The sequence below is a fragment of the Podarcis raffonei genome, chromosome 5 (assembly GCF_027172205.1).
Source record: "Podarcis raffonei isolate rPodRaf1 chromosome 5, rPodRaf1.pri, whole genome shotgun sequence".
In the NCBI taxonomy this organism is placed as follows: Eukaryota; Metazoa; Chordata; class Lepidosauria; order Squamata; family Lacertidae; genus Podarcis; species Podarcis raffonei.
This window is the reverse complement of record NC_070606.1, coordinates 86,630,424-86,691,371: the sequence shown is the minus strand read 5'-3', so window position 1 is coordinate 86,691,371 and position 60,948 is coordinate 86,630,424. Positions and strand designations below refer to the sequence as shown.

Here is a 60,948-nt window from a genome sequence, read left to right as displayed (position 1 = left end):
GCTGGAACTAGCCAAAACTCTTCACTGGTCTTGCAGGAGAAATATAATAAATAAACAAGCCAGCTCTTGGAAGACCACCAAATAGGGCAAGGACCAAACAAGACATGATATTAATTGTTGTTGTTGTTTAGTCATTTAGTCGTGTCTGACTCTTCGTGACCCCATGGACCAGAGTACTCCAGGCACTCCTGTCTTCCACTGCCTCCTGCAGTTTGGTCAAACTCATGCTGGTAGCTTTGAGAACACTATCCAACCATCTCGTCCTCTGTCGTCCCCTTCTCCTTGTGCCCTCCATCTTTCCCAACATCAGGGTCTTTTCCAGGGAGTCTTCTCTTCTCATGAGGTGGCCAAAGTATTGGAGCCTCAGCTTCACGATCTGTCCTACCAGTACAAATATTAATTGTACCTTTGCAATTAACATGCAGGTATTTGAAAATTATAGCATCAAAAGGGGGAGCTTACTGGGAACACAGCAGGGAATGAAACCCCTATCCCCAAGCTGCTAGAAAGATGATCTCCCCATTGTCAATAAGGTATTCTCCCGCCCCCCCCCCAGCTAATACCAGTTTCAGAAGAGAGATTTTCCTCAGGATCACAGCAAAGGCTGGAAATGAAAAGTTGCCTTTGCAGGCCTGTGATCCAATTCACAGCTGATGCTATTTATATTTTAAAATGCCTGCATACTTCAATGGGCATGGGCAATGATTGAGGGTGATGGGAGTTGTAGTCCAAGACATGGGGAGTGCACCAGGTCAAGGAAGGCTGTTCTATAACAGAGCATGATAAATAATAATGTAAACCAAAAGGGATTCAGGACAAATTATCCTTCTTCCCTCAGATGGCGTATAGCAGTCATTGTGACCTCCAAAAGACCATTGTGACTCATGAGTATGAGGGTTTTAGTGGATTGTTGAACAAATCTGCACAAAACATTCACGTCCCAGCATTCTGGACACCTTTCTAAAAATAACTGTTAGAATCCAGGCTTCCACCTGGTCTTCATCCAAAAGCACAGCACAAATGATGACTCGAAGCAACTGGCTGGTCACGGAATGATCCTGCTGGCTGCCATTTAAACAAATTAGAATAAGAACCTTTGCCCAGTGAACATCCTGACTCATCAGACCTAAAGAATGGCCTGCAAAAACTAATCATATAATTGCTCCTGGCACTTCCTCTAAACAATGATTTTGCATTTTGAAATCCTTCTTATACAAACAGACTCGGGCACATAGTGTGGAGCTGTGCAAAATGTCCTGCACAGAACAGACATGTTGGAGTGAATAATGCCCGTAAGATACACAGCGCTTGTGTAAGGCTAGTGATGCTCAGTAATGGGCAACATGGAGTCTTCTATTTTCAGTAAGGAACTTCTTCAAGTCCACGGAGCATGGGAAGCTCTGTGAGAGAACAGCTTAAGCCACTGTCTTGCGCATTCACAGAGTGTGAGTCTATGGAGAGTCACCCAGCATTATGTAGCAGGTAGCAGGTACAGCAGGGATGGGTAAGCTATGGCTTTCCACATGTTATTGGACTATAACTCCCTTCATACCTGACCACTGGCCATGCTGGCAGGGGGTGATGAGTGTTAAGTCCAACTGCATCTAGAGTGACAGATTTCTTATCCTCAATGTTCTAACAGGTTCACTGGGATGGCATCAGGTTCTACAGGACCTGAGACAGCTCTCAGGAATGGTAAGCATTCAACAGTAGCCTTTACTCAAACGATACCAGGATAAGAGGCCACATGGGAATCACCCTACGAATGCCATATTGAGTTTCATAATGAAATTCTCCTTATCCCTGACCATTGGTCCTGCTAGCTATGGGGTGATGGGAGTTGCAGTCCAAAAACAGCTGGAGACCCAAGTTTGGGATACCCTGATAAACGGAGTAAGGACTGGCCCTAGTTCCTTGTTAAGTGTACGCACATAGTGGCAAATTCAAGTTTGCCACTCAGTGATATGTGAATGTTTGTTTGTTTGTGCCAAGGCTTCCAAGTGAGCCAACTAAAATCAATAAAACATCAAAAAAAAATTTTTAACAACAGTACCAAAACAATTCCATATCTAACACAGGAATAACTGTGATTAAATGGCAGTTTAAAACAGCAATAAATGCAGCAATAAAACAGGGATCAAGCAGCATCAAATGTAAATTATACATTTAAAAACCCTGGGAGAGAGAAAAAGATCTTAACTCGGCATGGAAAAGAACCAGTCAGGTTTCTCAAGAAAGAGCATTCTGAACGCTGCTAAAAAGACCCTACACACACACACACCAGTCACCATCAAGCCTGGCATGCAGACAAATGTCTCCAGAGTGCTTATATGTTACAGATGAGCTAGAGTGTCTCTTATTCCCTGCCCCTGTGAACATTAAATGGGCTTTGTCATCCATCGATTGTGCATGACTAAATTAAGAAGGGATACATAAGCAGCACAGAATGGCATTCAGAGGTGGCATCAAAGGATCTAAGACATGGCAGCCGCATGTAAAACCAGAGATCAAACACTAAGTCTTGTTTATCATAGAATCATAGAATCTTAGCGTTGGAAGGGACCCTAAGGGGTATCTAGTCTAACCCCCTGCAATGCAGGAATCTCAGCTAAAGCATCCGTGACAGATGGCCACCCAACCTCTGCATAAAAACCTCCAAGGAAGGAGAGTCCACAACCTCTCGTGGGAGTCTGTCCACTGCTGAACAGCAATTACTGTCAGAAAGTTTATCCGAATGTTTAGTCGGAATCTCCTATCTTGCAACTTGAAGCCATTGGTTCAAGTCCTATCCTCCCAGGCAGGAGAAAACAAGCATGCTCCCTCCTCCATGTGACAGCCCTTGAGATATTTGAAGATGTCTTGAAGCCCTGGGGAGCTACTGCAAGTCAGTGTAGACAATACTGCACTAGATGCGCCGATGATCTGACTCTGCATAATGGAGTTTCCTATATTCCTAATTCCCACACCTTTCCAGCAAAGACTGCATCACAAGTTAACTTCCAGCTGCTCTGTGGGTGGCTGCCAGAAGAAGACACTATGTGTATGGATGGAAGGGAGATATATTTTTTACTTTATGTTTCCTTGCTACTTTCCTATGATTCTATACCTAGAGGTTTGGTGGGGTTCCCACACTGCCTCTGGTCAAGATCTTCAAGCAGAGACTGGACAGCCATTTATTGAGAACAGCGGTAACATCCAGGTAGGACTTTGGGGCTGATCATTATTTATTTACTTATTTATAACCCAACCTTCACCATTTGGTCCCAGGGCAGTGACACGTAACATGGAATGCAGTCAAAGCACCATCAGAGGAATGGAGTAGTGTCAGCACTTACGACCAATTGAAGAAAGTGAAGTAACACACATTTCCATTTAAAGACAAGTGCCCACCTTATTCTCCAAAGGATTGAATCCAGAGTCTAACCTTCCCTAACTGCACCACTTGGTTGGTGATGCTCTCAACGCTGGCTTCGGAAAGCATGAAGGCGGGCGTTGGACTAGGTGTTCTTCAAGGCCCCTCTCCAACTCTTCTGATGCTATCAAGCCATCATTGGGCAGGAGGAATGTGGGGCGAGGAGGGGGTAAGCAGCAGGTGTAGAGAAAAAACTTCATAGGAATGGATCGGTGGCTCCTTGTCAAAGTATTAGCACATGCACAGAGAGAGAAACTGCCTGGCTTCCTTTTTTGTCACACATAGACAAGATTACCCTATGAATTCCAGCCCAAAGCGAGAGGTTGGCCAGGGTAAGAGAGGGCCCGCTGGCTCCAGGGTGTGGTGGGGTTATCTCCGTGGGGGCCACGTTAACGCTGTCTGAGCCTGACTAACACGTGGTGGGGAAGGATGGTTGTCTTCGCGGCTCCTGCTGCTGGTGCTGCTGAGCGGATCACGTGGGCACGGGAGGGAGGAGGAGAGAGAAAGAGAGAGAGCAGCGCTGAATAATTGAGGGCTGCAGCGAGCCGCTCGCCTCCTGCCTGCAAGCCAGCGGCCAGCGGGAGCTGTCCTTGGTGCTGAAAGCAGCGCCGCGTCCCGGAGGTCTCCTGCCAGCGCCCCTGCGCAGGGCATCAGAGGCGCCCGCCTCAAAAGCCTGCAGCAGCCTCGCCTCTCCTTGGAACAACTCGGGAGTTAGCCCCGCTCCCGCCTCCTCCTCCTTCTCCATCCCAGCTGGATCCTCCCACCCCGGGTTTGATTGGCAGCCGGGGAGAGAGGGGAGGGGGTGGATTCTGTGCATCTGAGCGACAGCCGGCCTCTCACCATCCTCCCCGCGCCCCCTCCACCCCCGCTTGGGTCTCTCCAGGGAGGGAAGCCGCGGAGATCCTGGAGCGGCAGGTGCAGCCAGCCCCCTCCCTCAGCACCAGCCTCCTCCGGCATCCTCCACCGGGACCCCGCGCAGCTCCTGGACCACCCTCGCCGCCACCGCCGCCTCTCCAGTCCTGAGCTCATCCAGCAGCATCCGCGCGGGGTAAGCGATGGGTCTTTTCTCTCCGCTTCCATTTTACGCCCTCCCTCCGGCTCTCCTCTCCCGCAGAGAGCCTGCTAAGGCGATTATTGGGGGGCGGGGAAGGGGGATGGGGGGCAGACAGAGGGAGAGAGAGAAAGAAAGAGAGAGAGAGAGAGAGAGAGAGAGAGAGAGAGAGAGATGAAAGGTGATGCATCCACCCTATTAGTATTAGTTTTATTTTTGCCCTCTCCCTCATTCCAAATTTGGGACGCCACAAGGGACACCACCATTGAATTGAGGCGTGGTGCAGAGTTCCCTACGGGAAGCGGACCCTCGAGAGTTGAGTAGCTGCCTGTTTGGGCAGCCCAGGGTTTTCTGCTACATCCCCTTACTCCTCGGATGCTGAAGAAGAGGGAAATTATGAAAGAGGACGCAGGAGCCACCTTCAGCTCCCTTCCCTTGCTTGGGATGTCTCCCATGTGAGTTCCAGGGAGGGTCTTTTATAAGTACTTTCTTGATGTTTGCGGAATGGGAGGAGTTTCCCTAGGGCGAAGGGGTAAGAGGAGCGCCCCACACACTCCCCCCATGGTTGAGAAGGGGGTTTAGTCCGACTCCTTCCTCACTTGCAGAGGACTCCTGGCAATCACTTCCTTCTGTCCCCTGCTCTATAAAACTCCACTCATGGCCAGAGGCTCATTCAATGGACAGTCGAGGGTGCTTCGTCTGTCCTCAACATCACCATTGGAAGCAGCAGCAGCAGCAGCAATGCTAAGCATTTGTGTCGCCCCCGCCCCGAATATACAAATCGCTTTAGTTATATTATCTCAGAGCACGCTGTGCAATCACTTTGTAAGGTGTAGTTTTATTATATATCCCGTGTTGCAGGAAGAAGGACGTGCTTTGAAGCAGAGAGCCTTGCCTAATCCTAGCAGCAGAGGTGAAAATTTGATTCCAGCTGGGGTTTCCCCAAGTTACTGTTCAGTCTCGCCAGCTCCGTTTAGGGTGTTGTTGTTATTCCTGTTTCATAACTGAAGGGCGATAAGGACTATGATGGCTTCATATACACCGTCTCTGGCGTTTGTGAGAGTAGATGATAATACGCTGCCAGCAGGAAGGGTGCCGGGGAGGGTTGCAATGGTGTTTCCTCCCTCTGGGCAATGGAGAGGAAAATTCGCTGGAGAGATTTGCCCCCAAGTGTCTTTCCGTCTACCCCCCCCCGCCCCCGCCCCCCATGCAAACACACGCACAGCAGGCAGGGACATGCTCCTTTGATTTCAAGTGGAAAACCCACTTTCTTTCACGGCCCATATCCAAAAAGTAGGGGCATAATTTTGAGGGCTACCTAACATCGAGGGATCTCGGAGGAGTCACCTCAAAGGGTGGGTTATTGTTGTTGTTTTAAATTGTTAGTGGCCTGCATAGTAAATGAATCAGAGGGCACGAGGGATTTAAGAGTGATGAGCTGAGGATTAATAGAAACTGAGAGTGAGAGATAGTGGAGTGAACGGATAAACACAGATGGATCACATAGAAATAATGCATCCTTCATGTGTCTCTGCCATCTCCCCTCCCCACCCCACGAAACCCCTTCTATGCATCAGATTATGAAACAAACTGAAAAAGAGCAAAAGTAAGGAACGCTAGGGCAGACGGAAGCAGAGAATATAGGTAAAGGTAAAGGTACCCCTGCCCGTGCGGGCCAGTCTTGACAGACTCTGGGGTTGTGCGCCCATCTCACTCAAGAGGCCGGGGGCCAGCGCTGTCCGCAGACACTTCCGGGTCACGTGGCCAGCGTGACAAGCTGCATCTGGCGAGCCAGCGCAGCACACGGAACGCCGTTTACCTTCCCGCTGGTAAGCGGTCCCTATTTATCTACTTGCACCCGGAGGTGCTTTCGAACTGCTAGGTTGGCAGGCGCTGGGACCGAGCAGCGGGAGCGCACCCTGCCGCGGGGATTCGAACCGCCGACCTTTCGATCGGCAAGCCCTAGGCACTGAGGCTTTTACCCACAGCGCCACCCGCATCCCTCGCAGAGAATATAGATGATGGCAAAATCATCAATATATTGAGAGGAAATGAGTTGGGGGTGGGGAGAGAGAAATAAGCAAAAGACAGAAGATTGCAGGTATCTGGCTCAATCCATTAGATCTATCTTCCAGATTATTGGGCAGGTCTGATGTTGGAAAGGACTGTATCTGCCATTGCTATTATACAGGCTGTTGTTGTTAAAGGAGTTGAGGGTCTTCTTGCCAAAATCAGCTACAGATACTCAAAGCAAAAAAAGGGAACAAAAGACTCTTCCCTATCCAAGAAAGCTTTTTATGGTGGTACTGATAGGTTTGTGGTTTGCTCCAGAATAGTCCCATTAACAGAACTCCAGAATAAATGTTTTGAAGGTTGTGGCCTCTCCTTCCTTGGAGGTTTTTAAGCAGAGGTTGGATGGCCATCTGTCATGGATCCTTTAACTGAGATTCCTGCATTGTAGGGGGTGGGACTAGATGACCCTTGGAGGTCCCTTCCAACTCTACAATGCTATGATTAAAGTGTGACCACACAGGGTTTGCATTTTAAGTATTTCTTTTATATTCCACCTTTATTTTCTCAAGGTAGCATGGTTCTCCCCCTCCTCAGTCCCCACAACAACCCTGTGAGGTAGGTTAGTCTGAGAGGCAATGACTGGTCTAAGGTCACCCAGTGAGCTTCATGACTAAGTGGGGTTTAGATCCTAACCTGACTCTTTACAGCTGCATAGAGTAATTATATTGGCCCCAACTATCATGTCTCACTTGGCTATCCCAGTTGATCTGCCTTATTCCAATCCCTAACCCCCAATTGGTTCCTATACCTTTCAGAGCATGGAGAGGATGAACAGGTGCAGAACTTTCCATGACACAGCTGTCCTGGATGAAAAACCCTCACCTGCTGAACTCATCTTCACTGGCATGAAGCTAGTGGTGGTTCAGAAGCATCTTTCACATGCCAGATGTTGACAACCTTAGGGCTGCTTCATTCATTGCACAAGCTGAAGTTATACCTGTAAAGGATATTGCAAATAAGTGCAGCAATGTAATATATTACTGTGGTGGTGTATGTTTGCAAGACTGTGTGCTTTGTAGATACAATAGTAAGGGAACTGGGATTGGCTCCAGCTCTGCTTGAGGGTACCCTCAGTTGTATGTCCAATTTACTACAACCTATTGTTCCAAATGGCTTTTACTTACCGTCTCACCAGCACTCTTACAGGCCACCAAGCAAATGTGCTTGTGACTGCTTCACTTAGAAGTGAGGGCCAGATCTACCTCTGGGGTAAACTAAAAAAGGTAAATGGGGGCCTTTTTATACAATGCAGTTTTCACACAGAAAGTCTTTGTTATTAATTCGTTGCATTTATGCATTGCTTACTACATTAAGGTCTCAAAGGGACTTACAATGGCAAAAGCATTCGTAACACAAAATGTAGAATACGTCAAAAAGATAAAAGAACGCCATTAACTAAAAGTGCTCATTCTGCAATAATATAAAAAAATGCAAATCCTACCCCAGCCTGCTAAAAGATGAACACCTTTGTAGGCTAAGGTGTCTTTATACCATGTGACCCCAGTTAAGAGCCTAATATGTGGAATGTCACTTGAGTCAGGAATGTCTTTGGCTGGTGCCTAAGAGTTGATAAGGATGGCACTAGGCACATCTCTCTGGGGAGAGCATTCCACAATCCGGGAGCCACCACTAAAAATGCCTGTTCTTCTGTTACTACCCTCCACACACCCCTCAGGGGGTGCACATGAAGCACTTCAGATAACAACCACATCTATGCATGGCTTCACACATAATTAGCTGTCTGAATACATTACCAAAGAACTTGTAATAGTCAAAAGCTTAGATCTGGGATAGCCAATGTGGTTCCCTCCAGATGTTGGTGGACTACAATTCCTATCATCCCTGACTGGCTGAAGTTGATGAGAGTTGGAGTCCAATACCATTTGGAAGGCACCATTTTAGCTATATGGCTCAGATGGCTTTATAAAAGGGTGAAACAAGCTCATGGAGAATATGAGAATTTATAGCGACATGATAGCCAAATTAAGACTCCATGTTTAGAGTCTTATCAACAGAAGCTCTGAACCAGCAAAGGAGGACTGATGTCTTCACGCCCTGCTTGCAACCTTCCTGGAGGCATCTGGTTAGGCACAGCTGGAATCAAACTGCAGGCTGGCGGAGCTTTGGTCTGACACAGCGAAGGCTCTCATTCTTATGTTGGATATAACCTAGATGTCACTTTCCAGATTATCAGCACCATTTCTGTCATCCAGTAGACAAGGCAGTTTTCAATTTACATTTCTGTTCCCTATTACTGTATTTGCAGTGCCTCTAATTGCTGTGCATTGTTGCTTTGCTTTTAGAATTGGTGATTTGTTTAGTGATGTTGCCTCCAGTGTATGGTGCATGGCTCCCCTTCCGATCAAATCACATTTCTTTATTTGTGCTTGTTTAAAACACCATAAATGCAGTGCCATTTATCTGGGGTTTTATGGCACTCCATTCTTCCATGCTCACTTGCATCAGCGAATATGTTCTCCTGCACTTGTGCCTTTGTGTCTCTCCATTGCGTTTCCACTTCAGGCATTTTTCAGAAACGTGCATCTTGATTTAAGTCCTAGCCCATTTTAAATTGTCTCTATTTTGTGCATCTTCAGTTATTGAAGCAGTCAGGCTCTCCTATGCTCCTAACCTCCACTGCCCATAACCTTAGTCAGTTTATTTATATACTGCGTATTCCACTAACACATTTGTTCTCTAAGTGGTTCACAGAAAACAGCCAAAATACAATAGCACAATAACCACAATACATACCTAACTATGGCATAGTGCTTAGCTATGGACATGGAATGACTGGAGGCACAAAGTGGTGAGAAATCTGCTCAGCATTTAGGAGAAGGGTTGTCATTCAGTGACAGGGCATATGCTTTGCATGCAGAAGGTCCCATGTTCAATTGCCAGCACCTCTAGACAGGGTAAGGAAAGACCCTTGTCTGCAGACCCGAAGAACTGCAGCTGTCCATCAGCATAGTCCATAAATGGAAAGCTTGTGGCCCCTCCAGCTGTTGTTGAACTATAGCTTCCATCATTCCTGACCATTGGCTATTCTGGCTGGGCCTGAGCCACAGATTACCCAACTCTAGTACTGATCTAGATGAGTCAATGATTTGGTAAAAGGCAGCTTCAGTGATGTAAAAGATGCATGTGTGCCCAGATGAATGGATGAATGGTAGGGTAGGATATCAAAATGCAGAGGTGCTGTCCTAGGTGCTGAAGTTCCCATTCTCATAACTGTACCATAGAGCAAGAATATATACCGGATTGATACTGAATGTTTTAGAAGTATAGTTAAGTATTAGGATAGTAACTGTGTGGGATCTGCTACTGTTTATTTCCAATTTCTGCCATTCAAGGTTTTTGGATTCCTGCACCAGGCAGCTCATGCTGAGCATTCCTCTGTACCACAGTCTAGTCTCGTGTTCTGTTTGGCCATTCCACCTCCTGTGATAATCCTATGTGTACTTGAATAGCTATAGTTTTAAGTGGCTTGGGCAAAAGGTCTGCCACTCAGTCTTAGCTGAAATGTAAACACAAGCATACAGTGGCAAGTGACGCTCAGACAGCTTCATTGGTTGGAGCCATCTGATGAGCAAATGATAAATGTCTTCCGCAGATGCTGGTTTGAGTCCCTGGTGGACTACTTCTGCCAAATGGGAGGCTGTGCCTTTGGTGCTGACTTAGATTATAAAGGGGATTAGATAATAGGCCTCAATTAGATAATAGGCATCAATGGATGTTAGGCATGACACATGTGATGTGCAACAAAATGAGGCAGCAGATCACTAGCCCCCAAGAGGAGAAATCTGGGAATTTAACATAGTTGTATCTGGGCAGTAAAATAGGTCCTTTCTCTGCCCCTCCAACAACAAATGGGGTCCCTGAAGCAATCTCACCAGAACATCAGTTACTATTAACACCCAGAGGCAGCATTTTTGTAGAGCATCTGGTTGACCACTGTGGGATACAAAATTCTGGACTGCACATATCTTTTGTTTCTTGCAGCAAAGATTCTGCTTATGATCTTACAACCTTAGCAAATGCAAATTCAAACAAGGCAAATTTTTATTTTATTTATTTTATTTTGTTAAGGCAAGTTGAGGACATTTGCATGGTACAGACAAGCTCTACCCTCTGGACCTACTCCAGAACTCTAAAGGAACTTAATTACTAGGAAACCTTCTCCCACCATTATATGTAGTTAAAACACAGTATTGGCCGAGGAAAAGTTAGCTATCAAAATGATGCCAGGTATAAAGCCATTTATCAATAATTATCTATAGCCATTTACCAGTAAGCTCCCAGGTTGTTGTCAGTGGCACTATATTCCATTCATAATATGGTCTGTTTTTGAATTTTCTAAAAGAAGAAAAAAATAGCAGTGGTCTCATTAATTTTAAATGGCATTCAGTGTTTCAGTGACATTTTGGATATATATCACTTCTTCATGATCAACAGGTAAGGCAGCAAATTCATCTTAAAAGCAATGTGAATTTGGACAAAAAACCAATGCAGCTGTTAACCGGCATTCTTTAAACTTTTTTTAAAAAGCACTTTTTTGCATGAATTAGCCTGTATGAATTCGTATGATCTCAGAACCCTTTTAAAAATCTGGACAAAGCTGCAGCACTCTCAGAGAGGCACACTGGGTCTCGGTCAGATTGAAGAATATGAGCTGCCTTAACCAAATGATGATCTAGCAGAGAGGTTTGAATTCCTCCTGGGTCTCAGGGTCCCTTGTGACCCCAAAACTGCTAGCAGTGGGAGCTGCCGCTGTGCTTATTTCCCTTCATGCTGTTCCTGTAATGCCAGAAGCCCAAAGTAACATGGAAGGAGCAATGCCATAGATTCTACTGGCATACATTTTTAATATAACATACATATTTTATTCACACAACTAGGAACTTCTGACAAAAGAGGGTTGCTACAGCTGCAACATGTGGAGCATAAATTGCACAACACCCTTCTACTTAGAGTCACAGAATCTTAGAACTGTAGAACTGAAAGGGATCCCAAGGGTGATCTAGTCCAACCCCCGGCAATGCAGGAATCTCAACTAAAGCACCCATGAGAGATGGCCATCCAACCTCTGCTTAAAAACCTCCACGGAAGGAGAGTCCACCACCTCCCGACAGTTCCACTGTCAAACAGCTCTTACTGTCAGAAAGTTCTTCCTGATGTTTAGTCAGAATCTCCTTTCTTGTAATGTTAAGCCATTGGTTTGGGTCCCCTACCCTCCTGAGCAGGAGAAAACAAGCTTTCTCCACCTTCCATGTGACAGCCCTTTAGATAGTTGAAGATGGCTATCATATCTCCTCTCAATCTCCTCTTCTCCATATCCCTAGTTGGAACCGGAACTGGAGCCCAGATTTGTAAGTAGCTCCATCATTGAGTAGCAAAACACATGTGTGCGCTTTTCATGCAGACGTTCCCAAGCTTAGTCTCCAGTTAGAAGTGGCAGGTGGTATGAAAAACCTTTGCTTGAGTTCCTGCTGCAGATTAGAGTCTACAATTCAAGACCAGTTGGGCAGATAGTTTGACTTGGTATAATGGAGTTTCCTAAGAGCCTCTGTGGTGTCAACAAATCTAGTATTAGCAAGCCAGGAAAGGCAAATTGCCCAGGCAGGAAAGAAGCAATTAAAAGAAAACCTTAGACCAAGTATCCATCCACCAGTTGCTGCATCAGCTCACATACCTGTCAAAGTTGTGGCTTCTTGTGGGAGACAAGCTTTGTCTAAGAAGGGCCTGAAGCGTTTCTCTAGGCTTATGGCCTACAAAGTTGATCGGAAAATGGATTCACGTAACATCCTTGTTTCTCTTCAGTTTTGATTTAATTTATTTAGGCTTTCATCTCAAGCTCTCAGGGGCTCTCTGTAAATATTTATGATGTTATGCAAAAGAGGAAGAAGCTGGATTTCTCTCCTCAAATTGCTCACAGTCTAAAGCAGCTTTCCCCCAAATTGTCCCTAGCCGGATGTTTTGGACCACAACTGGCTGGGGCTGATGAGAGTTGTTCATCACAACATCTAGCAAGCACCTGATTGGGGAAGGTTCATTTAAAGTCTGTATCTATTTATGAATCACTGATGTGATTTGTAAAACCAGTGTCTTAAATGCATGTCAGTATCAGTCCTGACAAGGCTCAAACTGGGAGAGAAAATCACATGTAATTGTTTTGGTTTTAAGCATTCTAAAATGCCATCTTTGAGCTTTGGCCAAAACGTGAGCCCCACCCTTTAAAGTATTCTCTGGCATATTTCCAAATGCAGAACAAGTGCAGTATCAGTATCCAATACAAGTGCTTTTCAGCCTATAATTTATAGGTTGTCAATTAAAAGATAACAAAAAATAACAGAATGAAAAATAACACTTCTGTGATTTCCATTTTCCCCGTACTTAATGTGGGCATAGGCTACATTAGAGCATTTCTAAGGACATTATTTCTGCTAAATTGGTTTTATTCCAGTAAACACTAAATGGCTGCCAATTTATTTATTTTTTGGAAATGACTCCCACAATGCTTATGACATGAGCTCACTGCATGGAGGGGGGCGAGGAGTGAGTATGATGCATACATGTTTGTTTTTTCCCGCTCTTCCAAAATATGGCTTGTGACCAGAAGCTTGACAAAAGCTTTTACAGCAATCTGAGAGTAATGTGATGCCTTTGGTTCTTATTGCTGTACCCAGACCCCTTTTCAGGCACCTTCTTAGCTGGCCCTACTGGCAAGAGGCTCAGTGCTACTGACCATAATATCATTGAATGCTACCATGATACAGTCTAGTACACGTGCTTGAACTTCCATACAAAGCCACTAGAGCTTGAGAAGACTGACATAGCTACACCTTCTGATGCTTTCGTTGCTGCCACCCAACAACAGTGTGGTGCAATGGGAGTGATATTCTCCAGCAGAAGTCATGGGCCACCTCTTACCTTTCCACTTCCTGCCTGATCTGTCCTTTCTCTTATCGCTCACCAATGCATCCCATAGCTTCTCAGAAGCAGACACGCAAGCAGAACCATTCTGTCTGCTCACACTTGTGGTCTTCCAGACCTCTCTTGAGCAGCCACCAAGAGGGAGCATTTGTCTACAACCAACAGTACCGGTTATCTTGCCCGTAACTCATTTCAGGTGCTTTTATGGAGCAAGGAACTCCAGACACCTGTACCTGTCATCTCCTGGAAGCAGCAAAAGCCTTCTGGGAAGCAGCAGAGAAGGTTGAGAGCCAGAGAAGGACCAAATGGGAAGCATCTCTTCAGCTTCTGCATTCTCTGCCTCTTGCTGAGTAAGGGTCCCCACTCATGGGTCTCTTGCCTCCTATCCTGGAGCTGTGCTTGCCATGCCTTCAAAATCCTGAGGTGATAACCACATCTCTCTTATTGGTTGTGTGTTGTTAGCAGCTGGACTTGTTATGGCCCAACTTTGGAAATATTTGGAAGGGACATCCTTATCAAATTGGCTTAATAGGGTTTGGCAATTGACCAACAAAATACAGATAGCTAGGTGACAGAGACACAAAGACTCATTTCCAACTGATTGGTACTGTTTTATTGATTACATGAATAAGAAGGGGGGGCTGAACTTTCACAGGCATCCTCCCCCCCTCCATTTCTCTAGGTTAAATCATATTCTATGCTTTAGACCGCTGGCTGTGTATTCTTATGTTGCACTTTCACTGTTTACCTTAGGATTTCTTTTAAGGTACGGATGCTATTTTCAAAAAAACCAATAAATCTTAGACATCTGGTTGGCATGCCATATTTGATCAAATACGTATTTTATAACTCCTTCAAATAGCATGCTTAAAAACGAACACACCTAGAATATATGGAACCTCCGCTTTCTCACTACTTTACTATGCAATTTTGCAAGTGCAGATCCCCTCAGTTGGTAGAGCATAAGACTCTTAATATCAGGGTCATGAGTTTGAGCCCCGCATTGGGCCAAAGATTCCTGCATTGCAGGGGGTTGGACTAGATGACCCTCGTGGTCCCTTCAACTCTATGATTCTACCATAACTAGCATTCAAAAATGTGGAACCACCAGCAGCATTCTGAAGTGCTGGAGTAAAGGTAAAGGTAAAGGGACCTCTGACCATTAGGTCCAGTCGTGGCCGACTCTGGGGTTGCAGCGCTCATCTTGCTTTATTGGCTGAGGGAGCCAGCGTACAGCTTCCAGGTCATGTGGCCAGCATGACTAAGCCACTTCTGGCGAACCAGAGCAGCACATGGAAACGCTGTTTACCTTCCCGCCAGAGTGGTACCTATTTATCTACTTGAACTTTGACGTGCTTTCGAACTGATAGGTGGGCAGGAGCAGGGACCAAGCAACAGGAGCTCACCCCATCGTGGGGATTCGAACCGCCAACCTCTGATTGGCAAGTCGTAGGCTCTGTGGTTTAACCCACAGCGCCACCCACGTCTCCTGAAGTGCTGGAGTACATTCTACCAATTTACAAGTCTACCACCTCAGCTCACTGCAGGCACCTTGAGCCACTGAGAGTAGAAACAAATTATTAGAACGGTCTTTCTCAGCATAGGGTCCTCCGGGGTGTTTTGGACTACAATTCCCATCAGGCCAAGCTGATGTTTCTGGATGCTCACATGCAGAAACGCAAAGAGGATTGCCACCCCGATTTACCAACAGCATCTTTATTCCCTGAACCTTATGTTGCCAAAATAGCACCATCCATTCACAAGAGAAATGTATCAGCAGCCTTGGGAGATGTTTGCAGATGCATACAATGTTATTTGAGGGGAAAACCCTAAAGTGGGGTGTTGATGGGCTGGGCCACAAAGCAACCCAGTGAGAACTGAGCATGCTCAGTGGCCACAGAAAGCTGAGTGACTGATAGGAAGGGGGCATGGGAAATGTGGCTGGCGGGGGGGGATGGAGTGGGATCCTGGGCAGCAACATTTTGTTGGAGGCCGCACTTGCAGATATATTAACAGAATTTTTGCAGGCCCCCACTTACAGATATATTCTTCCAGCAGCAATCTGCAGCAGTCCAGACCAGCAACTGATTCTTTGCAGAATCATTCCGATGATTTGGTTCTGCTCTCTGAGTAATCGCTCCAGCAGAAGCTACTACTATTTTACACCATGGTGGCTGAGAAGGGGAGGGAAATGAGTCAGCGTTAGAAACATCACAGCCTCGTAAATGATTACTAATTCATGGAGGCTGAGGCACAACCGAGCCGTGAGGGTGAAGTAGCAGCCAGCTTGCTGCTACAATTTTCGTAGCTGGTCCGTCTCCTCGTCTGCTACTCATGGAGGATTACTTTTGCCCGTGAGCTATGTGGTTTTTGGTTCCAGTCCCAAACCAGGGTGTTAGGTGGGTCCCTGCTGTCCCTTAACCTGCCTCTTATTTTGTGCTTCATAAAGTCTCTGGAATAGAGCATCGCCACAGGATCCTTTTTCCTCCCTAGCATTTGTAGAAAATAAAAACAGCGAGTGGGGAATCCTGCCAGAAGGAGTCCAAGCAGATCACGTGGCTCCTGTTTTCTTCTCCTTTTATGTGATTATATCAATAATTTACTGAGCTCTATAATACTATAAATTAAGTCAACGGGACAGGCTGTTAAGAAAGAAGCAGGTATTGCAGTGGCATGACTCACACAAGGATTGGCCCCCTACACCCTACTCTTTTTAATTCATTTACATCTACAAAATTACAGAGTCAGGCAGGTTTTTTACAACCCTAGCAGGAAAGTGGATGATTGCTGGAATAAACAGGATTGTGGAATTAATGTGTCAGTGCTGGGGGACAATGTGGCACTGCTGAAAAGAAAAGAAATCTATGCAGAGGTGGATGGGAATAATACAGATCTAGGCTAAATACTGGGAGGGGATCTAGAATTCTGTTTAGCCCAACAGAAATTAGGTTTTGAATAATGGTGTGTAAATCAGCATACTTTACTACTTTGTGGGCAAAAAAGTGTTGTGGCTAGAAGCATTGATGTCAAGCATGGGAGCCTGAGGGCCACATTTATTCATGGGGGACTTTCTAAGGGCCACCTGTCATTGGTGGGCATGGCCAAAGGAAAGGATGAGAATCTTTCCTTTATACAATAGGATACATTCTAGGCATGCAAAAGTTAGAGGTTGTACACACACACACACACACACACACACACACACACACACACACACTCCTTTCCATCCACCACCCAGGCAGACAGTATCACAGTTGAAGGCCACATTCCAGGCTGGCAGAAGCATTTGAGGCAGGTTGGGAGCAGGGCTGACGGTCCATGAACAAAAGGGGGGGAAATTAGGAAATCTATAGTCTTAGGAAGCTGAGTTCTGCATTCTGTATTATGCTTTTTACATTTCCAGCATTTGCGCGCAATTGCAGCATGTCCACGTTCCTTTCCTATTCTTTCATCCTGCCTTACTTTGGCTCATGAAATCGCCTGCTTTCTGTGGCCCCTCGCTTTGATCAATGGGCCAAGGAAAACAGAGAAGTGGAGCAGCGAGTTGCAATCCTTCATAGCTGTATAACCAGTGGGAGACCTTGATCTTGCATTAATCAGACCACACAGCTCACAAAAGGAAGGTGTAGTTCATTTGCGGGGAGGGAACAAAAATCACATTTGAAAGACAAATGTGCTCACCGCTTGGAGAGTCTCAGCTGTGTTCTTTGTGTTAAATCATCATAGGAAATGCTGGGAGGCCACTGAAAGGAGGAACTTTTATTAAGGAAGGAGGAAAACAAACCTCTTATCTAAGTGACCTGTGGCAAAAGGTCTGAAAATGAAAGATGTCACAATTCAAACCTGCCTTTGCTGAAAATGAAAAAAAATAACAATTTCAGCATTAACTTGAGCAAGAGGCACAAAAGAGGCACTGCAGGGGAGAGGAGCCAAAGCTTCCTGGTAGGAGGGCCGGCCCTGTTATTAGGCAGACGGAAATGGCCACTTCAAGGCAGCTAATTTGGGACTTCATTATTATTCTCATTTGAGTGCATCCCATTTTGCTGCTTGAGGCAAAATGGGGATGCACTGCTGCGCTGCATCTGATCTTGTGTGCTCCATGAGATCTTGCAGGAAACTGGTGCTGCCACCAATGCACCACCTCATGGGCTTCTGCCGCTCAAGGCTGTTGCCTCACCTTGCCTCATGGGTGGACCGGCCCTGGGCACTTGTGAGATTTTCTGACTCAGGTGCCAAAATAACTTGACTGGTCTTAGGCACTACGCACCTTGATTTGTGGGGAGCAGGTGCTATTTGCTGCTCAGCTTCAAGCAGCAAAATACCTTGGGCTGGTCCTGCTGTATGGCACGCCGAAAGTTCCATGCTCAGTTACTAACATTTCCAGTTAAAACAATCCCTGCATGAGACTATGGAAGGCTGCTCTGCAAAAAGCGGACACAGATTTGCATTGAAAAGCCACATGTAAATCTGTAAGTATAGATGCAGATTTAGAAATAATTTCTATAATTTAATGGAAATATAATACGCCTTGGCGGATTGGGGGAGACTGTGACTGTGTGCCTGCACAGTCTGCTTTCTGGGTTGTCAAATAAGCAACTGCAAGTCCCCTGCTCTCCCTTCCTATGGTTTTTAAAAATCTTTTAACCGGCTTTGTTGCCAGACAGTCCTTCAAACAGAGGACTGTGCTCCGTAAATTAAGACACACAGCCCCCCTAGAGCTGCAGCCAGTTAGTCAGCAGTACTGGACTAGGCTAGACTCTTATATTCATCCCAGACTTTGAATTTTAGATTCCTTGACATAAAAAAAAATTTAGGATGGAATTTCTTATGCAGCAAATCAGTGATCTGATGGCCATCAAAATATTAAGTGCAGAATCAAATTACATGGCTGACGCACCGAAGAGTGGATAATGAGTGGATGAGTATCCTACCGAAGCAGGCATTCCACATTTTCTCTAGTGGTTGGTAGCTGAAGCTTGACTCATGTAATTTTATTGAAGACATATTGAATTGCACAGCTGATGTCATGCCTTTGCCTACATTAGAAAAGCTGACCAAAAAAAAAAGGAAGCAAAAACTGCTTCGCTAGGCTGAGATTTTACCAGACGAAGAGCAAGAGCAAAAACCTGTGGAATAGCTCCAAGAGGGCACACACTGGGGTGCAACGCTGCCAGAGCCCCCAAAATGTTCCACTAGAACCCATGGGGTGGATGTTCTGGAACAGAAAGCGACTCTGCATTTTGCCCACATATGTCCATTCATGGGCAATACTACATGCCTCAATGTATACATGCCTTATTTTCAGAGGTAAATCATATGGGTTCTTTGCACTCAGAAGGTCCAGGGTTCATCCACTGGCATCTCTAGGTTAGAGTCAGGAGAGGTGTGTGGAACCCTGGAAAGTTGTTGCCAGTGAGTGTGACCCAGAAGTAGGCAACATGATGCCCTCTAGATAATTACAACTCCCATCATCCCTGGCTAGGACTGATGGCCATTGTAGCCCTACAACTAGGGTGATGGCCATTGTAGCCCTACAACTAGGGTGGGTGCAACCAGCCCACATCCTCCTCCTTCTCTTCCCACCACCTCTTCCGTTTTGTGTTGATGCCAGCAGCACCTGCTTCCTCCATCCCATTCCTCCATGTATTTCATGCTCCACCCTGTCTGAGCCTCACTCTGAGAAAGGGCCAAAGGTGTAGTGGAGAGCCAGTGTGGTGTAGTGGTTAAGAGCGGTAGATTCATAATCTGGGGAACCGGGTTCGCTTCCCCGCTCCTCCACATGCAGCTGCTGGGTGACCTTGGGCCAGTCACACTTCTCTGAAGTCTCTCAGCCCCACTCACCTCACAGAGTGTTTGTTGTTGGGGAAGAAGGGAAAGGAGAATGTTAGCTGCTTTGAGACTCCTTCGGGTAGTGATAAAGCAGGATATCAAATCCAAACTCTTCTTCTCTTCTTCTTCTTTTTCTTCAGAGTGAGGCATTCTGGGAGAGGAAGTCTAGAATGGCTGAGCCACTGCTGTGTTTGCTATGACAGCTTGAGCGCAGACTTTAAAAATAATTTCTTGCAACTTGTTTAAGCGGCATTTATAGCTGCTGGGGCAAAGGACAGGACTGGCAAAGGCATTCTCCAAGACACCTCACCCAGAATGCCTTGCTCTGAGAAAGGACCCCATTGGCCGGCCAGCCTGCCCAGTCCACCCAGGAACAAGGAGAACAGGGATCCAAAAGGCACCCCATGCTCACCACCTGAGACAATTCTGCTTCAACCTTGGCTCATCCTTGCCAACATCAGAAGGGCACAGAGTTGCCTATCTCTGGTGAAGACAGTACTGTGCTAGATGGACCAATGGACTGACTTGGTATAAGCCAGTTTTCAGTGCACTGTCCTGCCTCATGCCCTTTTCCAAAGTGCAAAATGTCATTTCTGAGATGGAGTGTGCAAAGTCAGTCACTTGTAACTGATATCTGTGCAACATGACATTGTCCTCTGTCTTACCCAAGACTGCTGGCTGGGGAATGCAAACAATATGCTAGAGTTTAGGTATTTGCATTTCTATCCTTCCTCTGCCTGAAAATATTAATAGCTTGTGTTACCTGGAAGAGGTGTTCTTACCCAAATGTATAGGGTTCCCATATTTCAAAAAGCAAAATTCCTGACACCCTGGGCAAACCTCCCCGCAAAATAGTGATTTTAAGCTTTTTCCATACATCCAGGTTTTCCTTGACATTTTGCCAGTTCGGCAAAATTCCGCCCTGATGCCATTTTTACACCTGAAAAAAAGGACATGTCAGGAATTTTCCTGACGTATGGCAAGCCTACCAAACGTAGTGCTTGATGCCTCAGTGACTCACAAGACTCTGATTGGCATGATGCACCGGGGACTAGAGAACTTTGATCTAGTTGGCAAAGATCAGTTGGGAAAGGCCTTGTGTCCAGATCAGTAAAGAAGGGAGCAGCAGGGGACTGCCAGAGCTCAGTGACAGAGCATATGCTTTGCATGCAGAAGGTCCCAGGTATAATTCCTGGCCTTCTTAAAATGATCAGGTAAGAGGTGATGTGATGTACCAGGTTGAGTCCTGGCTGCCAGTCAGAGTAGTCAGCACTAAGCCAGGTAGACCAATGGCCTGAGTCAGTGTAAGGCAGCATAATATGCTGATCTCAGGCTGGTACCAACAGGAGTCCCTACTACTTAAGGCAACTCTTTCTCCAAGGGGGGGTGCCAATGTGGGCAAGAAATCCAGGGCAGACAGCAGCTAAAAATTCTGGGACTTGTTTCTGGGCTCAGACTCTGACTATATAATGCTTTTTCCAGGAAGAGCCTTAAACTCAGTGGCACAACGCCTGCTTTGCATGCAGGAAGTCTCAGGTTCAATCCTGGCATCTCCATCTGCCCAATCTTCAATCCTGGAGAGCTGCTGCCAGACAGTGTAGACAATACTGGCCTAGATGCACCAAGTTGTGTGAGGTGGCAGCTTTCTCTGTTCCTGCATTCCAACTTCCTGTCATTCCAAAGTCTTCAGAAGTGGTTCGAGAGGAAAGCAAGGAAGGGCGAAGGAGTTGTTCTTCCATACTATGCTGGTTCCTGTCCTGTTGATCAATCCAGCAGCCAACAAGATCTTAGAGAGGCAGGACTGGTTGTGAAAAGTATGTCCAATTTTTGAAGTCACAAACATCTGGAAGAACTTTCCCACAGTGGAACAGACTCCTACGAGATGTATTAGACTTAGAGGTTTCTAAGCAGACGTTGGATGGTCATCTGCCATTGATGATCTAGTTGAGATTCCTGCACTGCAGGGGGTGGGACTAGATGACCCTCAGGGTCCCTTCTCCCTCTACAATTCTGTGATTCTATGAAAAGCTCATCCGTTTCCCACTGGCAGCTCACAGGAAAGAAGCTACTTCAATGAGCACGAGAGGAACAAGCCTCTGTGCTCGTTTCTCTCTGCCGTTTAATTCCTTTTTAGCAAGTCCATGACGTAACTCGTTCCACAGATGTGGCTTTAGCAGCGACCAGCCTTCACTGTGTCTTAGTACAAAGACCATCTGCTCCAGCCAGCTGAGGGTCAGCTGCCAGTGTCACCAGTGACTAAAATAGCCCTGCATCTCTCTCTGTCTCTCTTTCCATCTCCCACCTTCACATTCTTCCTGCACCATCAGCCGCCAGGTGTGGCTGCCTTTCTGAATTCTGTACATGGTTCAGCTTACCATAAGCAACATTCAGCTCTCCTCCTGTCTAGCAGGCTGTAGTGCAGGCGATGGGTATCTCTCGGGACAGAAGATACAGGGTTGGGTGGGCGGTCAGCCAGAATGCAACTAGTCTGTAGGCTATTTCAGGGCCCTTTGATTTATGCCTAGGCAAGTCAAACCAATTGCACATATCCGGAGGCTCATACAAGTCAAGCTAGTAGCCAGGATGGCTTTAAGTGCCGCCATGGCAACAAATCGAACCTTCGCTGAATATGAATAATGCAGGAAATGTTTCCATAGGTAAAGACGATTTGCGCCTGTAAACATGTTTCTCTCTCTCTATCTGCAATATGATTGCTGTTTTAGTTTAATTTTCCCTAATGAAGAATGTTGTTGTGGTGCAAACAACCCTTTCCTAATAATGTCTGGCATCACAGCAGTAGGTGGTAGACTTTTGATTAATGACAGTGAGAAGGGAAAAAGCCAATTAGAATTCAAAAAGAGATGGTTTTCTTGTCTCTTCTTGGGCTGTGGGGGGCCATGGGCTGACAAAGTGTTTTTCTTAAGCTTTTGGGTATCATTGTACAAATTTTGTGTTTATCCACTCATAAGCCCATTTATTCCTATTTCTGCATCAATCTTTCAATTTCTTTTTTAAACTCACACCATTTTTTCATAAAACTTGTATTTCTCAGAGTTTTTTTCATTAAAAAAAATCCTGTAGTTTGCTGAGGGTACTGAGACTTGTGAGGAGAGTGATTTATCAATCGATCCCTCTTCCCAGGGAAGTCTGGGAATTGTAGCTCTGTGAGGGGAATAGTGGCCTCCTAACAACAGGTGGTGCTGTGGGTTAAACCACAGAGCCTAAGACTTGCCGATCAGAAGGTCGGCGGTACGAATCCCCGCCACGAGGTGAGCTCCTGTTACTCTGTCCCAGCTCCTGCCAACCTAGCAGTTCGAAAGCACGCCAAAGTGCAAGTAGATAAATAGGTACCGCTCCAGCGGGAAGGTAAACGGCGTTTCCATGCGCTGCTCTGGTTCGCCAGAAGCGGCTTAGTCATGCTGGCCACATGACCTGGAAGCTGTACGCCGGCTCCCTCGGCCAGTAAAGCGAGATGAGCGCCGCAACCCCAGAGTCGGCCATGACTGGACCTAACGATCCCTTTACCTTTACCTTAACAACCCTTAATCACCCATAATAAACTACAGTTCTGAAGAATCCATGACTGTTCAAGTGGAATCTTAGTGCTTTAAATGCATGGTGCAGATGTGGCCTCACTTATTGGTCTACTAAATGCAAATCACCACCTCAAAGGAAAAGAACCCTGTGAGTTGGGCACCATCTTTGGAAGCAATTTGCAAAAACAGAAATGAACAAAGTTTTCTCCAGAAAAACTAAATAAACCTGTACAGCCTTCCCCTTCTCCCCCAATGTTTAATAAAGCCCCTCACCAAAGTGTTGGTGCCATTTGCTGTGTTTAATGGGCAAGAAGGTAATTAGTGGATGAGTGAAAAATGTAACATTTGGCCATAGGGAGCATTATACATCTTTGAGTTTTCTATGTCCCCACAGTGGGATCCTTTTGAGCTGAAAAAGACAGACATAGTTTAATTATAAAGCACTGAGTTGAAACCCATCCAGATGTTTTAAATGTCACTGGTGACGTTTTGAAACTGGTGTCTTTGGGTGCTGTTTGAAGCCACACGGCTTAAAACTCTGAATGCACTTAAACTGAGTCAGATCACTGGCTCATTATGCCTGTGCTGTCTGAGATCCTTGCTTAAAAATAGCAGGCACCAGGGGCTAAACCTAGTGCAGACAAAGCTATTTTCCAACAGTAAGCTATGGCATGTGCCCCCCCCCCCGTCCTCAGAAAGCACAGTCAGTAGCACACTGGAGTAGGCCTCCCACATTGGAAGTAAGAATTCAACCACTTGGCTATGAATGAAGAGCTCAGCCTTATGGCTATTGGCTGCTAGTTGTGATGGCCATCTGCTGCATCCAGGATCAAAGGCAGTGTGTCACTGAATTCCAGTTGCTGGGGAGCAACAGCAGGAGATGGCGACTGTGCTCCTGCCTGCCTTTGAGCTTCCCAAAGGCATCTGGTTGGTCACTGTGGTTGGAAACAGGCCTATTCAATAGGTCTTTGTTCGGGTGGTCTTATATCCTGCTTTATAGAGGACAGTCCCCGATTTAAAGTCCAATCCTAACCCTGTTGAAAGATAACAATATTGATGGGCATTGGTAAGAGGATATATTGATTATATCTAGTCCTCTACAGACCCATGTGTGTGTGTGTTAGGAAACAAAAGAAGAAATGGCTGGTGCCTGGTTTTTTTAGGAACACAGGGCTTGCGCATAAAGAGCCCCAGTAGCAGAGTTACAATCCCATCGTTAGGTAGATGTAGTGAAGTGTAGGAATAGGCTTTTAAGCCTTATTTTAATATGCTCCATCTACTTGAAGCAGTTGGCTCCCTTTACCTCTCCTGCATATGAGCACACCACACATTGAAGGAAGTTTAAAATATACTTTACTTACAGTCATGCATTGTTCTTAGCAGCAAAGATAAATTTCTGGTCAATGTTCTTGGTTGAAAAGTACCACAAGGGTAGTCTCAGACATATGTCTGGGACAGAGAGCTAAGGTGAGGGATCCGTCATATGCAACGCAAGGGGGGGAGGGAGAAAGAGAACAGGAAATAAGAATTATTTCTTCCCTCTCAGGAGAAGTGGGATGTAACATCACTGAGCCTACTCTAGCAATTTAGAAGTCTGTGGTTCTTAACCCTTTCACATACTAACTCTGTCCTGAACTAGAGACTCTTGGCCCCTTGCTATCTATTCTGACTGGCAGTAATTTTTTTGAAGTCTTTTGTAGGACTTTAGCAGGACAATAGCACCCTCCCCTTTCCAGCAACTGGTATTCAGAAGCATACTGCCTTTAGCTGTGGAGGCAGAGTCTTATCCTCCATGAATTGGCCTAATCCACTTTTCAAGCCATCCGTCATCTCTGCCTGCTGTGGGAGTGAGTTCCACAGTTTAACTATGCACTGCATGAATATGTACTTTCCTTTGTCTGTCCTGAGTTTTTCAACATTCATCTTCGTTGAATGTGCACGAATTCTAGTGTAATGAGTGAGACACACAGAGAGAAAGTTTTCTCTAGCCACTTTCTCTATGCCATGCATAATTTTATAAACTTTGATCATGCCACCTCTTCCTCACCTTTTCTATAAACTAAAAAATCCTAAATGCTACAACCTTTAATCATGGGGTAAATATTGCTTGGGGTAAATATCTGGGGAAACTCTCTAGGTTTTCGTCAACCAACAGCAGTCAACTTAACACCATGTTTTTGCTAACTTGGCGAAATTTCTGTATGTATTAAAAACACACATTTAGATACAAAGGAGGAAAATAGTTTCTTTTTAGCCAAAAATGAAAAAAGAGAGAACTGTTTCTTCCACAGGCAGCTAGAAAGATATGGTTTCACACTAAAAAGGTAAAGGTACCCCTGCCCATACGGGCCAGTCTTGACAGACTCTGGGGTTGTGCGCTCATCTCACTCTAGAGGCCGGGAGCCAGCGCTGTCCGCAGACACTTCCGGGTCACGTGGCCAGCGTGACGAAGCTGCTCCGGCGAACCGGCACCAGAGCAGCACACAGAAACGCCGTTTACCTTCCCACTATACAGCGGTACCTATTTATCTACTTGCACTTAAGGGTGCTTTCGAACTGCTAGGTGGGCAGGAGCTGGGACCGAACGACAGGAGCTCACCCCGCCGCGGGGATTCGAACCGCCGACCATGCGATCGGCAAGTCCTAGGCGCTGAGGTTTTACCCACAGCGCCACCCGCGTCCCTGTTGGTTTCACACTACCCCTTTCCTAAACAGTGAAAAGTTCAAGGCACCATTTGCCCAGTAAATATCATTTGTGGAAGAGGACACAGAAGAAAGCTCGTTACCTTTCTAATCATCTATGTCCAAATATACAAAGTAATCATTTCTCTAGCACAAAAAGTAATAGGTTGCAGAAGCAAGCACACAGACAGTGTATCTACAGCACAGTCCTATGCTTATTTACTCGTAAGTCAGGCTCATTAGCTTCATATTCCTACACAGTGTATGTGTGCATAAGTTTGCAGCCCAAGTGTAGAGCAATTAAGTGCTGAAAATCCAACTGATGTGCATAGATGTGTGATCCAGGCCTTATTGTGCTGCTGACCAATTGCCCTATCCTTTTTGAATATATTCTGAATAATAGCACCAACTGGGCAGGTGTCAAAAGCCCTCTCAGCAGGACCCCCAAACCCAGCAGGGCTCTCTTACCACATTTTAAAGTAAGCGGAGTAATACACATTATCATCTAATTACCACATACACATGCACACAGGACTATTAAGTCCAATGTTTAAAATTATCTAGCTTAAACACTGATTCTGAGTTTCACCTATCTTGAGTAGTAGTAGTAGTAGTAGTAATAATAATAATAATAATAATAATAATAATAATAATAATAATAATAATAAATTTATTTATATCCCGCCCTCTCCAGCCGAAGCCGGGCTCAGAGCAGCTAACAACTGTAAAAATAACACAGTTTACATAAAATCACAATCAATTAATTGAAATACATTCTAAAATCAATTCAGAGTCAAATTAATGGCAACCATTGGGCTAGAGTTCTGTGAGGATTACAGAAGGAGAGAGGGGGTCAGACTGTGCCTTGGCCAAAGGCCCGGTGGAACAGCTCTGTCTTGCAGGCCCTGCGGAAAGTTGTCAAGTCCCGCAGGGCCCTAGTCTCTTGTGACAGAGCGTTCCACCAGATCAGGGTCACGGCTGAAAAAGCCCTGGCTCTGGTCGAGGCCAGCCTAACCTCCCTGTGGCCCGGGATCTCCAAGATGTTTTTATTTGAAGACCATAAGGTCCTCCATGGGACATACCAGGAGTGGCAGTCCTGTAGGTACGAAAGAGAAGCCACCTTCATTGCTTCTGAGATTCCTGCATTGCAGGGGAGTTGAACTCCATGACCCTAGGGATCCCTTCCAATTCTACGTTTCTGTGAAAATGACGCCACCACATGAACACATAGCAGGTCTATAGTATGGGACTTAACAAGAACACCAGAAGCTGCCCATTACCAGGTCAGACCATTAATCCATCTATAAATTAGTATTGCTTACACTATACACCAAGTATGACTGGTCCTCCAGTATATGTTGCTCACAAATGTATTACTGTAATCTTGGTTCCTAGGAGTGGGATAGTAACGTTTCGTGTTCCCACTTTCTTTCATTCACACAGGAATATATTTCCCCCCCTCTTTCTCCTTTTCTCATAGGATCTCACAAGGCGAAACTGAAACCCAGGTTGTTGAAGCTGCAGTTTACATTCACACCGCAGTGGCTTTGAGTTGACATGGACCATCTCTGAAACTGACTACCTGTCTGCTAAAGTCTATGCTGTCAGACTTCGTTACGGGAGCTAACTGAACTCTGTGGTTTTAGTTGGCCTTTCTTTCCATCCCTTGACATCACAATGAGCGGCATCCTCTCGCACCTGGACCCCCGGCGGATCCAGTGGGGTGCCACATGGTATGCCATGCACTCTCGAATCCTCCGCACCAAACCAGTGGAATCCATGCTGGAGGGGACAGGCACCACCACATCCCATGGAACCAAACTGGCCCAAGTGCTCACTACCCTGGATCTGGTTTCACTGGGTGTTGGAAGTTGTGTTGGCACCGGGATGTATGTGGTCTCTGGCCTGGTTGCTAAGGAGATGGCCGGGCCAGGCGTCATCGTTTCCTTCATCATTGCAGCCGTAGCCTCCATTTTGTCTGGTGAGTCTTCCCAAACTGTATGCTTACTAAATGCCTATTTACTGAAGAACAGTTGTGGCTGATTCTATTTCTCATGAATTTCTATGGGGAACTTTTTTGTTTATCTTTCATCAAGCACTGTCGTTGCTCATAATCCAGGGGTTGGGGTACCTTTTTGGGCCAGGGTGCCAGATCTTTATCCCCACCCCACCCCTGCAAACCCACTGTGACAGGTGGACAAGTCCACCCATCTGTCAATCATCTTATATCATGATGGCATCATGACCAGCTGATGAGCTAAGGGTTCAATCCTGCTGGCTACAGGGGTCAAAGAACACACTGTTGATGCAGCACCCAGTGGGACTGAACCCTGCCCATCAGCTGACATCGCTCAGTGTCATCAGTGAGTGGTCAGCTGGGGTTGGTTTGGAGAAAATGGCCCTGAGGGTCAACCTGGACCACCTGGCAGGCCAACATTGGTGAGGTTCCCCACTCTTTTTCTTAAGCATTCCAGGAATACATATTTTATAAGCCATTTGTTCTTTGAAGTATGTATGTATTTATCTATTAGAAACCACTTTATGCCGCCTTCCACTTCCTGTCTCCAGGCTGTGTACAACCGTATTGAAATACATGTCAAAACAGCATTAAACTACAGGAAGAAAATGCAATGGAAAACTAGGGCAGAGTTAAAAATATAATATACTGAGATCAAACACCAGCCTGGGAGCACAAATGTCTTTTCAAAATTAAAGAGGGATGGGACGACTATTGCCTTCAGGTGCTCAAACTGTCAGCCAAAAGTAATAATTAATGCTCATAAGTCATCATTTTACTTTTCAGGAAGCAGCATAATCGTCTAAGGCCATTGGGGTGGCACACATTGGTGTGCAATGCTGAATGTTCAGAATGTAAAGAAAGTAAGGTGTGCTATCTTTTCCTCTGATTGAGGACATTATTAAACTTGTTTATATTACCTGCCTTCCATTTTATGAGACCTGCTGAAACTCTCTAGATGGCACTGACTGTAAATGCCTCTCTGGGCCTAAGATGCTATTTGTTCAAGTAGAAAAAATGGCAAAATATACAAGAGCTAAGTATTATTCTTTTAATGAGTCAACACCTTTAGTAGCACCAACACCTCTGCCCCAGACTAATGCCAATGAATGATAAAACCTTTTGCAAGGGGGAATTTTCGACCATCTTACAATAAGTCCACCATGGCATCTGATTGGTTGTGACTACAGCACTCGGTAATCACTCCTAAACCTAACTGGATAGCATAATAATTATGTAAGAATTCTACCTCTATATTAAGATAGGGTGCAGTCAATTAGAACTATGCTCAATTTAAGGTTTAGCTGAACCATGACCGAGTTTTGTTGTGTTTCCACGATCCTTTTCAGATATCATGAGAGTCAGCTCAACCACTATGCTGAATATGAAATCTTTGTAAACCTGGGGTCCCCACCATGGTATCCCCAGACCCCCTCTTGGTTCCTGCCTAAACCTCTTGCCCTCCCAATTTTTATTTTATTTTTTTAATTGAGGATTTTTTTGGCTTGGCAGGTCGTATGATTGGAAGGAGCTGTCTGTTTTAGGGGGGTGTTTGCTTTGTTTGTCTGTGTCGTATTTGTTTTTGTCTGGTTATCTCCCGCTTGGACTACTGCAACACGCTCTACGTGGGGCTACCTTTGAAGGTGACTCGGAAACTACAACTAATCCAGAATGCAGCAGCTAGACTGGTGACTGGGGGCGGCCGCCAAGACCATATAACACCGGTCTTGAAAGACCTACATTGGCTCCCAGTACGTTTCCGAGCACAATTCAAAGTGTTGGTGCTGACCTTTAAAGCCCTAAACGGCCTCGGTCCAGTATACCTGAAGGAGCGTCTCCACCCCCATCATTCTGCCCAGATGCTGAGGTCCAGCGCTGAGGGCCTTCTGGCAGTTCCCTCATTGCGAGAAGCAAAGCTACAGGGAACCAGGCAGAGGGCCTTCTCGGTAGTGGCGCCCGCCCTGTGGAATGCCCTTTCAGCAGATGTCAAAGCGATAAACAACTACCTGACATTCAGAAGACATCTTAAGGCAGCCCTGTTCAGGGAAGTTTTTAACGTGTGATATTTTACTGTATTTTTGGTTTCTATGGAAGCCGCCCAGAGTGGCTGGGGAGGCCCAGCCAGATAAATAATAATAATAATAATAATAATAATAATAATAATAATAATAATAATAATAATTTTGGTGTAAACATTTCAACTTTTTAAATTAAGGGTCTGACCTTCATCATTGTTTTTCTTCTGGATTTTGTGGTTTCCAAATGTACCCTGGGCCCCAAACAAATGAGGACATTGGAGCCAACTCCTAAGGGTCAAGGTCCCTTTGCTCCCCAAAAACATTGAGGGAGCTGCCCCACTCAAGTTGATGGGCATTGCTATTCAAATGATGTGCGTGCACCATGTCTTGTGATCAGTAATGTGGGACGGGGCTTTCCTGGGTCCCCCCAATATTTTATTCAAGTTGGCACCCCTGCTGAGGACCATTGTTGTAGACGTAGACTGTTTCAATGACCTAGCTTAACTGGATTTAGTCAAGTTAGAAAGCAAAGATACATACACTGTGCTTAAGATAAGGATTGCTTAGACCAGCTTTCTTTAACCTGATGCTGTCTGGGACTGATGGAAGTTGTAGTCCAATGACCTTTTGAGGACATCGCTTTAAGGAAGGCTGGCTTAAACTATCAGGGGAGTTGCATTGACACCACCCTTTTCAGACATCATGAGAGCCAACAAATACATCCAGAGGGTCTCTGGCTAGCAAGAAAGGCTTGTGGATTACTCACCGGCTACACCGAACATATTTGTAATCCATCTCAGTCAATTAACGTAATTGGTCTAGCAATATGGTACGAACTGTACTTGTGTGGATTAATTAACATTCACTTCCGCTACCCTATAATAATGAAGATGGAAAGGAAGTTTTCAGGACCCTCTAGGACTGTCAGAATCTATTACCCATTATAGTTAAATGGCACCTCAAGGTTTAGAGTTAAGCATCCTTTTGAATATCAGATGTCAGGAACAAACAAGAGGGGAAGGCTATTGAATTTGTACCCTGCCTGCAAGTTTCCCAGATGCGATTGGGATGCAACATTCTGGACCAGGTTGACTAAAAGAATGCTGGACCGGCAAGACTCTTCTGTTTACATGCCTGAAATTTGATTGCCGGTTTCAGAGTTGTCTGATTGAAATTTGATTGCAGGGTCTGGTTTTTAAAGGATCGCGATGAATAAGAAGAAGTAAACAAGTGTAAAGCAAAAGTCTCTGAATCCTGGCTTCATTGATTGAATTTAGCCAAGGGTATGAATTGGTCTGTGCATGTTTTCCACGTGAGCCCGTTTACTGCTGGTGTTCATCCTTTACAGTTCAATGATAGCAAGCAGACACAATGTTCCAATGCAAGCAGTTGAAAGGAGCCTTCTGTGCTTCTGAGGCGGGTTATTGATGCTTCAAATTTGATGTGGGTGTCAGTTAAGGAAACACTGATAAATAACAGAAGAACCTTGATTTGAATTCTGCATTGTAAATGCAACACAATGAAATATCCTGGATAAATTTAGCTTTTTAATACAAGCTTTTCTCTAATGCTTTTATCAAGGATAAAATAGTTGTTTTCATTCTACTTTCTCTTATGGGATTGGAATTTCTCATCCAAGGTCTACACCTGGCCTGGCTACAAAACACCAAGGGAAAACATTCAACTCATTGTTTCACTTAACTGTTTTTGAGGACTGGGAATGGCTGACTGGTGCCACAATGGATGGACTAGAAGCAACTTTATCCACTCTGGTGGGACCTATCAGATTTTTATCAAGGTGGGTCAAGACAACAGTGGGCAGAAGACAACCATGGATCTGCCATTAGCTCCCTGGATGATTGGCAAGGACTTCCAACATCCAACTGATTTACTAGTAGCAACTAAAGGACAGTCCCTCTGCCCTGGCTCAAATTATACTGTTGAAATGAAGAAGGCTCTTGATAGATTTTGGTGTGAGCTCCATTTAGATGTGGTGCCTAAAATAAATTCTTTGGCTCAGAATTCTTTAATTCTAAGTGTATATCCTTTGCAGCAGGTTCCAGTTGGTGGATCACAGGGTCTACTAAAAAAACCCACCCAAGTATTTCCTGAGGTCTGCTCAACCCAGATTATGGGCTTATCCGCAATTACCTTTCCTCCGCTCTTTCCAGGCACAGCCCACCGCTTAAAGCTCTGTGTCCGAGCACCCCCCTCTTTTGCAAAAACAAAACAAAATGAAACCCTGACCTATAAAGCTCAATAAAAGCGAATGTCAATCCGCAGAAAGCCCAAATGGATGTTTGCTCCAATTGAGCACTAAAGAGCAGGTTTTCATGGAGAAAGCTTGGGGCAAAACAAAAACAGAGACTCAGACGCAGAGCTTTTAAGCACAGACCTGTGCCTGGAAAGAGGAGGGCAAAAGATAAGTATGGATAAGTATTATCCACAAAGCATAGAATCAAATAGGATGATATTTTTGTGGGTCTGGACCAAAACATCTGAACTCGCAAAGCAGAACTTCAGGAACTATAAAATTTAAGAAGGTAAAAGCCTGTTAAGAAAAAAAAATGACATAAATTCATGCGTATAAAAAAATCAACACAACCAGGAGCTAAAACTCTGATTTACCTAGAGATGGAAAATGCTATTGAATGAAAACACAATGCTTTTTTAGGCATCAGAATTCTAAAGAATAAAGCTGGCCATAATAATAATTCCAGAGTCTATATTAGGTCAACCAAAATGCCATAAAATAGTGGACAAGGTTTTGAATTCCCCCAAACACTTCATCAGTTTTTTTTTAAAAATGGGTAGAAAAGGGGAGAAAAGGCAGCTGGTGTTTGTCAAGCCGTACATGTCTCAATTTGGCACATTTCAAGAGGCAGAGTGGGAGGAGCTAGCAGACATTCAAATAAGGCACTTTAAGTTTCAGATGTTTGCAGGTTTCATGTTGCCCAGTGGCCTCCTGGCAAGAAGAAATACATAATGGCTGCACACCCATCTCTGTAAATATAACAGCCAGCTGTCACTGATCCAAAGTTACTAATATGTTTTCTGACGGGCGTTTGTTCTTTTGAGACAGAGATAAAAATAAACCTCTGTGCTATCATAGCAGCTGGACTGCAAAATGTGAGGCACCACCCAAACTGCTGCTGAGAAGGGACAACAGCACACCTTGTCAGATCACAGTTTCAGGTAGAGCTCACACGACTCAGGTGGTGTTCTTAGCCAGTTGAAAGCGTTTCGGTTACATTACAAATTGGAACAAATGGATGCAACGAAGGAGGTCCGTGACGTTTACATGTTAACACGTACCAGGAAGGATTTCTTGGGTACCTGGTAGTTTGTTAAGAGAGCTGGGAATTGTAGCCCTGTGAGGGGTCTCCTAAGAATTCTCAGGACCCTTAACAAACTACAGTTCCCAGGGTTCTTTAGGGGTAGTCCTGACTGTTAAAGTGGCACAAGAGTGCTTTAGATGAAGGACTGCATGTGAAATCATAGAAAGCCATTCAACTACCTGTTCCTATGACCTTGGTAGTTTTCCATTAGGATATTAAAGGTAAAGGGACCCCTGACCATTAGGTCCAGTTGTGACCGACTCTGGGCCTGACCATTAGGTCCAGTTGTGACCGACTCTGGGGTTGCGGCGCTCATCTCGCTTTACTGGCCGAGGGAGCCGGCGTACAGCTTCCGGGTCATGTGGCCAGCATGACTAAGCCGCTTCTGGCGAACCAAAGCAGCGCATGGAAACGCCATTTACCTTCCCGCCAGAGTGGTACCTATTTATCTACTTGCACTGGCGTGCTTTCAAACTGCTAGGTTGGCAGGAGCTGGGACCAAGCAACGGGAGCTCACCCCATCAAGGGGATTCAAGCCGCCGACCTTCTGATCAGCAAGTCCTAGGCTCTGTGGTTTAACCCACAGCGCCACTCGTGTCCCTTATTAAGATATTACTTGAGTACAAACAACACAGCTACACACTATAAGCAAGAGTAACACACAAAACTGCCAATATTGTATCTCTACCACAGGGGTTATGTTTTAAAAATTTAAGATTATAGCATGTTTGCTGTGTTGGTTATTCCTTTTCTTCTTTCATCTTGATTTGCTTTCATTCCACTGAAGAAAAACATTTTCCCAAGCACTGAGATATATTTTTATAGTCTCCTCAGCCATTTTCCCCTTTTTGATCATTCCTGAGTTTTGTTATTTATAACAGCAACGCATTCTTGGAAAGCAAAAGTGAGGCTGAGCTAGGAAATCACAAAGCACATGAAACTGAATCTTTCTCTTCACCTTCTGCTTAACCTTTTAGCTGCGGTTCTCATAAGCATCTGGGATATAAACAAAACCTTGGGATGGGTTCTCATCTTACTATTTTCAAGAGCCGGCTCTCTTTTCACTGAGCTAGCCTGGGTGATCATATCTCAGCTTCATAAACTGAGATAAGAATGAGCCTTTTCCCAGGACACATAGCCTCTTCTCCTGCTTGAATGTGAGCCGCGATAAACACCTCCACTAGTGTAACTGGTGCATTGCTTCACAGCACAATCAAGGTTTACAGAATAAAGTTGAATAGATATCAAGAACAATTCTTTCCAGGTAAATATGCATAAACGTATAGGCAGGATTCAGGCCCTCCAAATGTCCCTATTTTCCAGGATGTCCTGATTTAGAGAAGCTGTTTCGGTTTCTTTTCGATCCTGGAATGTCCCACTTTTCCTTAGGATGTCCCTATTTTCATCGGAGAAATGTTGGATGGTATGGAGTTATCTAACCCCCAAGCCATCTGAAGGCAATCCTGTATAGGGAAGGTTTTTATATATATATTTAATGTTTTTGTATATTTTGGAAGCTGCCCAGAGTGCTGGGGCAACCCAATAAGATAAAATTATCTTTATGGAATGGGATGCCCCTATTTTTATCAGAGAAATATCGGAGGGTATGCAGATTTCTGGGTTGTGGCCGGTGGTGGCCCAGAAATATTTGGCTAGCTGAAGTGGAGACCAAATAGCGCTCCCTTCCCCCTGCTTTAAAAAGTCTTCCTGCATCATAGGGACACTGCCTTTCCTGATTTCATCTATTTGCTCTCTCCGCAACCCAGGGTTCTCTGAAGCAGGTCCTTTCACCTTCATTTCCTCCAATCTGATTCCGACATTCCCAGGGTCTTTGGTACAGGCTTGTCCCTGGTTGTTTACTAGAACTCAGCTCCTGAGTCTGAACCTGCTGCCACTAACTCATGACCTTGCAGAGGCAACTGCCCCAAAAGAAAGACTTATATCAATCATAAGCTGAGTGCGTTCGAGCTGTTCACCAAAACATACATGCAAGGACCGGAAAAGATTTGCCACAGTAGTGCATGCGTTGGTTACTTCAAGACTGGATTACTACAACATGCCTCACACATGCATACTTGACCACTTTGATCAGCACAATTGGCACTGCTGCAGGCGCTAAATAATAACCATTCCCCGACCTGGCCACAGTGATCCATGCGACGGTCACCTCCAGGCTTGACTACTGTAATTCGCTCTACGCGGGGCTGCCCTTGAAGCTGCCCCAGAAACTCCAGAGGGTGCAGAATGCTGCAGCGAGGCTCCTCACGGTGTCTCTGCCATGGGAGCATATTCACCCAGTGCTTTTCCAGCTGCACTGGCTCCCGGTGGAGTACAGGGTCAGATTTAAGGTGCTGGTTTTGACCTTTAAAGCCCTTCACAGCCTAGGACCCTCGTACCTACGGGACCGCCTCTCCCAGTATGCCCTACCTCAAGATCCATAAATAGCAACACCCTAGTGGTCCCAGGCCCTAAGGAAGTTAGATTAGCTTCAACCAGAGCCAGGGCCTTTTCAGCACTGGCTCCAGCCTGGTGGAATGCTCTGCCTCATGAGACCAGGGCCCTGCAGGATCTGATTTCTTTCCACAGGGCCTGTAAGACAGAGTTGTTCCGCCTGGCCTTTGGCTTGGAGCCAATTTGATTCCCTACCCCTCTTTCTTTTCTTTTTCCTTTCTCCTCCTGTGATGAGGCTGCATTTTAATATTTTAATGTTGTATTTTAAATTTGTTTTTAAGTTGTATTCATTCAACTTGTTTTTATTATTGCTTGTTAGCCGCCCTGAGCCCGGCCTTGGCTGGGGAGGGCGGGGTATAAATAAAAATTATTATTATTATTATTATTATTATTATTATTATTATTATTATTATCTGTAAGAACCCATTTGTTTGGTGTGGCAGCACCTGTCCTTTGGAACTCCCTGCCAATTGAGATAAAGCAGCCACCTTCACCGCCCTCTTTTTGGTGCCTGCTAAAACTTATTCCCGCTTAGAGAAGCCTGCCCAGATGCTTAGGAAAGTGAGGTAATGTTAAACTGCTTTAGTAATTCAACTCATGTATGTTGTAAAGCAGGGTTGAGAATTTTTCTTGATTTTATTGTTTTGTCTTTTTGTAAACCGCTTTGAGGTTTGTTTGTTTTTACAATCAAGCGGTGTATAAATTGTATGGCAAAAAAGAGGCACCTATTGTCCCTCATGCAATCCTAGGCTGGATCTAGACACATCAAAGAAGTGTTTCAGTTAAACACGTTGTAAACTCGTACAGGGAAATCCTGTAGGGAAAGACGGGACTCAATAGCGCCATCTAGTGACACGGTGTTATATTGCATATACAACGCATATAAAACACTTTCTTTACCAGTCTAGCGGAGTCCCTAGCCATGTCAACTCGAAAATAAGTCCAACTGAATTCAATGGGACTTATCCCAAGGTACACGCGTGTATAGAATAGCAGTCTCCAACATATTCACCATCGAAAAAGTACCATTAAATTCAGTAGATCTTGCTTCGGAGTTGACATGGCTAGGACTGCATTGCTATGGAACTGAAGAAAAGGGGATTTTATTATTAAGAAGAAGCAGCAGAAGATGCTATAAATAGGAAATTATAGCCAGTCTTATGAAAGCCCTAACTATCCAGCTGTGTTTATTTGTTCCTGAACGATACCATCAAGCATATTATCATGCCAGCAAAGATTTTGTTACACTATTTAGGAGCTGAGACATAAAATAAATAAATATTACCCATAGATCCATTTCCAATCATCTGCTTTGTAGGTCTATTTCATTCTACTTTATCTTATTTTTAAAATCTACAGCCATGCCAGATTGGGCAAATCTAATCCTAATTTGAAAAAATCTTGCAAAGTCATGTTAGGTCCTTTTGCTAGAAGCTCTGGTCATTTTGTAAAAAATCGGGACCAGCTCTTGGCTTCCTGCATGAATGTTTAATAGGCCAATAAACAGGAAGCTGTATTCCTGTCACATACACAAATTGATTCAGATGCAAAATAATTGGGTTTCTGGCAGATACATCTGGCCTCAAGGTATCAGGAATGCATTAGATCTGTGTTGTTTTCCTGCAGAAAATAAAGGAAACGGCACTTGTCGCCATCCAAGAGAGACCAAAACATATTTTTACTTTGCTAAAAGAAACACATTGGGTAACGAAGCTCACAAAACATTAGATTGGCTCCATTAGAGACATTATTAATGGCAGGCAGCACAATTCCACCCATCCACCTCGTTCCAACACAATTTTCCAACACAATTTTAGAAGTTGCTGGTTTATTACTAGCTAAATGGCCTTAATGGCTGGTGGCTACTGGCTGCTGGCATTTGTGACCCTGGTAATCATAGGTAAAGGTAAAGGGACCCCTGACCATTAGGTCCAGTCGTGGCCGACTCTGGGGTTGCAGCACTCATCTCGCTTTATTGGCCGAGGGAGCCGGCGTACAGCTTCCAGGTCATGTGGCCAGCTTGACTAAGCCGCTTCTGGCAAACCAGAGCAGCGCACAGAAATTCCGTTTCCCTTCCCGCCAGAGCAGTACCTATTTATCTACTTGCACTTTAATGTGCTTTCGAACTGCTAGGTTGGCAGGAGCTGGGACTGAGCAACGGGAGCTCACCCCGTTGCAGGGATTCGAACCGCTGACCTTCTGATTGGCAAGCCCTAGGCTCTGTGGTTTAACCCACAGCACTACCCGCGTCCCTCTGGTAATCATAGCTGAATACTTACTAGGGTGACAGGTGTGGAAGGTGGGCATCACTGAGGATAGCCTTGTTGACTCCCTCTCTCCTTAACTCCTTCAACACTGGGTTGAAGGACACTGGGTCATTTGCCCAACTGCTCCAGCCCAGTGTCGGCACCTTGCACCTTCTTCTTCCCTACTTCTGCTGCATCCGCAAGGCCACTTTTAAATTGGCATCTTAGGACACATTGTCAGATGGAAGATGGAGCCAGTTTGTTTTCTCCTCCTCTGGAGGGTAAGACTTGAACCAACGGCTTCAAGTTACAAGACAGGAGATTCCAACCAAACATCAGGAAGAGCTTTCTGACCGTAAGAGTTGTTCGACAGTGGAACAGTCTCCCTTGGGAGGTGGTGGACTTCTCCTTCCTTGGAGGTTTTTAAGCAGAGGTTGGGTGGCCATGTGTCATGGATGCTTTAGCTGAGATTCCTGCATTGCAGCAGGTTGGACTAAATGACCCTTAGGGTCCCTTCCAACTCTACAGTTCTGTGACTGTATGCCACCCAGAGGAAACCATTCAGACTGTACACCTGCTGCCACCTGTCTTAAAGGTAAAGGGACCCCTGACCATTAAGTCCAGTTGTGACCGACTCTGGGGTTGCGGCGCTCATCTCACTTTATTGGCCGAGTGAGCCGGCATACAGTTTCCGGGTCATGTGGCCAGCATGACTAAGCCACTTCTGGTAAACCAGAGCAGCGCACGGAAACACCGTTTACCTTCCTGCTGGAGTGGTACCTATTTATCTACTTGCACTTTGACGTGCTTTCGAACTGCTAGGTTGGCAGGAGCAGGGACCGAGCAAAGGGAGCTCACCCCATTGCGGGGATTCGAACCGCCGACCTTCTGATCAGCAAGTCCTAGGCTCTGTGGTTTAACCCACAGCGCCACCCAACACCCAATGTTTATTCACCGCTGTCCTATATTTTTGTAGAAAAGCCCAGGAGGATTGCCTGCTGAAATGCACTGGGCATGAATAAAAACTGCATTACTCTCCAGCCTCTTTGAGATGGTTTCTCCTTTGTTATCTTCCCCCGCCGAGATGCTTCCTGCTTTTCCTGTGTGTGTGTGTGGTTTTGTGCACGAATGAGCCTCTCTGAATAACCAAGGCACAGGAAATTCTGCTAATGTTCCATATGAAAATTATAACGGGAGCTCGAGTTACCTTGGCATACTAATGAGATAGCCGATTAGTTACCACTATGCAAGCCCTCCAACATTTCTCCGATGAAAACAGGAAAAGCAGGACGTTCTGGAATCAAATCAGAAACTGGGACGGCTTCTGCAAATCTAGGACTGTCCCTGGAATATAGGGACACTTGGCGGGCTCTCATTATGCACATCAAACACAAACCTTGCCTGCCTGCCTGCCTGTGGGCTAAAGTTATCCACCAGCTTCGTTATGGTTTTTCAAGTCAAAGCCTGGAATAGAATACCTGTATTCATCAAGGCATCTGTTTCATCAATCTTTCAGGCATGTACTTATTCTCTGGTCTCTTGTGTGTGCAGCTTGCATGCATTTTTAATCAGCTTTGAATAATTACTTTATATGCAAGTCAATGGTTGAGGGGTCTGCCGGCGGGGAAGGGGGAGAGGAATTCGGATTGGTTCCTCCCCCACCTCATTCTTCCTTGTTCCTGGTCTACATGGTAGAAATAAAAGTCTCAGATATCCCCTTGAAAGCTTTCATTATCCAAGTGCATATGAAAGTGTATGACATATAGAGGGCCTTCAATAAAAAGAGCACTTAATATCATCAGCCTGCGCCTTCATGTGCCATTTAGCACATTCACTGGACTTAGTGGGAAAACTGGGGCAATGTGAAAATGACAGTCATTTGAATCATCTTCTCAAGATGTCAGGCTGGATGCAAACTCAGAAGGACAGATAGGGGAGAAATTTGATTCAGTGTTCATTCAAAGGCAAACTTCTCAGTTTCCAAAACAATACGAGAAATGAAACCCAGCGATCTGTCAACATTTTTGCTTCTCCAGATTTTGCAGCGGCAGTACTCCAGCCGAGTAATGTGTACAAAATGCATAAATTAGAGTGAAAACGTGCATAAAAATGCATTGCATTGGGGAAATTTGCTTTGCAGTAATGCATACATTGGGCAGAATTGCATACAAAAATGTGCCTCTTAGGAGAAATTGATCTGGATACTATCCTTCTGTTGATGCAGCCTAGAATAGCATTAGCTTTTTTGCTGCTGCCGCTGCATCACACTGTTGACTCATGTTAAGCTTGTGGTCTACTAAGACCCCTGGATCCTTTTCACATGCTAGTAAGCTCATGGGGCTTACTATGCCAGGTGCCAAAATAATTTGATCAGTACTGGGGTAGAGAAATTAAATTTTAACACAAGCCTACCTAATTCACACTTCTCAATATAATATGAAAATATATATACAAAAATCCATATGCGGGGGAAACCACTTATAAAAATAAGCAAAATCACATACAGAAATTTATATATTCGGGAAAACGCTCCGTAAAATGCAGGTGAATTTTCATGAGGACTTTTTCAAAAAATCACAAACTGATGTATGAATTGAATTGGAAAAATGTGAAATGGAAATGGACCGATTTCTCCATCCATTGACCATGTGTGTGTGTGTGCGTGCGTGCGCCTGCACACAAGCGCCATTTGTTGCTCTGTAAATGAAGAGGCTGGGCCTGTTCATGGTAGCTTTGAATCATTCATATTCTTTACAGCATACTAGAAGTTCTGACAGCATAACAACCATGCGACAGTATACACTTTAGGAATTGACTGTGAAATCAAACAGAAGGCCAGGGCGGGGGGGTGGGAGGAACCAATGAATGCTCCTACAACAGAATGGAATTGGCTAGAAATTGTATCCTTCCTACCTGCTTATCATACTCCAGAATGAAAGAGCAGAGGTGGGCACACACATTTCAATTACAGGGTATTATTGACCACTGGGGTTAGTGTTGTTCCCATTGATCCAAGTGATGTTAATAACAGTCTGTCTCGCTATCAGAACAGAGGAGGAGGCACAAACCTGAACCAGCAATGAGTCTGCGGCTATAAACGGCAGGAGGGACTGGTTAGAAAAGATGGGTTTTATTGGTGCTTTCAGTAATTCGTTTTATTTGTTTTGTTACTCAATTATTTCCCGTAAAACACCCTGAAACGATTCAATGAAAACACCAACAATGAAAATATAAATGAAAGCAATTTAAAGTCCAATATGGAAACAGTGTGTGTGTGTGTGTGTGTGTTTGTGTGTGTAGGCTTGTTTGAAAAGGAAGGTCTTTAATAGATACCAAAAAGATAATAGAATTGGAGAGTTGGATGGAGCCTTGGGGATCATCTATATCCAACCCCCTGCAGTACAAGAATATGCAGTTGTCCCATACAGGAATCAAACCTGCAATCTTGGCATTATCAGCACCACACTCTAACCAACTGAGCTCTCCAGGCTGATGGAATTCACTCTTTCCTGATATCTAACAGGAGGACTTCCAAAGGGTAGGTGTTGCTACACTAAAGGCCTGATTCCTGCATCATATGGAAAGGACCTCCTGACCATAAGGTGGTCTGCGCAGGAGGCTCCCACCTGCAGTGCTCAGTGTTCAGTTAAGCATTTAAGCGGTGAGATGAGCTGTTGGGTATCCTGGTCCCAAGCTGTATAGGTTTAACCCACAGTGCCACCCGTGTCCTAAACACCCGCTACTAAACATGTAGCATGACCCTTATGGCATAGCACATAGGTGAGGCACATCTTTTGGGCTAGGCAAATCATGGAAACAACTTCTAATTTGATTTGAAGAGGTTTGTTTATGGTTCAAGGCGTGGTGGGGGGAGGGTTGGAACTTGAGTCCAGCAGCATCTGGAGAGTCACATATTCCCCAGCCATGGCCTAGGAAAGGGTTTCCCAAACTTGGGTCTTCAGCTGTTTTTGGACTACAGTTCCCACCATCCCTGACCACTGGTCCTGCTAGCTAAGGATGATGGGAGTAGTAGTCCAAAAACAGCTGGAGACCCAAGTTTGAGAAACCCTAGCCTAGTAGATGAGCAGTTGATGCTTATCACTGCCAGGAAGGGCAGGGCAAGCAAGAATAATGGTGCCGTGCCAAATCCACAAAGGCTAGACCGATTTAGCACCCCAAGCCTCTTCCTGTGGATTTAGAGAGAAAGATGTATACAGTGGTACCTCGGGTTACATACGCTTCAGGTTACATACGCTTCAGGTTACAGACTCCGCTAACCCAGAAATAGTGCTTCAGGTTAAGAATTATGCTTCAGGATGAGAACAGAAATCGGGCTCCGGCGGCATGGCAGCAGCTGGAAGCCCCATTAGCTAAAGTGGCGCTTCAGGTTAAGAACAGTTTCAGGTTAAGTACGGACCTCCAGAAAGAATTAAGTACTTAACCCGAGGTACCACTGTACATATCTTGCCCACTTCTCTAATAGAGAAAGGACTCTTTGGACAAAGAGAGGAACTCTGAAAGGGACAAACCTTTAAGGGCTTGGATATTCCTTCACAAGAGCTCAACCATTTTCTTGTTCTGACGCCAGCTTATAACAGATTACTTTTCCTTAGCCGCATTTCCTGTGTCTCTGTCCAGGGGTTTGCTATGCCGAGTTTGGCGTGCGAGTTCCAAAAACCACTGGCTCTGCCTACACTTACAGCTACGTCACGGTGGGAGAGTTTGTGGCATTTTTCATCGGATGGAACCTAATCCTGGAGTATCTGATCGGCACAGCAGCAGGCGCCAGTGCTCTAAGCAGCATGTTCGACTCCCTGGCCAATCACACCATCAGTCGCTGGATGATTGACACTGTTGGGACTTTGAATGGGCTGGGTAAGGATTATCCCGGATTGTGACTCTTGTCTTTGCCTGATCATGTAAGTTAGGCTCCAAGAGGCCAGGGGATTCTGAATGGAAATCGCAACGCACCAAGATGGTTGAAATTGAAATATTGTGTGCATTGATTCAACATTTCCAGTCCCCAAGCTTAGGGAAATGTGCATCTAGGTTTAAAAAGCTTTCCAGCTGCCACAGAAAAACTTAGTGGCAACTCCTTCCCTGAGCCACAGCAAGGCCAGGCCATATTCAAGAGCAGCAGTCACACACCGCAGCTAAAATACATCTGGTCCTGGGTCCAACAAGGGAATGGTGAGTGACTAGGTAGCAGGGTCAGGACCCTGGGGGACCTTACTTGGGGGACCTTACTAAACCTTGACCAACTGCTGCCATTGAACTTGATATAAGCAGAGCAGGGACCACCATACTGAAACCCACCTTTCGGACATTTCCAACACTTGTGTTTAAGGCGCTTTTAAAATTTCAGCACTATTGTGCATTTGCTTTTTAAGAGCATTAAAAACTAAACAAGAGGAAAAAACCACCATGGAGATAAATGCAGGGTTATAAAGATGGCTTCCTTTCAAGAGAAGGGAATCAAAAAAAATATTTGCACTAAAGAAAACACCCCACCCTTATCTTTAAGCACTATGAAATGCAAACAAATGTTTTGTTTTGTTTTCATTAAATATATACTGTATGCAAAAAAAATTGCAGATTAGCACCGAAAGGTGAAGATGCACAGAGGTGTCCATGTGTGACAATGTGCTCAGCTGCCCAATATGTCGCTGCAAATGCCATAAGAAATAGAACAGGTGGTGCTCAAGTTTCCTACAGTTCTGGAGACGGTTCTGCTTTTCCATTGTTTAGGGAACAAGTCAGATTTTCTGTGCTCTGAAAAGAAAACAGAAAAGAACAGCAGAGAAGACACAGGAACAAAACCATTTGATGGCAATGCCATGCCGATGCTCCTATGAGAAAGAGTTGACATAGCATGTCTGCTGTGCCATGAATACTAAGTGTAGAAGGATTTCTGAAACCAACCAAACCAGAAGATGGTTTATTTGCCTTTCCTTTGTCTCTGCTATATTTCCAAAGTTCCATATATACCTCTGTTTTCTTCTCATAGGTAAAGGAGAAGAATCTTACCCAGATTTGCTGGCTTTGCTCATTGCTGTCATTGTAACGATCATTGTCGCTTTGGGAGTGAAGAACTCTGTGGGATTTAACAACGTCCTCAACGTGATTAACTTGGTGGTGTGGCTCTTTATCATGATTGCTGGACTCTTCTATGTCAATGGAGAATATTGGGAAGAAGGGCAGTTCCTGCCATTTGGATGGTCGGGGGTGAGTGATTTCGATAAAGAATTCGGCCATTATCAGCCTAAAAGCCTGGCAACCAAAGGATAAGTGTTTAAAGGCATCATATTACATGGATCTCCATTTTTATTATTGCCAAGGAGAAATCCACAGCAGGCACCCCTTTCATACAAGGATCCTGGGTTGTATCCAATGCTGTACAAGTGGCTCAAGCAATGGGATTTCTCTTCCCTCCCCTCTCCCCATGCATCCCTTCTGGAGCAGATATTCAGGTCTGGAGGGGACTGCAGAAGAGAAATGGTGGGAGTTCTGTTGAGGAAATCTCCTGCAGTGGTGAATCTGCAGCACTGGATACAACCTCCTCTTGTCTACATGGCCTGACTCCTTGTGTCATCTCAATAATGACTACGATACTCAACAATAACATAACTAATAGCTCTCCTTATCTTGTGGGACTGCAAATTCCATCATCCTTGGCCCCATGACTGGGACTGATGGGAACTGAAGTCTAAGCACATATGGAAGCTCACAGCTTCCCTAAAAAGAAGTAAAAATACAAGCATCGGGAAAGGAGGGGTGGGAAGTCAAGAAGAAAATTATGTTGAATTTTGTGTGTGTGTGACAGTAAATGTTTTGGAATATTTTTGGAGATTTAATAAAAATGATATCTATCATAAGATGCTCACAGTTCCCCCACCTCTGCTGTACCAAACCATGATGTAAATCTCCAATCTCCACTTCCAAGACAGATTTCTGGATGTCTTCCTTAAGATTTCCTTGAACCTCCATTGAACCTCCATTGGTACCTTGAACCTAGATACCTAAGAACATGAGACTGATGGAGTGGCCCTTCTAGTCCAGCATCCTGTTGTCACAGTAGCCAACCAGATGCCTGTGAGAAGTTCACAAGTAGGGCATGAGTGTAACAGCCTTCTGCCCACCTGTGGTTCCAGAGGTAGAGGTCAAACATAGCCATTGTGGCTTCTAGCCCATTGCTTAATCAACATTCCTTTCTTTTACTAGTCCGTTTGAAATAAATACCACCCCCAAAGTGTGTTCCAGATTTTCATTCAAGTTCAAAACAAAACAAAACACCACTTCACTCTCCAGCTGGCAAAATTAAAGGTGGCTAAAACAGAATTGCTCAACCGAGTGAAATTAACAATGCATAAACACAATTATCGCGCTCTCTGGAGAGCTGATGACTTAAAGGCTAATTACAATTGATCCCATAAGCAGCATATAATAAAACGCACAGCACCAACAGGCAGGTAAATGGTTTGCTGAGAACAAAAAATGACATGGGTGAAAAGCATGATGACAGTGGGTGCAATCTAAAAGGAAGTATATATGCCTATGGCTACAATCTTGTGCACACTTTTCTGGGATTATGCCCTATTAATCGGACATGGTGGGACTGACGTCCCTAAACATGGCCAGGATTGCACTGCATGGCTGTAGTCTTATGCATGCTTGCTTGAGCATTAACACTACTAAACTCAGTGGGACTTATTTCTGATGCTTAGGATCAGGCTATGCACACCATTATAAGCAATGGGACGACAAACCCCTTTGCTTTCAACTGTATCTAAACAGGCACCAGTGTGTTAAAGTGGGTCTCCCCCAACAGCATCTGGAATGTGCTGCATTGGTTGCCCCTGGGCTAACCTATTCCCTTCTATTTTCTCTTTCTTTGCTACCTACTTGAATTGCCAGTCAGGGCTCTGCCTACCTTGAGGCAGGATGAGGCAGCCACCTCGGGCAGCTGATTTGGGGTGTCATAAAAGTAGGGTAAAAAGGTAAAGGTAAAGGTACCCCTGCCCGTACGGGCCAGTCGTGTCCAACTCTGGGGTTGCGTGCTCATCTCGCTCTAGAGGCCGTGAGCCGGTGCCGTCCGAGGACACTTCCAGGTCACGTGGCCAGCGTGACGAAGCTGCTCTGGCGAGCCAGCACCATTGCAGCACACGGAAACGCCGTTTACCTTCCCGCTAGAAAGCGGTACCTATTTATCTACTTGCACTTAAGGGTGCTTTCGAACTGCTAGGTGGGCAGGAGCTGGGACTGAATGACGGGAGCTCACCCCACCGCAGGGATTCGAACCGCCGACCATACGATAGGCAAGTCCTAGGCACTGAGGTTTTACCCACAGCGCCACCCGCGTCCCGGCAAAAAAGTAGGGTGGTCACATGCAAAAGAATATGGAACTCCTGCACCATTAACAGCTGTAAAGAAGTGTGCAGGTTGTCATTAGGAACGTAAGAAGGCATTGTTAGTTCCAGATAAATGGATATGACTTGGAAGCCTCGATCAGTCTAACGTGAGTCTATTGGTCATGCAGGTGCTACAAGGTGCAGCCACCTGCTTCTACGCCTTCATTGGATTTGACATCATTGCCACCACTGGAGAAGAAGCAAAGAGTCCCAACACTTCCATCCCTTATGCCATCACTGCTTCACTTGTCACGTGCCTGACCGCCTATGTGTCCGTAAGTAAGCGCTCCGTACAATTCTACGTTTTGCAGGAAGGTGTAACGTGGTGGCTGAGAATGTAAGGTGCAAGCTGAGGAACGTCTGAACTATGTGGCAATACAAAAGTGTTTATTTGAGCTTAAAAGGGGGGAAGAAACCTTGGCACACCGCGCCTCCCCTTCCTCCATTCACAGATCACCTGTGCCACCTGCTCTGCTTGCTTGCTCATTTGCCGAGCATCGTTGTCACGCTGGGGTTGGCCTGGCTGCCTATTGATGGCCGCACGAACCTTGGTGTGAAGACAACCTTTCATTTTTATGTATATAGGAAGACAAGCTTCTGATCCAGGCTCATGGTTGCTTGTCCATGTGGACTGTAGAATTGGTCGTACCATTAGGGAGAGCGAGGCAGCTGCCTCCGCCAGTAGATGCTGGAGGACAGAGCTATTTGGGCCACACAGTCTGCCCTGTACACACACACTCCTGTGGCCCTCAGGTGTAGTGGATGATGCTGCCCCATTGCCAGAGTCAAGGTAAAATTCACCTGCCAATCTGTACATGGAATGCAGTGGGTGGGGGCATCTTTTCCTTCATCTCCAGCAACAAAATGTATTGGGCGAACCCTGCTGATGGGTTTGCGGTTGGTCATCTTTTCTGTGCCCATTCTTCATTCACATTCTCTCTCTCTTTTACACACACACACAATTTATGCACAATGTGCATACTACTCACACCCCCGGATCACATAGCACTCCTACACATGCCAGGCACACACTCAGCCTAACAGTTAACTACTGTTGTCATAGTGCTGCTTCCTGGCTCCTCTGCAACCTTCCATAAGAGCTCCCTCTATCCCTTTTACAAACTTCTGAACTAATGGAATATTCATAAACATTCCATGAGATCTTAGCAGCTTCTTTCAATCAAATGAAGCTGGAGCTCTGCATTTGCGAACGAAATGTACGATTGCTTTGGGTTTTGGTTTTCTTTTCATTATGTCCAGAAAAATAGGATGCTGCCTCTTTCTCCTGTACTGCTGGTGTTTGGGTGTGGGTGTGTACACATACATGTGTGTGTGTGTGATTATATTGCTGTTTTATCTATTCTATTTTTATGATTCCATTTTTAAACTGGCCCTGGGATCAATTGGTGAAGGGTGGTAGTAAACAAAAGGAGTGAGTTGCCCAGAGAACTACAATGGGGCACCCAAAATAAATGAATAAGTAAACCCCGTGCCACTTCTAACCGTACATCACCTTCACTCTTCCCACTCAACAGGTGAGCATAATCTTGACTCTGATGGTGCCATACACCGACATTGATACCGAATCGCCCCTGATGGAGATGTTTGCAGCCCACCGATTCTACACTGCCAAGTTCATTGTTGCCATCGGGTCTGTGGCTGGGTTGACAGTGAGCTTGCTGGGCTCCCTCTTCCCTATGCCTCGGATCATTTATGCTATGGCTGGCGATGGGCTTCTCTTCAGGTAAGTCCCATGTCATCAGAGGCAGTTGGAGAAGGGGCCTTGGAAGACCTTGCCAGGGCTAGCCAGAAGTTGTTGGGCTCCATTAGCCATCAACCCTCCAGCCAGCATGGCTAATAGTCAGGGCTGGTGGGAGTTCAACAATAGCTTGAAGGCAACACAGTGGTTGCTTCTGTTATACCAGGTGGTTCAGACTCCCATCAGCTAGTCAGCATGGACAGTAATTAATGATGGGGATTTTAGTCTACCTACACGCACTCTATATGGCACATCCCTCGCATTTGGTCCAGAAGCTGCAGTTATGCAGTTATGTAGTGCAGAATGCTACAACAAAGTGAGGCCTTGTCAGCATACAACACCTGGGCTCAGAGATCTGCACTGGTTACCAGTTTGCTACCCGGCTAAGTTCAAGGTGTTACTACTAGCATATCATCATCATTTAATGTGCATGCTGCCTTTCCATAGTTAAAACCATGCTCAAGGTGGCTTAGGACATGAAAAGATTTACATAATTACAAGCAGAAATACAACACACCAAAAAGTAAACAACCATAACATAACAGTTTCCACATAGTAAAGGTAAAGGCACCCCTGACCATTAGGTCCAGTCATGGCTGACTCTGGGGTTGCGGCGCTCATCTCGCTTTATTGGCCGAGGGAGCCGGCGTACAGCTTCCGGGTCATGTGGCCAGCATGACTAAGCCGCTTCTGGCGAACCAGAGCAGCGCACGGAAACGTCGTTTACTTTCCCGCTGGAGCGGTACCTATTTATCTACTTGCACTTTGAGGTGCTTTCGAACTGCTAGGTGGGCAGGAGCTGGGACCGAGGAATGGGAGCTCACCCCGTCGCGGGGATTCGAACCGCCGACCTTCTGATCGGCAAGTCCTAGGCTCTATGGTTTAACCCACAACGCCACCTGCATCCCAATTTCCACATAAACTGTTATAAGATCTAAAAATGAAGATGAAAATAATAACAATAACATCAATAATTGCAACCAAAAAAAGAAACAACAACCACCCCAAAGCAATACCCCAGCCCAAGAGTCTGTTCAGCAGCCTCAGTTTTTGTAATTGGAGTCAGTCAGGGCCCCACGCTCCCAAGGCAGGTAGGAAAAGGCCAGCAAGGAAGGGGGCAGGTCTTCCAGGACACACAGCCAAGATGGCATATAAAGCCCTTAACAGGGAGCAGTTTACCTATGAGATCACCTTACATTACATTTGCCCATTCAACCGCTTTGATTGGCAGAATTTGTGATACTACTACAGATGCCCGTATTTGTGAGATACTCTGTACTCTTTTTGGCATCTGCTTTTTGGCCGTGTTTAGACAAGCTTAGAAAGCTGAGGTGATTTTCATCTGCTTTAGTATTTTAACTTTTGCATGTTTTGAAGTAGGATTGTAGATTTTTCTTGGTTTTCTTGTTTTATCTTTCCGTAAACCTTCCTTAAAGTTTCTTATTACCATCAAGCAGTGTGTAAATTTTATGGAATAAATAAAATAAAATAAAATAAAGAAACAAACATACGATGGGCCACAGGTTCTCTTCCTTTGTCCTAAAAGTCAATAATAGGGAGTTTATGGTGTTTATGCTAATTTTAACTCTTTCACGTCTAGATTCTTGGCCCATGTAAGTTCTTACACAGAGACTCCCGTCGTCGCCTGCATTGTCTCAGGGTTTCTCGCAGCCCTGCTCTCCTTGTTAGTGAGCCTGAGGGACCTGATAGAGATGATGTCCATCGGCACGTTGCTCGCCTACACTTTGGTCTCCGTGTGCGTCCTGCTTCTTCGGTACCAACCCGAAAGCGACATTGACGGCTTCGTCAAATTCCTCTCTGAAGAGCACACTAAGAAGAAGGAAGGGATCATAGCAGACTGCGAGAAGGAAGTCTGCTCTCCGGTCAGCGAAGGGGAGGAGTTTGCAGGCCCGCCCACCAACACTTGCGGCGCTAAGAACCTGCCTTCCTTGGGTGACAACGAGATGCTCATTGGGAAATCGGACAAATCCGCTTACAACGTCAACCACCCCAACTATGGCACGGTCGACATGGCTTCTGGAATAGAGGCAGATGAGTCTGAGAACATCTACCTCATCAAGCTAAAGAAACTCATAGGACCACGATACTACACGATGAGGATCCACCTGGGACTTCCTGGGAAAATGGATCGACCCACTGCAGCTACTGGCCAGACTGTCACCACTTGTGTGCTCTTGCTGTTTGTCCTAATGTTCATCTTCTGCTCTTTCCTCATTTTTGGGGTGGACTACCTCTATGAACAAAGTTGGTGGGCAATTCTTCTGGTGGTCCTGATGGTCCTGCTGATCATTGTGTTGGTGTTCGTCATCCTCCAGCAGCCAGAAAACCCCAAAAAGCTCCCTTATATGGCTCCTTGCCTGCCTTTTGTCCCAGCCTTCGCTATGCTTGTGAACATCTATCTCATGCTGAAACTTTCAAGGATCACCTGGATCCGGTTTGCTGTCTGGTGTTTTGTGGGTAAGTTCTAAACGTGGGGGATGAAGGTTTGGGGACAGTGCATGTGTCAGGGTCAGATGCAGGTCAGCACAAAGAAGCAGAGACAGTTGTCAGTGAAGTTAACACTTTATTCAAGGAAATGGCATACAACTCAACAACAATTCCCAGTAGGTCTTGCCCCTATAGAGCAGTTGCCAGGACTGAAGGTCTCTGCCTTCCACTCCTTCTAAGACTCCTCCTCTCCTGGATGTTTCCCAAGCAGTCTCAAACTGTATCTGTTAAGTTGTGGGCTTCAGTACATAACAGTATCTGCCCACCTTTGACCTCTGTTCCACTCTTCTCATTATCCTGCTCATTCTTGGAGACAGGGGTGGGGAGGGGAGCTAGCAGAGCAGGAGATGGAGACTCCCTGGATTCTTCAGCAGTCTCTTGACCTCTGCTTCAGCCTCGGAGTCTGAACTGCACCCTGTCACAGGTTCCTCCAGCTCATAAAACCCTGTTGTCCCCTCAGCATGCAACTCCTCCCCCCAATCTTCTCCCTCTGACCACCACCAATTCCCAGGCTCTGAACCTTCCTCCTCTGCAATTTCCCTCAGAGGTTCCCTGGCTGGCAACTCCTACTACTCCTTGTCATCCAGCCAATCCCTGGCAATATGGGATAATTCCACTGAAGAGACCACCAAGAGTATGTCAGAGTGCTTAATTCCAACCAACCTTCATTGGTTTGGAGAATGGAAACCTCTTCTTAGAGCAGATGTGGGGAAATGGTGGCCCTCCAGATGTTGCTGGACGTCAGCTCCCATCACCCCTGACCACAGACCGTGGTGGTTGCAGAGGATGAGAGATGGTCCACCAACTTCTAGGGGGTCACAAGTTTCCCACCCCATCCCCCATTTGGCTTTTCAAAAGTTCTATCTATGAAGTATTGATTGGTGAGTTATGGCATGACAGCACAAGGCAATATAATATCAGCATGGACCCAGTGAATGGCTTGAAGCATCTGTGACTACACCTAACTAAATCTTCGTTTGGATGGGTCACCGCTGGGAATCCCATTTCACAGCAGAATAGAATAACTACATAAAAAGAAATTCAGTAGCTCTTAAACCCTTCCTTTGTGGAGTTTCTCATGCTAACATACGGTTAGTCAGTGAGGTGCCATCTAGATGTTGTTGGACTGCACCTCCCATCAGCCCCAGTCAGCAGTGGCCAATGGTCAAGGATGATGGGAGTTGTAGTCCAGCAATGCCACGTTGGCAACCTCTGTTGTTCAACAGAAGAATCTTTGATACAGCAGAGCCTTCCACCAGCTGAATATGGAGGGATATGATTTGTCATTTTCCACTTCCTCTGCAACCCCCTTACCCACATGCCCCCCAAAACCTTCTCCAAAGGGCTGGGGGACCCTTTGGAACTGTGAAGAAGGTGGCATGGGAGACTGAGGAGGGAAAGGGGAAATGGAGGAAACGCCTTTCTTCCCTTTCCATGGCTGGAAAGAAGTTCCCTTTCTATCAACATGAGGCACAACATGGGATACAACTCCTATATTTGCATGTGACTCTCATCTCTTGCCCTGCTCCTTATCCTCAACTTGTTTTCCTCCTTCTCAGCCTCTGCTGGTCTGCCATTGAAATGAGAGGAAGCAAAGGCCACAGAAGAACATAATCAAGAGATCTTTTTCTTTGCGTTTATCCTCCTTTTCTTCATTTTAAAAAAAATCAGCGATGTGGTTTGTTTTGTTACTAAATCCTGCTTCGATAGTGTGCCAATGAAAACCTACAGGTGAAAAACAAAAATATAGCACAGCAGGTTGTGTAATTATTCTACATGTTTCCTTTTCTGGGGGTTTTGCTTTGCAACTGAAACATCTAGTAAATAAAATGTATTTTCAGAAAAAGAGCTCAGCAAAAGGAGAAGGAACGGCACAATCAAGATAGTTTTGGAACTATCCCACAGAGTATATAACCCATATGGTGAATTATAGATAATAAACCACTCAAATTCTGCAGCAGTGTTTATAGATTCATTAGGGCTTGGAACCGTTTCATGTTGGATTGCCTACAAGGCAACCCTAATTCAGACTACAGTACAATATTTTTACCAGCCAACTCTCCCCTCTCCTGCAGGGTTGCTGATTTATTTTGGCTATGGCATATGGAACAGCACACTGGAGATCACCGCTCGGGAAGAGGCGCTGCATCAGAGCACATACCAGCGCTACGATGTTGATGTCGACCCCTTCTCCGTCGACGATGGCTTGGCCTACGCCGAGAATGACAACTACCAGGACTGGGATCCTGCCGACGACAAAGGTTTCTCTTACCAGCATATGTCGGAAGCAAAGGAAAACAGTCGGACAAGTAGCAAATCAAAGAGCAAAGGCAAACACAAACAGAACTCGGATGCACTGATTTCAAATGACGAGTTAGACTACTCGCCCGAGTAGATGAAATGGAAACCCGACAGTTCCACTCTTTGTCACTAAGCTAAACCTTGGGCTAAAATTCAGTAGCTTCTTTCGGCTCTCATTTCAAACCCATCTTTTCCCGTAAGGTTTCTGTTTCCAGAAGTCATATCACTCACTCACTCACTCACTCACTCAAACACCTTTCTGTTCTTCAGGATGGTTCTGTCAAGTGCTCATCCTGAATCAACAGAAGATCACATCAAGGAAAACATCATGTCTCTGATCTCACAACCACCATTCACAGGCCTCTTTCACTGAATGTTGCTTCTGATAGGCCAGTTGAGCCTGTTGAGGTTTTCTGGGCCTAGGAAACCCATTGCATAAGACACTTCCTGCTGCAGCAATAGTATGGTTTCAGTGGAACCCACACTCAATGAAGTGGGTATCTGATAAGGAAATGCAGTAAGATTCTCTTGGCAGAGGATATGTCTATGACCTCTTTGCTTTCCGGTGGAGAAGGATGGGAAACACGTTACCCTCTGGATGTTGTTGGAATTCCATTATCCATGACCGTTGGCCACGTGGACTGGGGTTGAGAAGGAAGCTGAGTCCTACAATATCTGAAGGGCCACAGGTTCCCCATCCCTGCCAAAGAAAATACTCAGTTGCAGTCATACTAAGGACCATTAAGTTATTTGGCAAAGAGCAAGTCAGTTTTTCATTTTGTGAATGCAAACATTGACTAGATGGGTAGGTTTATTCAGGCAGGAGCCATAAATTTTCCCTGAGGATATTCCAGAGGTAAAAAGAACTCCAGTGATCAGGCTGTGCAGACCAGCATCCCCATTTTCACCTATATAAAACTAATTCACAGTTTCACTTAGCAAAATATTCTTGCACTTTGGCACACTTGTGCTTCACTTCCCGTGTCACCTTCTCCATTCGTTTTGTCTCAGTTGTTTCCTGGTGAACTATGGTATGACACAACATGACTCAACCACAATTTAATATATTGACCAGTTGGAATTTGCATCTTGGTGAGTTCGTTTTGGATATTTTGTTTGATCCATTTAGCCATTTTATCTAGTAAGTAAGAATGGAGACTTTGGTTTGTCAGATTTCTGTGATTTGGTTTATCTGAACCGGAATAATTTAGCAGGCGGGACCCGTACAGTGACAGTGTGGTTCAATTTGATTTCAGTACCATGACCCTAAAAGCTGATATTCATGACTAGCAGAAACATGTGGCACAAGCAAGAATGGTACCATGCGATTCTGCTGAACATGTAGTTCAACACTAACTTCAAAGATCTGCATTAGGAATAGATGGGAGGCTAAACCTAGAATGTGACTAAAATCCTAATGTTATATCCATGGGCTACTTCAGATGGACTGAAACACAGCTCAGACCAATATCAGGACTTCTTGGATTTAGGTCATCTATAACCATGGTACAAACAAATCAATACTCATGTAAGATCACTCCACTCCACTCAGTATCTAACTTTGAATATTGTAGAATGGTTGCCTTGGAGCTCCCAACTTTTCACATTTGATACACTAAAAGCTGATTCCTGCTTTATGTGCAGTACCAACCATAGGTTCCCAAGGCAGCATCAGTTCCCAGTGAGGCAACAGTCCAATTCTCACTTACCTTTAAAACCCAAACAAATAAATAAATCTATTGTGAAAAATTAAAATTTAAACATTACATTATTTGCTACTACAACAAAGACTTCTGTCCCATTTATTATGTCCACAGTTATTATTCCAATAAACAATACAACTTAACTACTTGTCTGCTATATTGATGATCTGTTTTCCCCCCAAATCTTTGATACCTTCCATCATTTTTTCCATTATAGCTAGGTCCAAACATTTTAACACCAATTCCCAAATGGAGGGAGACTGGGTGTTTTTCCAATATCAAGCCTATATTATTTTAACATCAATCATTAAGTGGAGGATCAATGATTTTTAGATCTCAGGAATACCAAGCCAAGTTACATTGAAAAGGACCAGTGAAGGGTTTAAGCCCCCGTTTGCAATATTATGCCCCAAAAATGTCTCCAATAACTTTTGACATGTTGACATTCCTGCCACATATAAAGGAGACTCGTTGTATTTCCAACATTTAAATCTAGCTGTTGAGAATATTGAGCTTGAGTTAAGTACCAATGGTGTTTACGTTGGTGTTGCATCTTCTTCACTAACTTTATTGAGTGACAAATATTTCCATTTCCCTTCAGAGATAGAGATTCCCTGATTCCTGTCACAGTAAACCATGAATTTGTGCCTCCTTTAACATGGCATAAAAAAACATTGCAACGATCCTTCTAAGTACCCATGAGTTAGTAAGTTTTTCTCCATTTGTGAGTTTCCTTAATTCATATGGTGAGTGAGACCCATTAATACAACAGGCCTTATTTCCAAACAATCTTGCCCAGGATGTGGCTTTGGATGTCACATCCTACACAGCAAACAAGAACTTTGCCTTTCCTTTTATGCAGTCCTGCAGACCTCTGCAGCCTATTTGCAATGAAGTCTTTGGAATTGGGGTCCATCAAACATCCACAGCTTATCAGATATTCACTGGCCCTTCTTTACTTTTTCATCTGGCCATTTGAGATTGAGCTCATGGGATGCACCTGTACGGAACTATTTGTCCATTTGCTTGCATGTCACTGTTATTACCCATATCTCCTAAGACAGGGGTGAGGAGCCTTGTTCATTGTTGTAGTTTGGACCATCATGGTCATCTCAACCACAGGGTGAGGAACCTGTGGTCCTCCAGATGTTGTTGGACTCTGGTTCCCATTGGGCAATTGCCAGGGATAATGGGTGCTGCTTACTCTGTTATTTATCTAATTTAGGAATTGCTTTCAACGTGAGTCTCGAGGCGATTGCCACAAAACAAACAACAACAACTAAAGCCGACAGAATAAGCGCCTATGCTGAAATCCAGCAACAACTGGCTACCCACACCTGCCCGAAGAAACAAAAACTCCAAGCCAGTCAAATATGCTTTGGCAACTTTAAGTGCTGACTACATACCTCTAGGATGAAACTCAGGGTCTTTCAATCCCTTTTCTAAAGGAAAGCTTAATGATATTGCAAGGTACAAAAATAAAGAACTTCTTGGACTTGATCCCTAGTACAAACAGCACTGCCCCTCTCCGTAAACAATCATAATATATTTATTTATAACAGCACTCGCAGCCAAGTGTGCACAGAGTTCTGTACAAATACTGCATAGGTAGGATTCTAAAATGGTCTGGAGCCACATGGAGTGCTCAGTGGTGGCCACGGGGTCAAGAAGAGGAGAGGTGGTGGCCCTTGGCTGAGGCTCATATAAAGCAAAAACCACGAGAAAGAATTCTCAAAATAAACATTTCCTAAGGAATAAGGAAGGGCTTTGGGATTTGTGCCATTTACTGTATTCTTCTGCCAAGCTTTTCCCTGGTTGCAGCAGCCTACTACTGAGCTGTTGTCCATTCCCAAAGGATCCTACTCTTTTAGCTCAGAGAATGAAACCTTGGAGGAGTGATGAAGAACCTGTAGTCCTCAAGATGTTGTTGGACTCCAGTTTCCATTGGCCATGCCAGCTGGGGCTGATGGGAGTTGGAGTCAAACACCTTCCACAAGACCACAGGTTCCTCACCCTTTCCCTAGAGGAGAAAGAAGGTCCTGTATGACCTTCTTTCATAGAACAAAAGGAAGCAAAATTCCCAGACACCCTGAAAGCATGTTCTAAATGTAGAAATAAATAAATAAAATCTTTACCCATTTTATGTCACTTCTTGCGAAATCATGATGCACTGGCAACATTTTTCCTTTAAAAAGGGGCAGGGAGGAAAGTAGTGCAGGGCTGTTGTTGTTTGTAATGTTTATATCATAATCTAGGTGAGTGCCTTCATATACCAGGAAATCAAAGTTAACCCACAACATACACATGAGGGATTATGTTTGTAGGGATCATGGAACTCATAACAAGCCAAACCAAATGTCAGAATGGAGATGAAATTTAGCTCACCTGGTTCAGGTGTGTTTTGGTGTGTTTTTCACACTCCTGCTCAGTAACAGTTATAATGATCAGACTGCTATAGTGGGAATACTGAAGAGAAGGACTCGCCCCCTTAATGGAGCAAGAAAGCCTATACTGCAGTCAAGGGCACTCCAGTTCTGCTTCAACACAAACCCTGTTCATGTTAATAACGCGAATGTTTTTTATTTCAGAAGAGAGAAACATACGCAGTTCAAAACCTGGTTTTTTTATTCTTTTGTATAATCACAATGATACACAACATTTCTAAAATTCAGCTCTCTGATCTTTCTTGTACCAGGAGGGCACAAATTCAGATTGGATTCACGCCATAGCAAAATATCTGAGTGCCGATTTTTCTGTTGGGATGCAGAGCCACCAGATGTGATGTTAATTGTGCAAGTACATTTAACATACCTAAAGCTTCTTAAAATTCAAGTAGTTATGGATCCCAACCAGGATCAAAACCATAGTGTGTGGAAAAGGGGGTTAACCTCCTTTCCTTTCCCTCACCTCAGTCGCTTTGACCCCAGATGAAAAGTGTCCGTTGGCGCCAATGGAAATTTTCATCCCAGGACTAATGGATGTTTTGACTGGGAATTTTTATTGTCAACTTGGTTTTTGGGAGCCCTCTGACGTCTTTTCCAAAGCTGGAAAAGCGCTAACTAGGCCTTGGGAAGGAGGCTGGAGCATTCTAAGACCCTGTCAGAGCCTTCCGGCTCCTTCTCAAAGATGGTGCCCTCTTGGCTCAGCGCCCCCTGTTTCCACACCCATAAATCCACCCCTGACAAGAAATTCATTGGGAATTTGTCCCACGGAAGCCCAAATGAAATGAGCAGCAAAAGCACATTGGAAGGGTAAACCTCTATTAGACACTGCCTTTTAAAATTTGAGATGTGATTACCTACAGGACCGCCTCTCCTGGTATGCCCCGCGGAGAACCTTAAGGTCCACAAATGACAACATTTTGGAGGTCCCAGGTTGCAAGGAGGGCCAGGGCCTTTTCAGTACTGGCCCCGACTTGGTGGAACGCTCTGTCACAAGAGACTAGGGCCCTGCAGGACTTGACATCTTTCTGCAGGGCCTGCAAGACACAACTGTTCCGCCTGGTTTGGACTCAGTCTGACCCTTATGTTTCCCTCCCCTTATGGTTTTGATCTATGGGCTACTTTTAAAATGAGGCTGCATTTAAAATTACATTTTAACCTGTATTTTAAATTGGTTTTTTTCCTATTATGTTTTTACTATAATTTTATTGGCCTGGCTCTAGCCAGGGAGGGCGGGGTATAAATAAAATGTATTATTATTATTATTATTAAATGGAAATCATCCAGTGGATACACATTTCCTGTTCCTGTGATAAGCCTGAAATGTGTTTTCTTGCTGCCACAGCGTCTTCGGTATAAATCAGGGTGGCGAACCTGCGGCCCTCTAGATATTGTTGAACTCGCAACTCCCATCAGTTCCAAACAGCATGGCCACTGGTCAGGGAATCATTCGTTTATTGAGTGCATTTCTATCCCAGGTGTGGCATACACACTTTCCTCTCTCTTTGTTTTATCCTCACAACCCTGCGTGGCAGGTTAGGATGAGGCAGCGACTGACCCAAAGACACCCAAGTGGGATGGGAGGTGCTGACCAGGTACACATGAAGGACCATAAGTCTCCCAACCAACCACAGCATGTACACAGTGGACATTTTTCCTGCATGATAAAATAGGAGATTGGTTTGGGGCGGGGGGTGGGGTGAGGTGAGGGTTGGAATGCAGTGTTTTCAAGAGAATGAAAAAAACATTTGGAGATATTAGAATGCAGCTTGTTGTGACATCACTGTACAGATGGAAGCCAATTTGAGTGTTCTCTTATAATGGCAAGGGCGCCCACCTGAGAGGTGCCAGAACTGAGTTCGAGTTCCACCTGGGGGGGTGGAGCCCCGTTTGCAGCTATTAAAGACACAACAACAAGGCCATGGTTTTGGGTGAAACTAACATAGCTACATCTTGATGCACCTATCCTGCTCTTTCTGGAAGGAAATCGTGAAAGTGTACTGTTGATACGTACCTCAGTTAACTCAGAGCATCAGCTATCGCTGGCCAAACAGCACGGGTGGAAATTCCACCTCAGCTCAGTCTCAAATCATGCTTTGCGATGGAGTCATTTCACATGTTCAGCGGCTAAGTGACAAGAAATCAAGCAGTGCGTCGGCCTGTGTGCAAACAGGCCCATGAGAGCTGAATGGCCCTCAGGAGTTTTAACTAGGGATGGGAAACTTTGGAGCTCCCAGATGTTGTTTGCCTACAGCTCCCAGCAGCCCCTGCCTCTATGGGGCAACCAGTCAGGGATGATGGGAGTTGTAGTTGAAACAGCATCTGGAGCCCACAGCTTCCACAACCCGGATGGACAGGGCTCCACACATCCCAAGAAATGAACAGTAACTCGACGCATGCAACCTTTTGCACATTCCAAGCTGTTCCCTCTATGAAAGCAAATGGAAGGCCCTTGAGAGCTTGTGAAGCCCTTGTATCTGCAAAGGGTACAAGTGGACTGGAAGAGGGGGCCACTACAATTATGTTATTACAAGGCCCTGCACTCAAGCTTTGTTGCTGCAAAAGACTGTCACTGTGTGTGCGTGTGTGTGTGTGTAGACGTAACAATGGCATTTGTGTTCAACATTCAGATCTTTCTTGCTTTCATTTCATTTGGTTTCTAGATTGTCCAAGTTGCAACTGTGTTTTATTTATTTTTTTGCAGGCAGCATTTCCTGCTGTAACAATTCTCTACAGTTCTGGTATGAAATTGATGTATTTGTTTAAAAGGGAAACAACATGTTTGTTCTCTGACTTATTTGTTTTTTTGTGGTTCCTGAACCCCATTGGTGCACTATGCAATGGGCTTTTGTGGTGTGTCATGACGAAAGTTTATGCAGATATCTTAATGGAGTGACCTTTATTTTGAGAATGATTGTGTTGTTGACTATTATATAATATATATAAATATAAATATGTTGACTTACTGACACATGGAAAAGAAATCTAAATTTACCAAATGTGTATATTTTAATAGATGCATAAAGCTTCATTGTGTGCCTTTATATTTACAAAAATAAAAAACAGGGGTTTATAAAGAAAGCCAGAGAGGAAAAAAACATGTCAATTGAACTGTCCATACCTTTTAAATGAAATATTAAACCAAAAAAAAGAGGGGAGGCGGGAAGAAATCCCACAGCCTCTATGCTGAAATATACAAATATATGTTTAACTTGCCAGTATCTGAAGGTCTGATATTTTTCAATGCTAAAATGAATTAAATGTAAACAAATTTTGCCTTAAGAGCTTGGGTGGGAGGGAATCCTTTGTAGAGAAACAGTTGAAATGGGCTGATTTTGGAATTTATTTGCATTGTTGTGGGGGGTGGATAGTTGTTCGTTTACACAATAAAACATGGGGGGAAATGACTGCTGACTGAGTTTTAGGGGCATTTCTGTCATCCTCTGTCTACTTTTTATTCTCTCTTTCTCTCTCTCTCTCTGCCTACATTAAACTGGTATCAAATTTTTAATAGTTTAACTGACATAGCTCAAAGGATCTTTGGGAATGGTTTGAAAAACAGAACCTACAACAAAATGCTGCAGTGTTCCTGTTCAGCTATGCCCTTTTTCCAGGATCACTTCATTCCATTCCTTGCCCCTCCAACCATTTCCCATATACAGTGGTACCTCAGGTTACATACGCTTCAGGTTACAGACTCCGCTAACCCATAAATAGTGCTTCAGGTTAAGAACTTTGCTTCAGGATGAGAACAGAAATCGGGCTCCAGCGTCGCAGCAGCAGCAGGAGGCCCCTTTAACTAAAGTGGTGCTTCAGGTTAAGAACAGTTTCAGGTTAAGTACAGACCTCCGGAACGAATTACGTAAGTACTTAGCCTGAGGTACCACTGTATTCTCATTCTCCCTCCAATAGTCAGGTGACATTCTGTGTCCAATGGGCATGTTCAAGCTTCCCTTAACTTGGGCAGTTCCTGGAGCTTCCCTCCCAAATATATTTTCTACTTCCACACACCTGCAGGGTTCTCCCAAGCCTGTTGATACCTCCCCTCTTGTGCCTGCTGCTGTCTCGGCTACAGAAGGGCTGGCAACTGGAGAACTTAGATTGCTATTCATCATTATCCCTTCACCAGCAGGTCCAAAAGTGGGTTACAACAACATAAAATTCTGCATTCGCAATTTAGAAAATAGAAGGTGGCTTATATTGGTCACAGGAATCATAGAACTGCAGAGTTGGAAGGATTAT

At 44.9% G+C, this 60,948-nt stretch overlaps 1 protein-coding gene across 2 annotated transcripts; it reads left to right on the top strand.

The window, feature by feature from the left end:
• The first annotated feature begins 3,848 nt into the window (after positions 1-3,848).
• SLC7A14 (solute carrier family 7 member 14) lies at positions 3,849-54,408 on the top strand. Of its 2 annotated transcripts, none has more exons than XM_053390538.1 (8): positions 3,849-4,460; positions 26,997-27,497; positions 42,225-42,461; positions 43,594-43,811; positions 46,123-46,269; positions 47,530-47,738; positions 49,354-50,231; positions 52,337-54,408. In XM_053390538.1, the coding sequence occupies exons 2-8, from the start codon at positions 27,194-27,196 to the stop codon at positions 52,654-52,656; spliced, it is 2,313 nt and encodes a 770-aa protein (XP_053246513.1). In that variant the 5' UTR covers positions 3,849-4,460; positions 26,997-27,193; the 3' UTR covers positions 52,657-54,408. The 2 variants fall into 2 exon arrangements, with proteins under 2 accessions (XP_053246513.1, XP_053246514.1); XM_053390539.1 differs by lacking the exon at positions 3,849-4,460 and adding an exon at positions 4,748-4,918.
• The last annotated feature ends 6,540 nt before the right edge of the window (positions 54,409-60,948 follow it).

Excerpts from the sequence above, each read along its gene's own strand:
- SLC7A14 (XM_053390538.1), top strand. The coding sequence starts at position 27,194 with ATGAGCGGCATCCTCTCGCACCTGGACCCCCGGCGGATCCAGTGGGGT. Across the intron at positions 43,812-46,122 it reads TGCCATTTGGATGGTCGGGG|GTGCTACAAGGTGCAGCCAC; the intron begins GTGAGTGATTTC and ends TTGGTCATGCAG. Across the intron at positions 47,739-49,353 it reads GGCGATGGGCTTCTCTTCAG|ATTCTTGGCCCATGTAAGTT; the intron begins GTAAGTCCCATG and ends TTTCACGTCTAG.